The sequence below is a fragment of the Lycium ferocissimum genome, chromosome 5, assembly GCF_029784015.1.
Source record: "Lycium ferocissimum isolate CSIRO_LF1 chromosome 5, AGI_CSIRO_Lferr_CH_V1, whole genome shotgun sequence".
In the NCBI taxonomy this organism is placed as follows: Eukaryota; Viridiplantae; Streptophyta; class Magnoliopsida; order Solanales; family Solanaceae; genus Lycium; species Lycium ferocissimum.
In genome coordinates this window covers 2,272,921-2,345,009 of record NC_081346.1, presented here as the reverse complement: position 1 = coordinate 2,345,009, position 72,089 = coordinate 2,272,921, and the positions used below count along the sequence as shown (strand labels likewise).

Here is a 72,089-nt window from a genome sequence, read left to right as displayed (position 1 = left end):
GATTTTTTTCTTTTACGGATAAATTTAGCTGGCTAGATTAATTAGGGATCGAATTTAAATAGTGGCTCAAAAAAGGCCATTTGTTCATATATCCCCGTTGTAACAATTCAAGATTAATATATGTGTGACTGAGTTAGCTCTAAATCATGTTCTTCCAATTGGCAAATAAACTAAATAAGTTCTACTCTAGAGACAGTCAAATAATACAAAAAATCATCTGTACTCAATGTTTATACCAAGTTAATATTTGCATTCATACATGTATTACCGAATCATGTGTATTTTTCGCTCTAAATTTAACTATTCAAGTTAACTTATTTCAGTTGGTATCAATATCTATTAGATGCGTGTAAGATTTTACCTTTAAATAACTTAGCTCGTGGTAAGCCTACTCGATAAATCATGAGTTCTGAGGTACATCGAGTAAGGGAGCAGCCACTATTAATCATTTGGAAAGTGAGTGGGCAATTAAAAATGAAAAATAAAAACAGAAATCAGATTCTGTCTCGTTTGGAGACTATTGATAATGTTAATAAATAATAATATGAGATACTCCAAGCTGTAAAAGATCTTTGATTATCAGTTTTAATTATCCCTTCAGTTCCCGTCTTCATTTTGAGCTGGCCAGAAGGGAACCGGTCCCTTTCGTTGTTATATCCTCGCGATTACTAATTACATTTTATTAAAATATGATAACCATAATTCATAATGTTTTGGCTCTCTTATCATCAAATTAATAAATTACTTATTCCGTTTCATTTTATATGGTATTTTTTAACTTAAAATGAAATCTACGAAAGAATCTAATTTCGACTTATACCTATTTTACCCTTAGAACTTATGATCTTAGAGATGACATAATATTTTCATGACTATAGATACATATCATTTTGAATGAAATGAAAAGTTTAAGTAAATCAATTTTCAAATATCCTTAGACTTTATGCTTTTGATCGGAGGTTCCTTACATGTCCTATTATGAAGTCCGATGCCGAGTGAATTTGCTACTCCTATTTATCTTACAAATTTAGGATACCTGATTTTTGTTTTAACAATTAATACCACATCTTGGAAACTGAAAGTAGTAAAAAGGATTTAATTTGACCTTATCAGTAGATAGTAGGAAAACATAAGCAACAGATGCGAAACGTGAACTAATCATCAATTGACATTAACATCATGGCGTTCTGAAACGTTTCAAAAAGTCTTGTTTCGTAATTAATTTCAGCACCTAAAAGTAGTACATGGGATTTGGCATTTTGAAAGTACGCATCAAAAAGTCTATAATAATATCATCCCACCCTCCTAAGTTGCCAACAAGTCTGTATCCAGCTTTCACCAATTCAGCCCTCTTTTGAGTTTTCCAGTTACCTGAATGTTCTGAATATACTGAACTATCATTTTTCCCCCTGTGTACAACCACAAGATTAATTAATTAATATTCATATAGTACCTAAAATCAAGATATGTCTGCAACATTTAATCTTACTTGGTGATGAATTTGAACCATGAATAGTAGCCAGCTTTCTTTAGGTTGGTCATTCTCACTTTTCTGAGTTCTTCTTTTGTGTCTGTGATAAATATCGGTTTAATACCTAAATCCAACAACGTTTTATACAGAACGAGTGCGCTCGGAATTGCTGGTGATTTTCCTTCTTTAACCCACGATTCAAACTTCAGCATGTTGGATTTTGTTGTCCTGACCAAAATTATATATATGTATGTACACTTTATTAGTCAAGCACTTGAGTTTCATATGTATAAAGTTAGTGGCAGAGCAGAGATTCTAATTAAAGTACAAAAAATGCCACCTTTGGAATTTGTGTGACGTAAAATAATTTTGGTTCCACTTTTGTCACTATACTAGTTAGAGAGCGGTTTAAAATTTTCAACTAGGCGGATTCAATTGAACTACATAAGAAGTTGTACTCGAAAAGCTTACCCAAATCCAACCTCAGGACGAGCATAATAAGGAACGTTAGAGAGGGTGGTTTCATCAATATTAAAGACCCAAAGGTCCTTGCCTTCTTTGGAAACGTTAAGAGTCTTGGCATACTCAATAGCAGTGCTGACCACGGCGTTGCAGTCGTCGCGATATTGTTGACCCGTCATGTACTCACTCACGTAGCTTTTGCATTGAGCGGGCACTGTCCAATCACGTATGTTGTTGGTCTCAACTGCCAGACGCCAGCTCTGGCAGTTGATTTGAGGAGTGGCTGCGGCTGCAGCCGCTGTTGCTCCTACGACTATAAGGAGGAGGAAGAGAATGGCCTTCATGTTGTTGATATGTTGTTATTCTACTTAGCAATGTATAACATTTGATGGATACGTATTTTGGTACTTTATAGGAGTATAAAGTTTGAACTGAACCCTTGTCATCTCATGATAGGTCAGTGAATTACTAACACGTTTATTCCATGCCTCTATATTTTTTATTCTACTTGTACTATTAGTAAATGATTGATGGATTCTCATGACGGTCTTTCTTCCTTAAAATTACTTACATTTATCATGGTAGTTACGAGAAATGAATTATTGGTGGTTGCTACAAAAGCTACTACCCAAAGACAAAAATTACACTATCTTAAAACTTTTGTTTGGTACCGTTCTTTCTATTTTTAATGACATTTTTCATAGTCAGAAATTCATATTTTTACTTCTACGCTGATTAGATATCGTTTTGGAAGTTTAAATGATTTGTGTGGAACTCGTTAAATAGTTTTGATATCATAAGCATACTAAAGCGTAAATATTGTGTGCGGTCATACATCACTGACTTTCTTTTAATGAGACGACAAAACTTGGACCAACACATATATGATTCACGTTTTTTATTTTACTGACTGATAGGGACAGCCAGGCCCCTCGATAACGCCCTATTTTGGCTTGGACTCCTGTGTATGTGGTACCTACTCCTTGTGTGGGAACGTGGACCAAACATGGACCAACCAACACAACATCTATATAATTCATGGACCAACACCTTGAGGGCAATTCGCAGAATTGCCCTTCTTTTAGGGCAAGTCTTTAAATTTCGCCCTTCATATTTGAAATCTTTAAATTTTGCGCCTTTCGCATAAACCCTGGGTTGCGTTCGAACCCCCACACAGTCAAAATTTTAAAAAAAATTCGCAAGGCGAGTTTAAATTTCGCTATGCCCCCATCGAGCATACACTTATGAAGGAATTACCAAAGTTATGCACGACGCGCATACTTATGCCTCGTGCGGACTTGGCATAAGTATCCGGTTCAGCATAACTTTGGTAATTCCTTCACAAATTTATCGGTCCCAAGCATACAAGTTTGCCCATTAAAAGTATGCCCCCCGCATAAATTTGTTAACGAATTATCAAACTTATGCGATGGCATCACTTATGCGCAGACTTTGCCTTGAAGCATATATATGTATTTGTCATTCCAAACTAATTATGGGTTGCGTTGTATAGCAGTATGTTAATTGTTAAACACACGTAGGCACGAACCCATTGTCATTAACGTGAGATACTAACTACTATTCCCTTAATTCGAACAATTTATTGTTAGGTTTTGAAGTATATATACGAGGATCCACACGAATCGCAGAATATTGATTTGTTAATTTCTTTGGATATAACTTAATTACCACAAACTCCCGTCATGGACGCAAAGTTTTATGGTTACTTTAAATTTAATAGCTCGGATTCGAAAAAATCTAAGTACTTATATTCCGTTAAGTTGGACATATCGCTTGGGTTGCTTGTCTCAAGTTGAATTCATACTTATGTTAATTGTTGTTAATTTGTAAACTGAGATTAAGCATGTGAGTTGGAACAATATCTGCATAAGAAGATTAAAATGCAAGCTCGATCTGAGGCATACTTTCTTAGAAATGCAAGTGAATATCTTTGGAGAGACGAGACTTTTAGTTATGTTTAGTTATGCGGATCCGGCGGACTTTTAGTTGTGTTTAACTAAAAGTCTGCCGGAGGGCGACTTTTAGTTATGTTTAGTTATGCTCGATCCGCATAACTTTAACTTTTCCTTAAAGATTGTATCTTGGATTCGGCATACACTCCCCACTGCATCTGCGAAATTATTTTTTTATTTTATGCTGAATGGGATTCGAACCCGAACTTCATATATTCTTCCACCTTTTCCAAGCAAAATGGCGCAAAACTTAAAGAATACAAATATGAAGAAAATTTAAAGACTACAAATTTGAGCGCAAAATTTAAAAGACCACCCCAAACGAAGGGCAATCCGCGCAAAAAAATGACACCTTGAGCCCACTCTTTGAGTTTTTTAAATTTTGTTCTGATTAGTTCATTGGCCCAAACTTCAATTTTAAAACTACTAGTTGAATGAATTTTTACATACAAATTACTACCAATTAGCCTACCAGACTAACGCGAGAAACAGTTTAAATAATGCCTCAAGAAAGGCAATTTGTGCAAATGCTCACATTGTAACCATTGAAGAAAAAATGTGTGATTGAAGAAACTGTAAATCATGTTCTTCCAATTTGGCGTATAAACTAAAGATATTTTCCTCTCAAAACAGTCGCCTAGGGAAAAGAAATTATCCCCACCCAATATTTACACTAAGAGCCCGGTTGGATTGGCTTATAAGTTAACTTATGTTTGTTTTAAGTTTTTTTTTGAGTGTTTGGTAGCGAACTTTAAAGTCATTTTGTCTTAAAATAAGCCCAAAGAATTAATTAGGGCCGTTTGGCTAAATTTATCTAAAAAGTAGCTTATAAGCCAAAAAAAATAAGTTGGACTACCCCAACTTTTTTTTTTTTTAGCTTATAAGCTGTTTTTTTTAAGCCCATCCAAATAGGCTCTAAGTCATGTATGCAAGACATGTTATCTTTCATTCGAACGTTATCGTTGAAAAATATGTATTCATAACTTTTAACTCGCTAAAATTAAATTGTCTGATTTGATATATATTAGGGATCCCTAAATACTAAGTGCAGGTATTTTTTTTACCGTCGGGTACCTTTGCTCATGGTAAACCTAGTATTATCATGACCTTTAGTCCCTGCATAATGAGCCATCCACTTGGACTCACTCACGTACCTACTCCCTTTTTTTCATTGTTTTTATCCTCACGACTAATGCATTTTATTAAAATATACAACAATAACATACCTAGTGAAATCTCATAAAGTGGGGTCCGAAGAGGGTAAGTGTACGCAGATCTTACCCCTACCTTGGGAGGTAGAGAGGCTGTTTGTTTTGCTTTAGATATTTGTTATTTGAAACTCACTTATATAATTAACCCAGATTCACGTCAATAAGTAAACTAAAAAAGTTAAAATATTTCCTACTCAAATATTCTCTACTTCTGAGGCTCGGTAGAATCGGAAACCTTTGATTAAGATCTGAAAATTTTACATTGTGTAGAGAACATATAAGAGATATTTATATTTAGCAACTACACTTTATTTTAATTACATCTAGTAGCTAAATGCTGTATTTGAATTACCTATCATATCTACATTATATTTTTAAAGCAAAAGAATCTATTTTTATTATTTTTATTCTTGACTGAGTGTCTTTGGGCTAGCTTTGAGATGCTTCTTCTCCCTTGCCACCATGAAAATCTGCACCGGAGCTCTACCGAAACCCACTGCTCTCAGATCTGGTGCCATTGACATCGCCGCCAGAGCTCCGGCAAAACCTACATCGCTGACTACTACTGCAGAACCGCCATTACCATCCACCTTAACCACCTATATCACCAACATTAACCACCGACCTTCACCGTCAACTAATACTACATAACCACACATCTACCATCAGATACCTCTCTAATCATCTCCATGACTCCATTATCAGTGATCAATACCAATACCTGCCACCTCAATCCATCACTAGTCAACTCCACCAATTACCTCAACAACCTCCAGGCTCCAGCACTAACAACCACCTCCACCTGTTAGCCATCACCTTAGGCCACCATCGCAAAATTACTACTCCTCACAAACCACCACGGTTATCTTCTCCAGCGTCTTCGATCGACGGCGCCGTTGCCGGATCTGAGTGTATTTGCTCAGATCTGAATGTATTTCTCAAATTTGAGTATTTATCATTGTTGTTGCTTCAGATGTATTTGTTTTTGTGTTGAATACATAGAAATAAATGATTTCTGGTTAGATACTTACCGGATGGCGCTGTTACCTGCGATGGAAAAATTCATGGCGGTGTATTTTATTTCTTGTATCTTAAATCTGAGTGTATTTTTTTTTCTTGTATCTCAAAGCTGAGTGTATTTTTTTTCTTGTAGCTCAGATCTGAGTGTATTTTTTTTTTTTTTAGTATAACATAGTGTTTCTTTATGTATTTTTCGCTTGTATTTCGAAGGAGATTTTTTTTTTTTTTGTATACAAATGAATATAGTGAATTTTGAATACAGCTGAATATCCCTGTACTTTTTTTTTTTTTTTTGCATTTATGTTGTTTGAATACAACCGGATGTAAATACATAAGTTGAATATAGTGTAAAAGTTGTTACGAATGATTACAAGCAAATTGAATACATTCGAATTGAATACAGCGAAATACAGTCGAATTGGAATACAACCGAATTAGAATACACGTTACTGTAGCTACGAAATTTAATTAGCAAAAGTGTAGTTATGCCTTAAAAAAACCCCAAAGTGTAGCCATTTGTGTAAGTTGCCCTTAATGTTTAAGTGAGGATGGATCCCAATCATTTCGCCATATATATGGATCCCTTTGTGTTTTCCAATTTCCATTTTATCATCAAATAAATCACAACAAAGTAAAATTGTAATGCACGTCGCATGTCTCTCTGCTTTTGAGTTATACAAGAGTAGAATTTTGTATCCTTCAGATGTGACTCATAAGATTTATTGAACTCACAGCCCTATGCTATCCCTTCGGCTTTGTGCTTTTGATCAGTTCGAGTTCCCTTACATGCATGCCCTATTATGAAGTCCATGTTGTAGATGTGGATAACGAAATTGTATTGAATTTGAATTTAAGAGAAATTTGGATTATATTAAATTCAAGATTTATCAATCCAAATAAATATTATGAATTGATATAATTGGGTCAATCTTTAAGCCCAAGATGTCATCTTCCTAGAGGCCCAAATTGGTGACATGTGCCAAATGACATGGCACGCCAATTCAAATGAAGGAGCCAATAGGATCATGCCACATGTCAAAATGATGTAGCATGCCTGGTGTACAAGTAACATGTTCCGGCTAATCAAATGTGGACATGTCACTTATTCTGATTGTTCAGAAAGGGTTTGTCCTTATCACAACTCTTCCATCCTACAACTATAAATAGGAGTCTCATAATTTAGAGGGGGGAGGAGAAATTCTAACAAGAAGCTAGAGAGAGCTCGTGGATCAAACGCTGCAGATTTCTCTACAAACTAAAAGCATTCAAGACTCAAGTATTTACGTAGGTTCTAGAGATCAAGACGAATATTCAAGATCAAGCTTCAAGCCCCTGAATCCAAGCATAAGTTCAAAATCAAGACCACCGTATTCAAGATCGAGCTCAAAATCCCTCAATTCAAGTACAAGTTCAGATCAAATCCATCAAGTTCAAGATCAAGCTCAAAAGCCCTTGAATTTATTATTGAAAAGGCGAATCAGAGGATTCATAGAGATTGTAACACTTATATTCTGAAATCAAATACAACAATTGTAGCGATATTTTCCGATCTTGATTATTATTTTCTCAACGCGAATTATATTATCTACAGTAGAATAATCAAAATAGATACAATGGAGTAACTTTGTGTAAAACAAATTTAATAAACAAATTAATTGAAGAGAGAACTCATGAAAGAGAATTAAACGGAAAACACATAACGAATAGACAATGCGCTTCCAGGAAACTATCTTTAGGATAGTAATTTCCCCCACACCGTGCAATTAGTTAACGGGATACAATGACTACTATAGAAATCAAAGTGTTTAAATATTGGAAGAAGCTAGAGAGCATTTTTTTCGTTATGCTCGTTGGCTTCTGCCAAACTACCTCTTATAAGCAAAATTAAATTTCCCCAATTAGGTGCTTTATTCCCAGTTTAAAAATAGTAAGGAACTGTTGGATTATGAATCAGGAACCAACACAACAGTTAGTACTAACAGAGGGAACGGTACACACAAATTCAAACTAGTATTCAATCTCTTTTTATTTATTTATTTATTTATTTATATATTATTATTAAATAATACTTATATATTATTATATATATAACAGTCCCATACCGAGAGAATTTGCTATTCATCTTACAATCCTAGGTTAACCTGATATTTTCTTCTATTAATGCCAAATCTTGGAAACTAAAAATAGAAAAGAGGAGTTAATTTGACCTCACCGGTAGCTACTATGAAGCATAAGCATCAAATCCGAAACATGATTTTTTTTCCTCATAAATAATTATATTAAAAGCTTAATATGCATCATTACACGATAAGAGGATTGACAAAGCCGCTGGCAATAATATCATGACATTTTGAAACATTTCACAGAGCCTTATTTCGAAGTAGCCGACTATTTAGTTTCAGCACTTAAAAGTAGTACATGGGATTCGGCATATTGTAAGTGCTCAACAAAAAGTCTCCAATAATATCATCCCACCCTCCTAAGTTGCCAACAAGTTTGTATCCGTCTTTCACCAACTCAGCCCTTTTATGAGTTTTCCAGTTAAGTGCATTTTTTGAATATACCCCTGAATATCCTGTATCATTTTTCCCCTCCATGCACATGCAACATCAATTAATTAACTAATGTTCATATCATATCATGATACGGCCATTTGCATAACAAAAATTAATGAAATCTTACTTGCAGATGAATTTGAACCATGAATTGTAGCCAGCTCTCTTTAGGTTCGTCATTCTCACTTGTCTAAATCCTTCATTTGAACCATGAATTGTAGCCAGCTTTCTTTAGGTTCGTCATTCTCACTTGTCTAAATCCTTCTTTAGTGTCGGTGATAAAAATTGGTTTAATACCCAAATCCGATAAAGTTTTGTACGTATTGAGAACGTCTGGCATTGCTAGTGATTTTCCTTCTCTAATCCACGACTCATACTTCTTACCAACATTGGATTTTGTTACCCTGGCCACAATTTTTTATATACGTCCACTCTAATATTAGTCAAACATTGGGTCTTATATGTATATACGTAATGTAGTTATTAGCGGTTAGAGAACAAATTCTAATAAATAAAAATACACAATATCACTTTTGAAATTTAAACTTGTGACGTAAAAAGAAAGTTGTGCCACTTTGCCACTATAATAGAAGTCAGAGGACAATATAACTTTTTTAACTTAGCGGATTCAATTGAAATACAAAATAAATTGCATGTACTCGAAAAGCTTCATACCCAAAGCCGACTGTAGGATGAGAATAATAAGGAACATTAGAGAGAGTGACTTCGTCAACAATATTAAAGACCCACAGATCCTTGTCTTTTTTGGAAACGTTAAAGGGCTTTGCATACTCGATAGCGGCACATTGACCACAACATTACAGTCGTCGCGTTATTGTTGACCTATCATGTACCCCCTGACGTAGCTTTTGCATTGAGGGGGTACAATTTCCAAAAAAACTCAAACCGAAATTCCACAAAAAAAAAAAAAAAAACAAAAACAAAGACATACCCTAGCGGTCTCAAAACAAGCGAGTGCATCAGCCGGCGTACGTGCGAAGCAGTTGGCATGGATATCTCGATAAGGACGTTGTTGACAGCTTGAATCTCGATTTCACTGTGAGAAAAAGAAACACAATTTAAAACCCTAGGTCATAAAAAAAAAAAGCTCAAAAATCTCTTAATACCGTTAATATGCTGCCTATACACAAAAATACATACAGAAACCCTAAAAAGAAAGGATGATTATTTACATTGTGTTGATCTTGGCAATAGTTCCTCTGATATTATTCGTCAACCAATAGCTAGACTCCTCAATAAGGCACAGGATGAGTTAAGGTCTTCTCGGAGCTTCAGGAGTAACTTCATTATTCAGAAGAAGAGTACGATATTGGTTGCGGCCTATGTGATTCTGTAGAGCATTGTACTCATTTTGGGGCATGTCCCTGAAGGGACAAGGGTTCTTGCTAGGGGTAGGCATGGTACGGTATATACAGATTACCATACCGAAATCGAAATTGTTGATACTGCGGCTTCAGTATTATGGTATTTGGTACAGTATTTGGTATACATTTTTAAAAAGTTTGGTATTTGGTACGGTGTTCGGTATCTATAAAAAATATACCGAAATACCCAATACCATACCGAAGTATTCCATATAGTTACAGATAAAATTTATATATATTATTATAATTTTAAGGCAGGACACCGACCTCAAGCTAATGTATAACAACCAAGGGCGTCTCAATAAAATTAATGGCCTAAAGCTAAATTTTAATTCGAGACCTTAAATATATACACATACATAAAAAAAAATCTAGTCTTGCCTTTTTTTTTTTTTTTTAATAATTGTTGCATTTACTTCACATAGTAACATTATTATTAATATTTATAATAGTGAGGATTAATTAAAGTTAATAAGATGTTAGTCATGTGTTTTAAATACATTATCTTAGATGTTGTTGTAAAAACTTTATTTAATAATATGAAGATTTTGAGTAATTTAGTTCAAAGTTCTAAAATATTTCTCTTAAAAAGTAGATAGTTTCTTCCCTTCTTTTATTATATAAATTTCGTACTTCTTTTTTACAATGTACTTCTTTTTACAATCTTCAATATTGTCTATGAAAAAATAAAATCATAAGATTCATCCGTAAAAAATCTGGGGCCTCAAAGTTTGGGGGGTTAAAGCAAAGGTTTTACTAGCTTCACCCTTGAGCTATCCCTGATAACAACCATCAAACTAACGAACAAGTATCAGTATTTAATATATTTTGAAAATCTGATTTTGGGTTTGGCTCTGTGAAAGAAAACAATGAAAAAGAATGGTAACGGCCAGGTATCGGGAGAATTCTGTTTCTTTTTGCTTATTGATTTGTCAATTTTATATTTTGTTTTTAAAATGTAAAGTGTTAAAAGAAATTCTGTATAATATTATATGTGATAGCAAAAAGGGAAAAAGTTACCCCCAAAGAAAAAGAACTGCACAAGTTCAATTTATACGTTCTTCTAATTTTAAAAAGTGTATTAAAAGAGAATCTTGCTTATTCTAACATACGCTCTTCTAATTTTAAAAAGTGTATTAAAGGAGAATCTTGCTTATTCTAACAAAAAAACGAGAAAACATAGGCATTGGTGGAGTTTCAAACCCACATCTCTGGAAAGAGAGAGCTTCTCTAGCCTCTGTATTACCACTGAACCGTCCACTTATTTGTGTATGTGGGTTCGCAAGTAATAATATCTACCTTTACTGTTTTTCTATAGTAAAAATACGGTCTACATAAAAGCTGCGGGTTCGCAGAACCCCTTAACACTGTAGCTCCACCCCTGTGTGTAAGGTGTTAGTATGATATAATTGATTGAAATGCCCTTTTTGTGTACAGAAGTATATATATCTTGATTGAAATGCCCTTTTTGTGTAATTAATTAATGAAGGGCATTGCTTGTACTTTCTTTTGAATATTTTTACATGTGTAAGGTGGTAGTATGATATAATTGAGACGTTTCTTGAATAGCTGAAATCATAATTCTCTATTATATGTATGTATATATATATATATATATATAAGTTGGAGTCGAACAAACTATGGTTACCCGAATTAAATCTTGTAAAATACCGAAACCGAACTTAAAAATACCGAACCATACCGAAATAATTTGGTATGGTAATGGTATAGTATTTTCAAATACAGAAAACCAAAATTACCGAACCGAAGTTTCAAATACCGTACCATGCCCACCCCTAGTTCCTGCACTTGAGGTTGCTACTTGCTACCGGAGGAACAATTTCGGCATTTATTTGGGTTTAGCATGGTGGTTTCAAAGGGAGAATGACAAGTAAATATTGGTGTTCCCGAGGCTTTCTCTCTATGCCGACAATTGTATTAGTAAGATGAAAGCCCCTGTGGGTGGGTGGGTGTCTTTGGTCCTTCAAATCAGGGTGCGGGGTGGTGTAAGCGCGTTTTCAAGGAGCAACGAATTTAACACTCGTCTAGGTTCGCTTTTTGCCGCGTCGCCATTGCTTCTCTCTCTTTCCCCCCTTCCACCCTCGATTTTTCCATATTTGCTTTTTGATAGGCTAGGCTAGGCCTGATTGCAATGTTATGGGCTTCAATTTGATCCAGTTTTTTGTTCAAGTTGCAAGAGTTAGGTTTAGGTATTTCTTTTACTTTAATGTTTTCTTTTTATTTTGTTTCTGGGGCGTTTCAAAATTGTTGCATTTTTAATTGTTATTGACTAAAATTATAAGTGTAAAATGTAAAAATTAAACTGAAGACAAGAGGAAACTTTACATTATAAGTAGTCAAAACCAAACAAATATAAAAATTAAACTGAAGACAAGAGGAAAATTTGCATTATAAGTAGTCAAAACCAGATAAATATTTTGAAATGGAGGGAGTGTTAATTTTATCGTAAAGATTTCATTTCAATTTGAATTTGGTTCTTCCCTATATACGATATGTTTGAATTTCATATTTTCCGATACGTAAAAAGAAGTACAAAGGTTTTCATCTACCAAACGATTAGCTAATAAGTGATGCATCTTTAAAATGGCAACCAACGACTTAGACAAAAAAAGTGATGCATCACACAAGTTTATTCACCTCAGCACTTTTGTTCTATTCAGTGAATAAGAGAAAAAAAGATTTATAACCAACAACTTAGACAAAAAAATTTACTAGTAGTGATTTGTTTTTTTGATTTTGCATCCGATGATGTCCGATACTCGTATAAGATACTCGTATAAGGCCCGACTAAATTCGAATTCAAGTCGGGAAGTTCTACATTGAGGTAAGTGCTCCCTAACAAATGTGACTCCAAACCTAAGATTCAAACCTGAACTCTCTAATTAAAGATAAAAAAATACTTATTATTTCACTACAACCAAATTTATTACTAGTAGTAATTTGTACCACTATACAAGAACTATATTCACTTCAACTGAGTAGTACCTAGTGAATCTAATAGCTCGTGCTATCCAATTGCTGAACTAAATTTATGAACATCAATTAACCGACAAGGTAAGCCATGTGGGGTCCCCTAATACATGTTGACACTATACATACATAGTATGACGATTTATGAATTAGGTGCACTAATTTAATTGAAGTTGATTTATTTGGCGTTGCATGGCCATTCGGCCAAATAAATGGGCATCATTTAGCCCAATTTCTCTTATTGACACTCGCTAGCCTGATTTGGCAATTTAAGTGAGGAAAAAAATGGTTATTGATGCACTTCGCCCATGAAAAAAATGGTTAATGATGCAGAGTTAACGATTTCATTCATAGTTGATATTAAACAGCAAAGGCATCTGCATTGTGTCCCCCACTAAAATACATAGTCATACCAAGTCCTCTCCCATTATCACAAAAGAAATACTAATGAACGTAATTGTACCGCCAAGGTGCAGCGGATGTTGCTGCTCCTCGAGGTCTCGGGTTCGAGCCCTGGATATCGAAAAATTCTTGGCAAGGAGCGCTTCCTCCGAACGGACTTTATCTTGAGGATAGTTATACTATTGATGCAGAAGAATTTTCCTAGCACCCACAATATGATAAATCCATCAACAACATCGGAGACAGGAGATAAATAGATAATTTCCAGAAACTGTCTTAGTTGCTAGAAATAAATAGCTTCCCACCTGCCCAACTTCTTCCCGTCTTCTGTTCACTTTTCTCCCCAACTGTGTCATGACAGGTGATCAGTTCAGTTAAATATTTGATTTCCAGAAACAATCCCAGTTCTAGAAATAAGCATTTTCCCACTTGGCCCAACCTCTGTCTTCTACTCACTTTCCCCCTCAACTCTGTCAAGATGGGTGATTAGTGCCAGTTTGATGATTCCAGACTCCAGTCTTTTTTTCTTTTTTCTTGATAAGGTAAAGGTTTCCAGACTCCAATCTCTAAAAGCCTTCATCTGGAGCGGTTACAATGGCCAGAGGACTTTGAACATTAAAAAAACTCTAGAAGTAGACCATTTAACCAAAGTTGCATTTTGTAAATAAGCACCAATATACAGTTGCCTCTCTGACAAAGATCAGATCTTGTAACTACTTTCACATTAGAAATAAGTCAAGTCTTCTACAGCAGGTCAGTCTTCGAGGCAGCTTAATTCCTTATCATCGGAGTTCTCAACATAAATTCAATGTCATGTTGCTTAGCACCATCCTGTCCCCAGCGAAAGCACAGCTGAATGGTAAAATCGTTTAAATGCGCAATTTTTTTCCTGTCACCTTAATGGGCTAACCACCCAACCGGTGATTGGATTTTGTCTGCGAACTCTAGATGTTCTATGAGAACCACTCTGTAAACGTTCAAGGATGGTATATGTGATTGAATCAGCTGTCAAACCTTGTTCCTTCAATTTCACGTATAAACTAACAGCTTCTGATGTTCTCCCACTTCTCTCGAGACAGTCAAGTAGGATATTGTATGTCACTATGTTAGGATAACAACCATCTGCAAGCATTTCATCAAACAGCCAACGTGCCATCTCAACTTTTTCAGTCTTCCCAAAGCACTCAATGAGAGTGCTGTATGTTACAACATCAGGATTAAAGCCCTTTTCCTGCATCTCGATGAATTTCATGTGTGCTTCATCAATGCCACCATTCTTCCCCAAACAATTTATTAAGGAGTTGTAGGAGACAATATCAGGTGTACAATTGCTATTCTCAAGTTCTTCAAAAATCTTGAGAGCTTCCGCGACCTCCCCTGCTCTACCAAAGCTAGAGATCAAAATGTTATAAGTAAATATGTCCGGTGAGGGGCCATCCTGTTTCATCTTCTCATAGAGATCATGAAGATGAGAAATCTGCTTCAATTTCCCAAGGGCAGAGAAGACAGTATTATACATGAAGGTATCTGCTTTTACTCCCTTTTCATTCATCTTATTCAGCAAGTCAATAGCCTCAGTTACTTTCTTAGCGCTGCATAAGCTCTCTAACATGGATAAGTAAGCATCGCGATCTCCTCTATCATGGAAGCTCCACATATTGCAAAACAGCCTGTGAGCTTCGCTTGCATGGCCTAGTTTACTCAACGTTCTAACCAGGTATGCGTATATTGATTTATTCATGTATCTCTTAGATATTTCCACAACTTCATCAAGTCTTCCAAGTTGCCCTTCTGCGGCCAATACATTTAAAATAATACTGTAAGTAAATTCATTTGGCCGGCAACTATTCTCAACCATCTTAGAGAAGACAAAGATACTCTTATCAACCATGCGGCCTTTGGCAAGAGCTTCGATCATAGTATTATAAGCCATTAAATTTGGTGAAATACCCTTCGACAGCATTTCCTGAAAGAAAGACAATGATTCACTGGGCATCCCTAATTTCCCAGTCATTCTGATCAGAATGGTATATGTGTATTCATCAGGTTCGCAGTGCCACTTCTTCATGTCCTCGAAAACCTTGTGGGCCTGATCAACCTGGCAAAGCGCTGCACATTAGAATCATTAGCCAAGCAGAAGCATATTCATCATATATTTCAAGACTCACTCATGAAGTGGAGTTAAAACACCTCTATAGTATTTCCAACTGCATGTATACTGTTTATTAAGTATTTTATCTCGGAGACAATAATTACATCTGTCAGATAGCAAACTCAATAACAAGAGAACTGACCATCCTTGTATTGTTCCAATACCAAGAAATAATAATGGCACCTGTGACTAGATACCGATTAGTTTGAAGATAGATGAATCAAAAGGTTTCTCGCGACTCTTTCCAATAGAAATCAGGAGTTTGCCGACCCTCCTATTTCTCAAAGAAGGGCATGTTAAACCACCCGCCCATTCCTTGGTGAAAGAAAATCCTACTCTGCAATAAAAAAGAAAGCTTGTGCCTCGCCAAAAAAATTGGTTCGCAAAGTAGAGCCTTTCCCCAAGATGTTGGCCTTAAGATGCTTTTTTTTTTTTTGGCACTAATGACTAATAAAATATCTTTAAAGCATTTTAAAAAAACATTTCCAGCTTTTGCAAAAAGCATATCATTGTCCATGGTTAAGTGAAAAATCCTCCTCATAGTTGCACTACATACACTAGAAGTCTTCCTATCCACCTTAACAATTATCTTAATTAAATCAGTGCACCTTGCAAAACCCAAAAGTAGAAATAAGGGTAAAACACTTCTTTTATTTTTCAGAGCCAACATGTGTGTACTGTACATGAAGGTTTAGTAGACTACCAAGAATTCGGCATTCGTCGGAGTATGAACTATCATACCCGAAATTGTGACTCCAATTTTTCGACTGCTAAACCACCCCTTTGGAGGTAAACATAACTATTCCGTCCTGACATATATAACTAAGACAGCTTGTTTCCACTGAATTGGTATACATAGTGCCACAAAATCAGTAAGGACTCACATTTCAAATGAAGAAACTTGAGATGAATCATGTGTTCCAAACTTAGCGTTTTTGCTAATTCATTAATTTCAATATCAGATTTTAAAGATGACATCTTTTACATTTTCTTCCCAAAAAGAATAGTATATAAGAATGGAATATTATATTCATTATTGAAATTAATACAATACGATGGAGAAAACTGAATAATGTGAGAATTCAATCACAAGGAATCCAAAGATCAAACCTTTTGGTCTCTAGCAAGAGCATCAAGAAGCATATTATACGCAAATATATCCAATCTATACCCACGCCTCCTCATTTCTCCATAAACTTGCAACGCCTTACTGGAATCACTCAATCTAATATAAGCTTGTAAAAGACACTTATAACTATAACAATTCAACCTCAAATCCCATTTTTTAACCAACTCCAAACACCTCCTTAGCTCAAAACCACATATTCCAATAAGAAGATTAACCGTAGATATATTTCCCTTAATACCAAACCTTTCCATTTCATCAACAATCTCATTAACACAATCGAGTTTAGTCGGAATATTCGATTTAGAGAGTATAAGAAAGATACGATTATAAGTAAAACAGTCATGTTTGAATTTAGGTATTTCAGAGGGGCAAAATCGGAAAAAGCGCAGAGCTAGGGTGGGTGATTTTAGGGATTTGAGTATTTCGGATACTTCGGATGGGGTTAGGGTGAGGGTTAGGGTTTCGAGGTAGTCTGTTAGGTCAAGGAAAGGGTCTGACGACGTGGAGGGTGGTGATTTGAAGATTTGGGAGATTTTACATATTAGGTCACGGCGAGGTAGAGCGTAGCCACGTGTGTCGGTTTGGAGAGTAGGGGTGTCAACTTCGACGGCGAATGAACGGCCGTTTTGGGTTTCGACGACGACTCTGCCGCTGTATTTGGTGGCGAAGTAACGGAATTGTTGACGGAAAATTGGACGGACATGGTAGAGTTTCATGGAGTTAGGTATGTTCAGTTGGGGCACAGAGGAGGAAGAGTAGAAGAAGACGCTACCAGTATTGGGCTTATTGAAACAATGTCCTACTTAACGGCCCACTAACCATTTGCCCCAGGCCTTTCAATTGGTGGGTGATATATTCTGTAGCAATTCGCACAAATGTCCTTCTTTTGGGGTGGTCTTTAATTTTTGTCCCTCAAATTTGAAATCTTTAACTTTTGCCCTTCGCCTAACACTCTGAGATTCTAGATTTGAATTCTGACTCAGTCAAAAAAAAAAAAAAATTCGCAAGGCAGAAGTTGGATTTCGCAAAATAGAACTTTCGCCAAAATTCTGCCTTCAACTTAGGCCTCTTAAGACATACATAATTTTTTTGGTCTTGAGACAAACCTCTGCCTTAAGGCATGAGTTGGGGTCTCCAACTTATGCGTTAAGGCCCAAAAAAATAATTAATTATGTGTTAAGGGGCCTAAGTTGGAGGCGGAATTTTGCATGCCCAACTTAGGCCTTAAAGGCAGAATTTTGCCGTCCAACTTAGGCCTTAAGGCGGGACTTTGCCTAAAACCCTGCCTTGTGAAATTCAAACTCTACCTTACGAAATTCTTTTTAATTTTTGACTGAGCAGGGATTCGAACCCGAAACTAAGAGGTTCTAAATGAAGGGCAAACATTAAAGACCACCAATTTGAGGGACAAAAATTAAAGACCACCCCAAAAAAAGCGGACAATCCGCGCAAAAAAATCATTGTATAACAGGCCTTTCTCTAGACTATAGTTCCAATTTCCAAGCATCGTGTGTCATTTAGGAGCTCAATATAGTAAGAGCGCCCTCTCCCTCTCTTCAGAAATCGAGTTAGCTAGGTTGGTTTTTGTCCCAATATGTAATGAAAAGATTGATTGATTTACCACATTCATTCATGAAACCTCTTTTTTTTTGTGCTATGAATAAATGGGCTCTCCATTTATTTTCAAACTGGCCTATCCCTCTCCCTCGTGAAAAGGTTCTTCGGCGATCACTCTCAATAAAACATGCGTATGTTAAAAGCTTATTGCATCAATAAATAATTTAATCTTAATAGTTAAAATTTAAAGGAAGAATAGATATTATTCAATCATGATTAAGAGATAAATATGCATACAAAAGATACAAGTTTGGTGTAAACGCCGTTTGCAAATAAAAGCTTTCCGTCTACATTGTTTACATACATATTGACAATCAAGATTGTGAATGAGCTAAACCTCTAATCCAAGGTGTGCTTAGATGCAAGGAATTGGAAGGCACGGCCTTGGCGCCAATCAACGAATCTAATACGAGGCTCGGAAAGCAAGTATAATTATGGCTTGTGTAGCTTTCTTTTATGAATCTAATAAGAAATATTTTCCTATGCATTTGGTTCAAGTTTCCGTACGTGCTAGAATTCCGTAATAGATTGGTTCCACATATTCTACAAAAGACAAGATAGGCGAGAAATCAAAAGGCCAGCGCCAATTTATAGATGCCATCAAAATTAGGTGATATACTCTAGACAAATTGTCTTTGTTAAAACACTCTGCAAAGTAACAATAGTGATTTGTCAAATTTCGGTCGACGCTTACTCTACATCGTTATGTAATGTCAATTTATAAATGCCACCAAAATTAGGTAATATACTTTAGACAAATTATCTATATTAAAACTCTAGTGATCACATGCCGCCCCCCTGTCACTCTTGCGTCACCTGTCCCTCTTGCACCACTTGCCTTGCTCCACTTGCTACAGGAAGAAATTAGGATTTGTTAATCATAAACAAACCAGAGTTTAAAAGCTTGTCAAAATTCGAACACAACAAAATATAGTAGCAAGGATCACATGTTTGCCTAAAAAGTATGAATTAAGGTCCACCAAATGATCAACTTTTATTGTGTTCATCATTAATAAGAGTGTTTTGTACAATACACTACTATGTTTATATGTGTAGTAGCATATTTACCCATAATTGATATTTGTCCCGAAGCAACCCATACACCCCTACGCTCTGTGCCGGAAGCTCAGCTTCAACAACAGCATCAAGGGCCTGTCATTAAAGCAAATCAATCAAACAAATAATGTCAACGAGTTCAACATTCATCACTTTGATGGGACTTCATTTGACTTACCTCACGGGCAGTAGTAATGGCATGGTCCAACTGCAATGACGTGTGGTAGTGTGAAGATAAGGCAAGTGCGAGCCCCAATCGAGCTTGATGACCTGGAGCAAGCACAGCAGCATGATCCTGGAAAAGCCAGATAAAATGATTGGATTTGTTGGTGTATTTATCTATTTTAAAGTGAAGCAAAATTTACCTTCAGCAAAAGGAATGTTTTAGTTCAGGCGCTTACTCTTTTCTTAGTCTCGACATAATTTTCTTTTGACAATCGAAATAATGTGCACTGTAGCTTCAGAAGAAGGAAAAAACAGATGGCGGATAAGATGTGTTTTGTCTTCTATTTATCCTAAAAACTCTACTACTCTGTGGAGCACCTTTTCATAATTCCAATGTTTAACTGACTACTCCGCTAATTTCTTCAGTTAACGTAAAAATTAGCATGTATCATCGAACGTCATTGTGTATACTACTGATTAGCTCAGGTTCAGGCAAACATGTCCAGATTCAAGACTTATTCCTGGTGTAACCTACAGTTGTGAGAACTGCATTGTATCTCTCTCAACAGTTCTCACAGTCCTTCGTACAAATCATTTAGGTCGTTTTAATACTTGATATGGATGTATTTCTTCTCAATTACCCCGTGAACTCTTCTCTTAGCATTCTATCATATACCTTTTCAAATTCCGTGAATATCACATATAGATCCTTCTTCCTTTCCATAGTGATTTCCGTCAACCTACTTTGCAAAAATATAACATCTTTAATTAATCTACCAGGCAATCCAAGCTGGTTCTCTACCCTTATAACGCCGCTAAGTCAATGTTGTATCACTCTTCTAAAAATCTTTGTTGTATGCCATGTAGGTTTTTTTTTTTAATACATGTGTGGCCGATTTTTCCATTCAAACACTTGAACTAAACGTTCCTATTGAACACCTAAAGTGAAAGTAAAGTACATCAATTAGACACACATTGCTTACATGTCATAGTATGTGTAGTAGACTCATTTTAAGCGCGTGAAATAGTGAAAAGATTTTCAAAAAAATATTTTTTCTCACTTCTTCACTTCTCTCCCACCACCATTCCTGTCAACACCGCCAAAACCATCCGGCCGGTCGCATTGTCATCACAAACTATTGAACAAGAGTCAAATTAGAAGAAACATAAACTCAAGATCTCCGTACTATACAAATTACTGAAAAGACTCAAATTAGAGCAAATTTGAGTTACGAGAAGTCGGTGTATTTTATCAAAACAAAGTTAAATACAAGTGGGTGTTGGCGGCTATTTAATTATTGATGTTATGCAGAGAAGAGGGCCGAAAATGGCAGTCGTTTGGATAGTGGGTTCGTGATCGGCGAGGACTATGGTTAACGAGAGTACGGTGATGGCATAATTTTCGGTGACCATGAAATGGAGAAGATTGTGAATTAACAGTGAAAGGTGTGCTATGTGGGTGGCTTTTGCTGTGAAAGGAGCAGTGGTGTAGTAGAGAGGCTATGGTGAATTCATGGTAAATATGAATAATATCTTAGAGAATGAAATGGAAGCTTGAGTGATTGTTTTTTTTTTTTTTTTTCGGGAGAGAGAGGGGGGAGGGGGGTTGAGGTGCTCGTAAAGGTGGCTTAATGAGGGAAATTTGTTGGCCAGCATGGCAATGATAAAAACTGTGTTGAAGAAGAACACCAGGGGAGAAATTACAGTGGCCGCGACACAGGTGGGGTCTGAAAGAGTTTGTAAAAGAGAGTTTTTTTAAAAAAGAAAAATTCCACTTGTCGTGTTGTGAAGTTCTTTGCCACATAAGAAGCGTTTGATATCACACACTTACGTCCTTCCACTAACTGTGAAATTTGTGCCTAATAGTCTCACTTGGGATTGAGTTTTAGGTGTTAAATAGGACCAAAACATAGTTTAAGTGTCCAAATGAAAAAATCCCTTAAGGTTAAGGGGCTGCATATGCCATGTAAGTTCAATTACAACAATTTTAAATACCTCCTTTGTTTTATGTATCGGCCTATCGGAATCAACTCTTTCTCGACTTATTTAGCATCTTTGCACAGCATAATATAACATTCAATAACCTGGTCAGTCATACTATTCCAATCTTTCCAAGGAACTTCCGAGCCTCACTATAGATTCCATCTCAATGACATGGCTTTATACGTCTCATATTTTTCATGGCATCATCTAATTCACTCGATCTAATTCTACGATTTCAATTAAGGTTTCTATTTGTACTGGATGTACGAATATTTGTAAAGTTATTCTCATAACTTGTATTGATCCATTGCTTGAAATCGCATTTTAACCTTTCTTTGATCTTATTTTCTCCGGTCAAAACTTGTTGAAATCATCTTAAATATACTTAACTTGGTTCAAGTCTTTACTCCTTTTCTCCGTCAATCATGTTAGCTTATACATTCCTTTCTCGCCTTCCTACATCTCTTACTGTTGGTATAAGTCATCTAAGGCGTTATCCAGCTATGCTAATCGCCTCCTAGCTTCTTTCTTTTTTCTCTTACACCCTTCCAAGCTTTTCCATTTTTTTGCTTTTGGTAACTTTTATAACCACTCTTTTTTTAGTAGCTCTTCCTACCTCCTCACTCTACCACATATTCTTGCGGTCAATGCCCTAACCCATAAACACAACCAGAACTTACTTGTTACCTTTTTAGTACAACTTACCGTTTCTTCACTCATGACATTTGTAGCAGCTATATCTTTTCCTTAAGTACTTTCAATTTCCCCTAGAAGAATCTAAACCTAGGTCCCACTAACCACTAATGAAGATTCAAGATAGAATTCTTCAGATTGGCTCGAGAATAAAAGGACTAAAATTCTCAGCTAAAACAGCGCAAATGAAAAAATCTATATATTATTAAAAAGAGGATAGTTTGCTCTACGATTTTGACAAGTGTTAGCGTAGGATAATGACATGTGGTAGTTTTAGGACAATAAATAGTTAGTTAGTTAATAATTAGTTATTAGTTATTATTTTTGAATTTAAAAATAATTAAGACAATGTTAAAAAGAATTTTAAAAGAAGGTGGTTTACAGATGAAATAAGAAAGAAAGGGGGAAGCAAGAAAGACGGAACCAAAAGTTAGCATATGTGTAAGCACCACTTTTTTTAAAAATAATTAAATATTTATATTTTAAACCTATTCTATTTTAACTTTTTATCATTATCCACATCATAAATATTTGAAGGTTTGTATTTGAAATAAAATATTTTAAATAGACGTGGAATGTGGTGAATATTTTTTATCATTAACTTTATTTTTATATTTAAGAAAAAAAAAAAAAAAACAAGAAAATATAAAGTAGAGAAAATAATCAAAAAACTGAACTGCCACGTACCAAACCCCACAATCCCTAATATGCACATTGACTACCCCTATTTTCCTGCACACACTAACACACAAAAGTGCTTAACTTCTTCCTAATTAATGGCTTATGTTTATTTAAATATCTTTTAAGAAACACAAGCACACATTAATGCCATGGCAACAAAAGTTGCCAATGAAAAAAATGAAATTCTCGTGACAATAGCAGATAACATTCAGTGTCCACGTCCAAAACGCAATGAAAGCATCATTATCAAGTGCAATTGTAGTAATCATAAAAGTCAAAAGAAACGCATGCATCACAGGCTTTGTATAATAGGTTTAAGTCGTATAGGATATCTGGTGATTACAATCTGTGTGCGTTCATGGTACACTGTGTTCATGGTGCACTCATAAGGAAAGAATATTTTGTATAATAATTTTAAGTCGTATACTTTTATATATCTATTTATATATTCTTGATTCATAGATCTTGATCATTTTAAGTTTCAAAAAAGACACATTTTTTTTCCCTAGAAAATAGCACTGTTGATATTTTATTTTTGGTGAATAAATATGTTGCTACAAGGGTATCATTTATCTTGAGCAGAAGTTCAAGCTTTAATTGATTAAAAATTTAAAGGTAACAGTCCAAGTACAGTACTAAAAGTTATTTAATATTTCATTATTTTTTAAAATCAGTCAATGAAATATGATTAACATATGATAAAAGTATATTATTCTTTTCATAGCAAAAAATCTAAAATAATTGCAAAAGTTATAATATATTAAGTATTAATTGTAATTTCACTTCTAAAACTTTCTTTATTAAAAAATATTTTTAATATTTCATAATCAATTTAAGATATGTTAATGTGACAAAATAAAAAATGATCAATTTTATTATTTAAAATGAATAAGTTAACATTTTTTTATGATGAATTTTCTTTAAACTAACCTAGCATCGTAGGGTCTCCGTACTAGAAATAGAAATTTAAAAAAATTAAATTTCTGGAGAAAAACTTATTTATGTTATACTAAAAGGAGAATAGTCATCAAGAATATCAAACCCAGTGACAAACAAATAAACTAGCAATATAATAATACTAAATTGTGAAGAATTCAATAGTAAAAAAATAAGGAACATAAAAGGTAATAGATGAATATATGGTCCATTTTAATTTCATGGGATTTTATTATCATACATTAAGAAACGGGATGGTTTATGATCTCATATGACCAAATGAGAAATATCACTATTTCAAATAATTAATATTTTTTATACTCCCAACATCTTTTGCTGCAGACGTTTTGTGAATAAAATTACCTTGCACAAATTTTCATGTCTCTGATATGTGAACTTCTGACTTTAAGTTTCTTTAACATTGAAATGATATGATTCGGTAGCGGTTTGCACAAATGCCATAAAAAGATCTTAGAAATTACTTCAAGAAGTTGGATCACAAATTTATATGATTCGATAGTACAACATTGACGGTTGTAAGTGCATGATGCTCGTGTCTTTTTGCACTACCATTATTCAAATGATTTATGATCACTTTGACATCAAATTTTGATTCTAAAACGTTATTCATTCATGCTATTACTGTTATGCTTTAAAATAAAGTTCTTTGGTCACGCTTATGTTATAATTAATTATGTTGTACCTAAATATATATCGTTTAAGAAGAGTACACTTATATCCTGTTAGCACTATTCAAGATGATTCAAACTTAAAGATAAGATTGTTACAATTATCTCTCTCCACTCTTTTCTCTTTTATACAATCCGCGCGATGCGCGGGTACGTATACTAGTTAAAGATAATAACAATAATTTAGGAGATGTGCTCTGATCAATGAAAGTTCAATCTGGATAAATCCATTCACCCACAGCCCATTATTCAGATTAGCAAAAACTCAAACCAAAATTCCCATTAAAAAAAAAAAAAGACATACCCCAGCGGCCTCAAAACAAGCAATTGCATCAGCCGGCGTCTGTGCAGCAGTGGCTGCGGATATCTGGATAAGGACATTGTTGACAGCTTGCATCTCGGTTTCCCTGTGAGAAAAAGAAACACAATTTAAAACCCTAAGTCATAAAATAAAAAAATAAAAAAGCTCAAAAATCTCTTAATATCGTTAATATACTGTTTATACACAAAAATACATACAGAAACCCTAATTTACATTGTGTTGATCTTGCCAATAGTTCCTCTGATATTATCCGTCACCCAATAGCTAGACTCCTCAATAAGGCACCGGATGAGTTCAGGTCTTCTCGGAGCTTCAAGAGTAACTTCATTATTCAGAAGAAGAGTACGATATCGGTTGCGCCTATGTGATTCCGTAGAGCATTGTACTCATTTTGGGGTATGTCCCCGGGGACGGTTCCTCGCACTCGGGTTCCCAACGAGGAACAATTTCGGCATTTATTTGGGTTTAACATGGTGGTTTCTAAAGGAGAATGACAAGTAAATATTGGTGTTCCCGAGGCTTTCTCTCTATGCCGATAATTGTATTAGTAAGATGAAAGGCTTTCTAAGGGAGAATGAACGACCGTTTTAGGTTTCGACGACTACTCTGCCGCTGTATTTGGCGGCGAAGTAATGGAATTGTCGACGGAAGGGATGCCGGAGTTTCATGGATGTTGTTGTGTGAAATTGGATACCAGTGTATGGTCTATTCAATAATGTCGAAGGTATGGCGGCAATCGCACTGTTCTTTTGGGGTGGTCTTTAAATTTTGCCCCTCATATTTAAAATATTTAAATTTTACCCTTCGGCTAAAATCCATAGGTTCCAGGTTCGAACCCCCACATACCAAAATTTTAAAAATTCGAAGGCAGTAGTTTAAATTTCGCTTATACCCCCAAGCCACTTATGAAGGAATTACCAAAGCTTAATCGACTGCATACTTATGCCTTATGCGCAGATTGTGATAAGTATTTAATTTTTAATTTTCACAAGTTTACGCTTTTGATTAAAAGTATGCCCCCCACGCATAAATCTTGTTAAGGAATTCGTTATTTTACTCGCATACTTATGCCAAGTCGCCCATAATAAGGTACATGCCGGTCCGCATAAATTTGGTAATTCCTTAACAAGTTGCGGGTCCGCATACACGTGACCCAAACCTCGCCTTGCAATTTTTTTAAATTTATGTTGAGGGGGTTCAACTCGAACCTATGATTTCGCATGAACGCTCGTAGTTGCATTTAAAGACGCAAAAATTAAAGACCAAAGAATATGAAAAGCATAATTTAAAGACCACAAATATGAGAGGCAAAATTTAAAGACCACCCCAAAAGAAGGGCAATCCGCGCAAAAAAATGAAAGGGCGCTCCTACATAATGGCCCATTGCCTATTGGGCCAAGGCCCTTCAATTGGAGTGGTTTACAAGAATGGTCTCAGAGATAAATTTGGGATCATTTGCACTTTTGTTCCTATTCTAATATTTACCTCAATGCAAATATTTTTTCGCTGACCATAAATTTATATTTTTGCATTATAATATCCTGCTAGGCATAAGTTCGATTTTGAAGGAAAAAAATTAAAGACCAGTCCATTTGAAGGGAAAACTGTGCAATTTCTTCATATTAAATGGTCTTGAACTTTTGACCCTATTTGCTTACGAGCAAATTTCAAATTTAACAAGTTTTACCTTGTGATCTTGGAGGAGTGGCCATTGAACAAACACCATCAAACGAGGTCAAAAACTCAAGACCATTCATTTTCAAGATCTACTGGTGTAATTTCTTGGAATCAATTGTAACGTATTCCGTAGATTGTATAACAAGCCTTTCTCTAGACTATGGTTCCAATTTCCAAGCATTGTGTGTCATTCTGCATATGTTAAATGCTTACCCGTAGCCTATATTTACATCATTAAGTAAATTAATCTTCATATTTAAAAGGAGATGACATATCAATCAATCATGGTTAAGAGATAAATATGCATACACAAGATACACATTCATTAGTTTGGTGTGAAGTATTAAACACCGAGATATCAACCGCCTTCACCAATTTATAGATGTCACCAAAATTAGGTAATAAACTTTAGACAATTTGTCTATGTCAATATACAGTACTAAGCGCAACTTAGATCATATAAAGTACTGCCATCTGTGTAGATTCCATCACCATTTACACCAAAAAATTACAACAACCCATCTCAGCGTTTTCTGAACACAATGTTTATCATCTCTTTCAAATTCCTGCAGGCCACTATCTCAGTATCTCCGAGATCTAATGCTGACAATGATGTTTCAGCTGATTTGGGAATTATACATTTCTTGTATCCCAGCTTCACCACTGTATTTATCCTTTTGTCCATTCTAGGTACCTAGAAATATTGTAAGGGGAACAAACAGAAGTCACTTTTTTTTTTGAGATGGAGAACAAACAAAAGTCAATTAGAACGGTAGGAAAAGGAAAAGAGCATGTCTTGTGCATGGTGGGTGAGTATGGTTAAGTATACGATCTCCAGCTAGAAACCATAATGTGTTTCTTATAAAACCAAATGACCTACTGTTGGATGCAGGCAACATGATGAATGACTAATTCCTAGCAACTGCGGCTTTTGCCAGCCCCAGCATTAAATTAATAGGATGCATGAATTATGGTATTTATGTTTTATAACCAAGGAAATGGAAGACCATAAAAGTAGAGACTCATGAAAACGGAAAAATCATGTAACATGAGAGGGCCTGAAATTTATGAGTTTGAGCCGAAACCAACGTGTATAGTTTGAATTATATTTCTGCCTTTTTTAAAAATAAAATATTGATATCAACTGGCTTGTTCAAATTTGAGGATGCTATTTGATCTCAATGCATTGTAAGAGGTCCACATAGCATCCTCTAATTTGAAAAAACCGTGTTATCAGGGTGCAAAATCCAAAAATTTCACAAGAAACCACTTTGAGAGGTGTACAGAAAGTTAGAAAAGGGGGTCGGGTAAGCATACATACCGTACGAATTTCACCGCCAAGGCCAATTTCCCCAATGAATGCTATGCCCACAGGAAGAGGGAATTCCAGAAAACTGAAAAGGACACAACGAACATGCTTAAAACATCTATACACTTGACAAGAATATCAAAGTAATTACAAGAAGTAAAACAAATGCAGAAATCCACTCTCAAGATTGATATCACCCTTGTGGCGTAAAAAGAAGGTTCCGGATTACTGAAAACCAGCATTATTAGCAACTTCAGCAAAGCCACACACAAATCCATTCACTTTACTTTAATAGGGGTATTATGTGTTTCACACTGTCTTGCTAAGAGCTAAGCAAATGTATCTTCCAAGTCGAGAGAAGCAATTTCATTTCATTAAGAAAAACAGCTTTTCTTTTTCTTTTGTCTTTTCCTTTCTTCTGTTCATTCACTTCCTCCTTTATCTTTTCCATAGTTTGATACTAATGTTCAGAAAACATCCACTATTATCAGGTATTCATTCCATCGCAATTAATGTGACACCATTTAGCTCAATACGGAGTTTAAGCTGTCTATTTGACTTCTGCATTATCCAAGAAGTAAAACAAATTAATACTTTGACAGTAAGTTACAGGAAAAACACATCAAGTTTTATGTTTGATTAATTAAACCAACTTGAATTTTTAAAACATGTGAAAGTAGTGCCATTTCAAAAAAATATATGTGAGTTGTGTAAAATAATAATACGAATTGAGACAGAAAACTACGATGGTGCTCGACCAGCGCAGACAGATGACTAATATATTTGAAAATAATACCTGCTGCAAATTGCTGCGGCTACTGCAAGATCACCAGCAGTCTCTGACAGGCTAATGCCACTGACAACATTGAGAAAAACACCCTATAATCAAATTGAACAGGAACTACATCAAAGATCTAAAGAATATAATGCAATAGAAAACAGAAAGTATACACTGAGAAACCAAACATATATAAAGGAGGACCAGATAAAAATGAATACATTACATTAAAAGTTGCCAAATGTTTTAGTATATTTTAATGGTGCTCAATTGCTCATAATAGCCTCGTCTTTTCAAAGTTGGTAAGGTTCTTACATTAATAAAAAGCCTTCTCAAATCCAACTACCAAAGGGATCACAACGAAGGTAAAGCAAGAACAAACCAAGATTTAGAGTGCTCAAGTCATTTACCATAAAAGACTTTATGGGGTTACTATAATCCACAGAATATACAAGGCATATGAAGCACATACAGAAGGAGCCATAAAAGGAAGAAAGTATGGGGGAATGTTCATTGGAATCATTACATTCTCTTGTAGCTTGAGACCAGCTTGCTTTATAAGAACCTGTATACAGTAGTAAAGAAACCAGTTAATTTGCAAACTTCAGTATATCTGATCTAAAACTGGTAGCCCATGGCATCTAATTATTCAGTTTCAGGAAATGAAAAGGACATATCAACAATTTTCAAGAATGTTAACTGGTTTCTATACATTAGTAATGAACCAGTTAATTTGCAATCTTCAGCGTAGCTGATCCCAAAAAAGTAGCCCGTGGCTTCTGAATCATTCAGTTTCAGGAAAAGAAAAAAGAAAATATCAGCGATTTTCAAGAATTGGCATGTGATCCACAAGTTTCAGCGCATGTAATTTCTCTACCATATTTCTTTATGAGTTCATGTAAACTTTGAAGGAATAATCACTCACTGAAATTATCATCTCAGCTCTGCCAGCTTGAACACCATTTACTTGTCTTGAGACCGATGAACCAGCGACACACAGTGCCTACATGGATAAAGAAATTTATTCAAATGATAAAAGAATGTGTGAGAAAATGTTACACTAGAAAAGTAGATTCATGCGGATGTAACAAGGGAGATACTTAGGATGCTATCAATAAATCTGCTTAAATCACAAGCTCTTGCTTCCCTCATTGGTGTACCTGTGCAGTTGTCATAGCTTTTGGAGAAAAATGTAGAGAAGATGCTGCACAAGGAACTATCACTACACCATTTTTGTTTCCAGGACCTGATTCTAGCTCCATCGTTCACTCGACTCTGATGTTTGTTCTCCCCCATATATTTGCTATACCCCTCCAGTTCCCCCCATATCTTCGTTATACCCCTCTATAGGCCTACCCCATAAGGCACGGTAATTTGACCAGTCCTTCACTAACCTTCTTGGGCCCCATATTTGTCTATGCTGAACCTTCTTCACAACCCTTGGTTCCACTTGAGCATAAACTAATAGAGACTTGAGAATTGAGAAGAGACCAAGTCACATGTGAATTGCTAGACTAGGTTGGCACTCAGCAGACATACAAAAAAGATATTTACAAGAACAGTAACTGGTAATAGTGATTATCAGGACTCTGGTGTAATCTGCAGGATGTATATTGGAAAAATAGCATGACAGACTGTATCAGCTCATTACTGGAATAAACTCCAACAGGGGAGACCCCTCCTTTTTGTTTTTGCAAAAGAAGACATTCCATTCTATACTGACCAGCACTAGCTTAGTGCTTGACAGCTTACATCAAGAGATGCCTAAAAACAAAGTACTGCATAAGGACGTACCTGAATTTCAATAAGAAAGGCTCGAGATCCATCCATAATTACAGTAACAGCTAATCCAGCCAGAAACTCAGAATCAGACTGCTGCTCACTTAGGAACATTTCACTTGGGTTTGAAACAGCCTGCAAGCCTGATTGCGACATTTCAAACACTCCAAGCTGCAAGCAAAATACACTAGAGATTATTGATTGTACCAATTAGCAACACTGACAAACATCTCAGGTAACACAAAGGTAAGAAAATACATAAAAAAGAAAAAACGATGTAGGAAATCATCTATTTCAGTATGATGTTCCACAGACAATCATTAACTAGTCCTGAGATGAGATTCCTACAAAGAAAGTAGCATTCCAGACTAAAAGGGTTTGAGAAATTCTTTGATGATTTTACCCTATATTAAATCACGTCTCATTTTTTCCCTTCATATTAACTACTGGAAAATCTTTAACCAACATCAGAAAGCGATAATCTTTCTCAATCAGAATATACTGACTAGAAAAGAGGGATAACCCTCTTGTTCACCAGTAGCCCAACATCATGAAATGAAATCGAAAAATTAGACTGCAGAACATACCTCTCACAGCTATTCGCCTACATCACTAAACATGAATCACATTATGAGTTCTAGCAATGAAAATAAGCTGGGCACATTTAAACCCGAGGAGAAAAAACTAACGAGCTGCATGCAAGATGCAGTTTTAGTGAAGTAGGATAACTTAAGCAAACAAAGTCTACTTGTTTTTCAAAGTCCTCCATATTACCTCTAGGAAGAATATAACAGATTGATTTTTTTGTTTTGTTTATATACATTATTGGGAAATACCAGAGGGCCACTAGTGCACGGTTTGAGACTCGGTGGATGCCCACCCCTCTACCCTTCTCCATTTAAATACCAAGAGTTTGTCTGCGAACAGTTTGGACCATGATGTGCATCTTATCTACACTCATGTGTTACACTTTTACTACTAGACCAAAGTCCTGGGGCAATAATAGTTGGTTAGTTCATATCTCAAAAAAATAGTTGATTGGTTCAAAAACCAGACAGCCTGATTTTTTTTATTTTTTTTTTGAGAATTTGGAAAAATAAATATTCACTCAATAGTTATAGAACTCTTCCTTGCTTTAAGTTGCCCCTTATTTCCTCTTCAAATAATGAAAGAGAAGCTCTGTCCAAAGTCCCACCACATTTAAAATCATATAGAGGATTTCAACAAAAAAGAAAGAAAAAGAAAAAGGAGCAGAGGCAGAGGAAAAGAAAGAGAAAAAGCATCTGGATACCTCATCTGTGGATCCAAATCTATTCTTCACCGAACGAAGTAAACGATGAGATGAACACTTCTCTCCCTGCAATTTTTAATGTGTGACCGAGCATTGATGAGAAATAGAATGGCATAATCAAAACCAAGAATAAGAACCTCCTAAAGGAAAGAAAAATGCATAGAGAAAATTGTTCTAAGGAGGATTGTGTAGTGCTCGGTCTTGCAAGAACGGACTCCAGAGACATTAGATTCTAAATGCAACCAAAGTAAAATATGCAGAAACATAATAAATTATTAGCTCTAATAAGTAAGAAAGGGCACGCAGACAAGCCAAAGAAGCCATAAAAATTAAAGGATATGCCCAAGTGTTCACGGGCTCTGAATAAATTAACCAAGCATAGACAAAAAGCATTCTACACTTGATCACTAAAAAGAAACATGCACTTTACCATACAGCATCTCTAGCATGAGCACAATGGTTTCACCTTCAGTGTCAAAAGTCATATCAAAACCCTCTTTTTTCTTTTTTTAAAGATACACACAAGCTATATAAAAACATATGTGCATACTGCAAATAACATCAAAGTAGGAGAAGGTACCAACTTCCATATAAAGAACAACATCAACTATGTGTTCCAAGACGCGAGGCCCCGCTATTTCTCCAGATTTAGTCACATGTCCAATCTGAAAATTTTCCAAGTTTAGTATCAGATCAACAGATAAGTAACTAGCAAAGAGAAGGGAAGAAAATTTCGTTAAAACCAGAAAGAATTCTGGCTCCTGACAGCATATCATCAAGTCAGAAAATGAATTCTAGTTGAGCATAGGTTCATAACAGAAGACGAAAATTTATCCATCAAAGAAAAAGCAATATATCCTCTGATAAGGTAATCGAGATGACCTCTAAAATAAAAGTGAAACTCCTCTTATTATTTTTACCTATGTCATAAAAAATACCATACGAAAAAACTATCGACAAAATTTAAGTGTAATTAAAGAGTGCCACCTAAAGTGACAAAAAAGACAAACAACCTCAAATTAAGTTACAACAACAAATATCATCAACCAGATGTCTTTAGGTTAAAGCACAATGTTCAATAGTCCACCCTCACCAGAAACACAGGGATACTGGTCTTCTTGGCAAACCGCAGCAATGCTTCTGTGCATTCTTTTACCTGTCATGAATGAATCAGTATTAAGTAAGATGACTCAACACCACAGTGAGAAGCAACTACAATGGTTGTCTATCTCATCATTAAAAAGGAAGGTAAACAGAGCTCTATCAAGACATCCTTAAGAGACAGATTCTTTTCTGAAAACTCTGGTAGCACAGCTGCCTTGAGACAAAAGATTTATTTATTAGGAAACTCCCTCACATGATAGCATTTAATAACAGATAAGTCTAGAGTAACCCTTTCCAGTCAAATGGATAAAAAGCTTGGATGAACTCTCAGCAAAACCCTTATTATAACAAAAGATAGCACAAAACAGTAAACCTGCGAGATTACAAAAGATAAGACAAAACAGTGAACCTGCGATAGACCTCCTGCGCTTCCAGTTACTCCTCTCAGATAAACAGTCTGGATGGAATCAATTACCAAAGCTCGCAGTGAGAGTGTTTGGGCCTTTTCCAGAATATCCTGAAGAAAGACAGCATCATGGAATAAAACATAAGCACATCAGATTTATTCACTCTAAGCATCTGTTAAACATGATCTCATTCTGCAACCTTCAAGTAATCCAGGTTAATTTTGAACAAATATGCAAAGGACCTAGCCTTTACAAGAGAAATAAAGCACACGAACTAATAGAAAGCTATCTTTTATCATTAACATAGTTAAACGGCCTATATTTCATTTTTTTGACAAGGTAAATAATTTTATTAACAATTGGCGGAAAAAGAACCCGTATACAAGCCGTTTACTAAAAAGAGAGAACCTACAGCACAACATGATTCTCAAAACAGGAGACCCAATCTTCTATACAAACCGGGTCCCGTGGGAACACCAAAAGCAAACTAGAAACAACAAACTATTTTGCAACTTTACAATATCCAGTTCAACCCCTTCAAACGCTCTCCTATTTCTCTCTCTCCAAATAACCCACAACAGTGCTAGCAGGGCAACCTTCCAAGCCCTAGGGCTCTTCTTTCCCCTCCTGTAACCCCAGCAATGCAATGCCTCCTTCACTGTTCTTGGCATCACCCAACGCACCCCAAACCAATTAAGAACCACTCTCATAGTCGGTTAGCCACTTGACAATGCAACAGGGGATGATCCACATCTTCACCTGAACTCTTGCACATGAAACACCAACTAACATAGTTAATTGGACTAAACAAAGACCGCAAAAACATGACTTTGGACATTTTACAACCAGTTAATTTATGTGATGAAGTACTGAGCATGACTTCCTAAGTTCAAGCTTTTTAATTACTACAAGCCTATAAGGCGAAGTGCTTGCATGGTATAACAAAGAGATATGTGGAAAATCGCAAGCATAGAGAACATAATTTGTGTTCTCATAAAGGTGTGCAGTTCTTATTCAAAGCCTCTGCAACGATAAAAGGGTAACTGTATAAATGGGTCAGCAATGCACATTAATCACGCTGCAATTGTTAGAACCACTACTCGGTTCCCATTTAAAGGTTCAACTTTGAATGCTCTTAATTCACACGTTATAATGTCTAACCTTGCATTGTTTGTGCTAACTAACCTAGCAGCCAAGTTTGTATCGCTGAGGTCAAGCTAGTTATCTTAGGCTCAACTTCCTACACTTCCAAAGGGAAAAAGGGCAGGAAGGGCCTCATGTTGTCATACCTCATGTTATAAACCAGCCATGAGAGCATAAACCAATAGGAAAGACTTATGCAACATCTTAAAGCAGAACCTAATTTTAAGAAACACTGGTTTTTCAACTTGCAAGACCTCATGTTTTTCCATCTTTAGAGCAAAACCTATTTTTCAACTTGTTATGCCTCCACAGGGACAAACAATGGGCGAGAAGGGCCTCATACGGTCATACCTCATGCTATAACCAGTCATGAGAACATAAGTAAAGAGGAAAGATAATGCGACATTTTAGAGCAAACCTATTTTATGAGACAGTGTTTTCCCAAATCAGCTCTATTCATATTCACTGGATTAATAATCTTCCATAAATTTTTAAAGATAGAGTCCTTCTGTTGGAAACCGTAACCAGTTTTGCAGACTAACTCTAGTCATAGTTGTCCCACCAAAAGCCAATTTAAGATTATTAGTCAACAATCAATATGAACAGCGAATTAAAAAGGTTAAATCATACCAAAAAGATTGACACTCATAATTATTGAATGATATCAAAGGGTTAACCTCAATATCTGTACTTGCATACAGAAATATTTCATCTGTCCCGATTCTCATTCGATCAGCTCTGTTTCCAATTTGCTCAACACTCTGCCATGAAGCCAACTCAAGATGGTAAGATACCAACATTTTTCATGACCATAAAATTGCATGCAAGTTAAAGACATATTTAAACAAGAAAGCTAGGATATAAATTTGGAAAATTTACAAGTCATCAACATTTCCCCCAATTTCAATTCCGTGCATTACAATGCCAAAACACAAGTATCAGCACTTAAAAAGAGTGTTCCTTCATATTTTCTAAAATTGAAACCATCTAATTCTTTATAAAATTGCCATGCCAATTCCCTTTTCCAGATAAACCAATCACTTTTCCTTCGTAGATGTGTTTTCTCAGTCAAGTCAAGTAACCATAGGCTAACCTGCATTAGTGAATCAGCTACCCTTATAGAAAAGGTGAACAGGGAATAGGTAAAGAAGTGATTTATGTATCTATGGAAGATATTAGTAAATCAAAGCTAAACTGACAATTGTAACTACTATGGCAGTTACAGATAGCACCCAAGACTTTATATGCTAGCATGTTTATCTATACACATACTATTAATATGTGTCAGTTATAAAAAAGAGAATCTGTAATGATACAGTTATCTTTTACATTGCTTTATGTTTTGCCAACATCAGTAATAGTAAAAGGTTCTATGTTGGAATACTTCTGAATGCCCTTGGTAGAATTACAGTTTAGCAGATGCAACATATCAAAAGCTTGAAGAAGAATGATGGCACTGCCCAATTAGGAATGATAAACACCCACCTCTTCACCCGACACATAGAGAACTGGTGCTGGTCCCCCCATATCACACCCCTCTGCAACTATGGCTGCAATCTTGCAATAGAGAGTAAGATAGTCAAAGTGATTGGAGATAATAGATAACTCAAAATAATATGACCAAAAAAAAAAACTCATGACTGCATACAGCATAATACCTGTAACAATAGCGTGCTCTTGCCAACACCCGGATCACCGCCAACTAAAACTAAGCAACCTGCAACATAGAAAAAGAAAAGAAAAAAAAAAATCAGTCCATGTTGAGAAGGTTGAGACCAAATGCCTCAGTAAGTCAAAATACTCCACGAAAGCAATGGGAATATCTAAACAGTGAGAAGCGGAGACCAAAGGCAACCTCGAGAGTGATGTACATTTAGCAGCAATTATTTATCTGCAGGCACAGATTTAACTTTGGTTGATGCTCCTAATCCATCCGCGGCACAGTTCAAGGCGTAGCCTTTTACAGTGCTCACCAGAAAAAGTACAGTAAAATAAAATTACAGAATGCAACTTTTGGGAGGTTATTTTTATCTGCAGGTGGATATCTAAGTCTTTTATATAGAAGATACTCGGGCTTCTAGCAAAATTGCAAGGTTAAAGTAAACCGGGTCTGAACATGGCAGTACCTGGCACAAGACCACCACCGAGTACTCTTCCCACTTCAGCTCCAAAAAGGCCAGATCTATAACAAGAACAATAGTTCAGAGTGTTCATGGACATTTACCAAGTATCTCCATATATATCAAAGTTAAAATGCCAAAAAACTCATGCAAGGATATGAACTTGAGAAAGATGCAGTAGCACTCATTTTTCAGATTATTAGATTCAATAAACAACAACAACATACCCAGTAATCCCACAAGTGGGGTCTGGGGAGGGTAGGATGTACGCAGACCTTACCTCTACCTTTGTGGGGCAGAGAGGCTGTTTCCGACACCCTCGGCTCAAAAGAAACGTGGTCGATGCAGGATTTAAAATAAGACAGCAAAAATATCAAGATATAAAACAAATAAAGCAACATATAGTAGTACACACAGAAGAGTATGGATCTACGTGATACCTAGATAATAGTACTAAGAAAAGGAGAAGAGGAGATGAAGAGGCTAGCCCCCTACCTCTCACACAACGAGAAGAGGAGATGAAGAGGCTAGCCCCCTACCTCTCACACAACAGTGCTGCGAAACTCAACTACCTACTAACCGTCTACCCGATTATCGACCTCCAAATCTTCCTATCTGAGATGGTTCGGACATGTGAAGAGGAGGTGTGAGGATGCGCCAGTTAGGGGGTGTAAGAGACTGGCGCCAGTTAGATTCAATGTTCCACTTAAATCAAATTGATTTACGATTGTCCACCTGGTCCTAGACTCTGTCAAAATTTCACCCAATCTAATCACCAGTCATTCGAGAAACTAGAAAACTATCAATTAACTAGAAAGCCAAAATCTTTGCATTATATGCATACCTAGAAAAGTTCAAATTCAAGTGTGTACAAACTGTCACTTCACTTACGGAGGGATTCGCCAATTCAATTGATTGATTCCCTTGCTCACATCCGTCGATTTCGTAGGCACAGCTTTAACAGACTGATGAGGCAGCCACGACCTCATCACCTTCTCCGAAACCTCAAACCCATTCGTAAGACGACGCTCTACCTCTTCCGAAAACCGCTTCATAGTATTAACCCCATTACACTGCTTACAAATCCCCCACCGTTGCCGGTCATCATACCCACAATCAGAACATACCCACACTGTTTTACTCTTCCCTGGCCCCTTCTTCGTAGTCCCATTCCCTATAACCTCATAAACCCTAACCTTTGAACCCAAAATGCTGGACTAATTTGTACTCGATTTAGGGTCCCTATGTGGGACGTTTTTGCTTATTATTTAATAATCATCTTTTACTCCTTACCCTACCTTTTTTTTTTTAATAATCATTCTACCTCGTACGATACTTCTCTTTGTAATATTGTAAGTTTATTCTTCAAATTGCTGATATGTGGCATTATGGAACGTCGGGAAATGATACAATCTATCCCAACGTTGTATTCATCAAAACAATACAGTACAATACAATACAATACAATACAATACAATACAATACAATACAATACAATATGAAACGATATGTAATGATCATCCAAACTAGGTGCAACCACCCTGTTTGGATGGTTGTTTCCCCCGGTTAATTATTGTATTGTTTTCTATGAAACCATGTTTGTTTGCATTGTTCTTAAAATTGTGTTATATGTTATTGTAAACCCGTTGTAATTTCATGGTTAAATAACCATGAAAAAGCTCAATTTTTGTAACCACTGATTTGGTGGTTTGTGCGTGGTTACGTAATTCATTTCTCCATTTTACCCCCTCCATCACACCCAAACCCACCCACCTCCACCTCACCAACCCCCACCCTCTACCACCAACCCCCAGCCTCTACCACCCACCCCACCCTGCCACCCACTACCCCTCACCACCATCCCAACCCCCACAACCACCCACCCCACACCACCCACCCTTCCACCACCCCCACCACCCATCCAATGATCACCCCATCCACCACCTACTTATTTTTAAAGTTCCTAATTCCTATTTTATCCTTTATCTTAGTGGGCGTTTGGCCATAAAAATTATTCACTTTTTTCGAAATTTTTTTCACTTTTTTTACTTTTAGCGTTTGGCCATAAAAATTATTCACTTTTTTCCGGAGTTGTATTCCGGAATACTGAAAACAAGAAAAACTTGTTTTTCAAAAAATTTCAACTTTTTTCACTTTTTTACACTACATTTCACCAAAAACTACAATTTCAAAAACTATGGCCAAACACAACTCCAACTTCAAAAATTCCAAAAAAAGTGAAAAAGTTTTTGGTATTTATGGCCAAACGGGCCCTTAGTCTTATTAATATATATATTAAAACTAGATTGCAATTACGAGTTAAGGGTATTTTAGTAAACTTACATGTTATTATACAGTACCATGCAGGCAAACCAAATGATAAAAATGTTATTAAACCACAACAAACGATACAGTCTATCCAAACATTATATTCATTAATACAGTACAGTACAATACAATATAATACAATACTATACAATACGATAATGTACATTATGAAACCATGGGTAACGGCCATCCAAACAGGGTGTTAACTGTCGCTTTACTTACAGAGGGATTCGCCAGTTCAATTGATTGATTCCCTTATTCACATCCGTCAATTTCGTTGGCATATCTTTAGAAGACTGATTTGGCAGCCACGACCTCGTCACTTTCTCCGAAACCTCAAACCCATTCGTAGGACGACGCTCTACCTCTTCGGAAAACCGCTTCATAGTATTAACCCCATTACACTGCTTGCAAATCCCCCACCATTGCCCATCATCATACCCACAATCAGAACACACCCACACTGTTTTACTCTTCCCTTTCCCCTTCTTCTTATTCCCATTCCCTGTAATAACCTCATAAACCCTACTACCCTTAGATTCCTCCCTTTGTGGAATGTTTTCATTACTAGGGTTTTGTTGAGCTGTTGGAGGGGTATTTTTGGAATTGGAAACTGGAGGAACATTCCATCCCTGTACAGCAGTGGATTCTTTAGGAAAGTGTTGTTGGGGAGTGGAGTGGAAATGGTGAGAATGTTTGCATATTATAGTGAAATGGAGAGATGATTTAAAGGGGTTTGTTCGGGGCAGATTGAGTAAGTGTTTATGGAAGTGGAGGGCTCTTATTGCTTGCATGTTTGGTAGTACTTGTACTTGCATTAGGGAGAAAAATGGAGGGCTCTGGGGTTTCTTAATAGACGCAAAGTTTGAACTGAGCGCTCTCACTCACTGATAAACGGCGGGAAGAGAAACTCGGCCCTGTATTAAGGAAATTAGAATATTTCCATCTGTGATATTATTGTTCATTCAATTTTTGGCGTGTTTAGTATGACGAAAATGTTTTCCGGAATGAAAAACATTTTCCTCAAAATATGAGAAAATTTCATAAAAATTTGAGAGAAAATATTTTTCGGATTGTTAAAAACACATCAACGTATTCTCCAACCCACCCCGTAGCCTACCGCACCTCCCAACTAGTACTCCTCACCACCAAAAGTTGCACTTAGAATTCAACAACTTCATATTGATTTTGTTTTGAATATATACAAATGCTCACATTTTTCAACTTGCGTGACAAAATACAAAAAAGTGAGTAGAAAAATAACTTATTTTCCGATAAAATACTTTCTTGAAAAACATTGTCCAACGTACCAAACACACCCTTTAACTTTTAGATTTTTCTACTTGGGGACCAAGTCATTCATTACTTGGAGAGTAGTCATTCTTGTATAAATACTTTGTATTGTTTCAATTTCATTAATAGATAAAACATTAATATTCCAGTTTACCTCCTTATATCCTCTTCAGCTTTTTGATGAGGGAACTTAGGGTGTGTTCGGTACGAAGGAAAACATTCAATTTTTTCATTTTTGTTTGGGTGGAAATAAGAAAAATAAGTTAAGCAAAATGAGAAAAATTATTTTCCTAATCAAAGTACCGAAAATAAATTCACAATTGACCAACCATAAACAACTCCTACAACCCCATGCACCTCTCCCACTCCACCCCCACCCCCAACCTTAAAAAAAAATGATTTTCTACACCACCCATCCCCCGGAAGACCCCCCACCTCCCTCCAAAAGAATTAATTTTTTTAAAAGAAATTTTTTCGAAATGTTTTTATTTTTTAATTTGGTTTTCTACGACCCCACCCCCGCCACACCAACCCCTCCAAAAAAACTTTTTTTTTAAAAAAAAAAAAAAACTTTTTTATTTTCTTCACCCACCCCCTCCCCAAATTTTCTACTTCATATTTAATTTTACCTTCATATAAAAATTTATAAAAATGGAAAGTTTGCATGGTTAAATTTGGTGTGGGGTGGGCGGTGGTGGGGTGGATAAGAAAATATTTCCCATTTTTTTATAAAAGGAAAATAAAATATATGAAATAGAAAATTTGGGAAGGGGTGGCCGGGCTCTGAAAGATGAAGTGGGGTGGGGTTGCAAAGATGGTGGTTGCGGTGGTGGTTGTGTAGGTTGGGTTTGGTGGGGCATTAATGGTATTTTTCGAAAATATTTTCTACCAACCAATCGAACATGAGAAAATAAGTAAGAAATTCACTGATTTTCCACTACCCAACCGAACATGAGAAAATAAGTAGAAATTTACTTATTTTCCAATAATACATTTTCCAAAAAAACATTTTCCTTCATACCAAACACACCCTTAATTTGGAAACTCGCCTTCTGCATTTTGATTTATTTTTTTGCTTATTTATATACGTTAGTTATGTATTTGACACACACAAACAGTTGTACTATTTTTGGTTATAACTAGCCAAAAAATACATAAGTAAGAACTCATAACTTATTAGTTTATATCGTATAAGCACTTTTAGTTTGATACTCGTACTTGATTATCTTCTATTATTTCCTCAAAATTGTATTAGATACAAATTCAGTTTAAGGTGCGACAACTTAATTTCATGACATAATGTACTGTAGTTTAATATACTACAAATCAATTTCAGGATATTATGCCCACGTTCAAGGTTATACAAATCGATTTTATGATATTAAGACTTGAAATTTCAAATATAGTGTAATTAAAAACTCAAAGTGGAGGACACTTGATCCTCAAGATCAAAGATAACACAACTAAAAACTTTGGCGCTATCTATGTTGCTCAAACTCTTTAAAAATATGAACGGGTGTGTGTCGGATACTCCGACAATAGTGCATTTTTGGAGAATCCGACACAGGTGCGGTAACTAAAGTGAAGGTTCGTACAACGTAGGGCGCAATACAATAACACACCCAATTTAATTTCGCAAGTGGAGTATAGGAAGGTACAGTATACGCTAACCTTACCCTGCCTTGTGTGAACTTAAAAGCCCAATACCAATTAAAACAAAATAATATTAAATCTAAACCATATTTATGAATGAATTATGAATACTTCATTTTCCCCCACAAAACGACACACGCACCTTGAGCATAAATTACATTAAAAGAAAAATCAAAATATAAAATTGTATCTTTTTGTTACGAAAGGAGGCTTTTCCATAAAATAACCACTCAATTAACAATAGTTTATCAGGTGTAGATCGGAGAACACAATTTATAATTGAAAAAGGCGTTCGTGTTTGAAAACAAGAACCATGAAGCTCAATGGCAAAATAATTTTAAATTTTTTCATTTAACTTACTATAATTAAAATGGTGAATAAAGCTTTTATATAATTAATCTAAATAGCTATAAACCCAATTGCTTAAACTAAAAATAGTCCGTGAACATATAATATAAGTATAATCTATATTTATTTGATAGGAAAAGCAAAAAAGTTAATCGTCCCGCTATTTGTGTAAAGATTCAACTTTAATACTGGGCCCAAAACTGGCTAGGCCATGAAATCTCTTCCCCAATATATAAAAACCCTTGACCCGCTCCATATCAGGTTAGGGTTTTGAGAATAGGAACACAATCATAAAATTGCACTACACCTTCCTAACTGAAACTCCTGTCCAGTTTCAGATTTTGAGACCCAAAAAATGGGGAAAGCAAAAAAAGCTCCCAAATTTGCAGTAATGAAGAAAATGGTCACTCACAAAGCAATTAAACAGTGAGTTATTATTGTGTTGATTCCTACATTCTTTTTATTTTTTATATTTGAATTTTAATGGAGTTTTTTTGTTTCAGGCATAAAGAGGAAGTTTTGAACCCTAATAAGAAAGATTTGACTAAAGAAAAGCTTCCAAGAAACGTGTAAGTTTGTATTTTGGCTTCAATTTGTAATTTAAGGAAAGGGCTTTGTTGATTTTGTAATTGTTGAATATTGAGTTGTTGGGTTTTGGGTTTCAGGCCTTATGTTTCGTCTGCACTTTTCTTCAAGTACAACACAGCTTTGGGGCCGCCTTATCTTGTTTTAGTTGATACTAACTTTATCAATTTCTCCATTCAGAATAAAGTGAGTCACTTCTTTTTGATTTTGTAAATTAAATAAATTTATTAATGTTGTGTAGGCTTGGTGTTTTCTTTGCTAACTATATTATTCAATCTAGCATTAAGCCTTCAAAAATATAACCAATAGTATCTAGAAGTCCATTCGTGTTAGGAAAAAGAAGAGGATTCTTGAAAAATTGAGTTGTTGAGAAATTTTGTGGATAAAGGGTGCGTCGTGCGTGGCATCCATTATGCTTCTAAAGTGTTTCGCACACTACTGTTTAAGCCCATTTTATTTTTCCTTATTCATCAGCTTATGCTTGGCAGCCAGCAATTAACTGAGTACCATAAAACTTTAGATAGTTAATCTTTTTTTGATCAAGTATGTGTGTTTTCATTCATGAACATGGCCAAAATGGCCGTATACAAGGGGTATACCAAAAGGGTAAAGGATATACAAAAAGACATGATTCTCTACAAATTCCACCCAATCATCTATAACAACATCTATACAAAAAGGTATACTAATCATCTACACAAAAAAGTAAAGGATCTACTTAATAGAAGTTATTGCTTATCTTTATACAGTGTTAAGAAGAATGATATTCCAACTGCCTCTAGGATGATTGAGAACAGTAAACTTTTTCTTCTCCCTCCTTTTTTATTGCGCTTTCCTTCCTTTATTCTCCAATTAGAAGATAGTGGTTGTCTCTATAAAAAAAATAGAAGATAGTGATTGCTAGTGAACAATGTGTATTTTACTTAGTTTTTGTTCACTTTTTGTCTAATGATTTTGTTTACCTTGGTATATCAGTATATGTTGTTTCTGATTTCAATGACTTAGCTGAGCAAGCTTAACTCTTTTCTGTTTTAGTTGGATCTGGAGAAAGCTATGATGGATTGCTTGTATGCCAAATGTACGTTCCCTCTATCCCTAGATGGTTTCTCACTTTCCCCTCCCCTGCTTCTTTATCAGAATCTTCCCTTGGTGGAATATTTATGCTTAAAGTAAAGAGGTAAATATATGCACTTGCTTTCAGATATAAGGATAAATATAATCTAGTTTCTAGACAAATTTGAAATATCCAATAGCAATAGTATGATTAATAATTGCATGCCAAAGTTCTTTTTTTTTTCTGTTTTTCATGCAGTATTAGTTTGTTGTTTGTTTTAATTTAAATAATTCTTGGAGGCACTGGTTGCTACTGTGACCTATCTGAAATCATCAGTGAAAAACCCAAAAATGTACTGGCTTTGTATTTACAGAGAAGTTATATTTTCTGCTGAATATATTCTCCTTCAACAGGTACTCCTTGCATTACAGACTGTGTCATGGCTGAGCTTGAGAAGCTGGGTCAGAAATACCGTGTTGCTCTTAGGTACATTCTTGTCTCGAATTATCTTCTTTTTATTCTATGTCACTAGATTAAACTGAATGCTGTTTTGTTTAGTCCATATTTTCCCCCAGACCCCACCTGTGGGAACACACCGAGTATGTTGTTGGAAAGGGTGGACAATTAGCTAGAGCAGTGGTTACTGTAGTGAAACTTCCCTTGTATATATATAGTGATTCAAGGGGTTTTTTGTTAGTTTTTATAGTTAGAATTTTGTTTAATTTAATGTCAATAATCAATATAAACAAAAGAACTCTATTGTGTACATTGGTGGTTTAATCCTTCCTTGAATGCGAAGAGATAACCTTGTTGGCGATGACCTGTTTAAGCTGTAAACTTATAATATCTTGCTGAACTGGACAAGACTGTTCTGTCTCTATGCATGTCTTTTTTTTTTTTTTTTTTTTTTAAAAAAAAAAAAAAACTCTTCTGCAATTCTCCAGGCTTGCTAGCCAGGTCACGAGTGCAAAGAATACTGCCTCCCGGAGTCTTTTTTTAGAGCAATAGCAGGGTAGCTGGTAGCGTTGTCTTAAATTGTGATTAGATTGAGCGAAATATATGTTATTAGGCATGCAGATGGTTTTTTCAGCTTCTAGTGACGACCCCAGCATGGACAACTTTGTATTAGTGCTAATGGATTTAAGTTACTATAATCTTTTGGGAGTTCTCTGCAAAGAATAAATCTGTTTCTTCATCTTCATTTCATTTAGATTATTATGGAAAATCCGCCCTTTCAAAAACAGTGAAATTAGTGCCTCTTTTTTTTTTTTTTGGTAAATAGAATTGCGAAAGATCCCCGATTTGAAAGGCTTCCCTGTACTCACAAAGGGACATATGCTGATGATTGCATTGTTGAGAGAGTTACACAGGTATGATCTTAATCCATTGCGTATAATGTTCTCTGAATGCGTTAGTCGTATTGCTCTCGTGTTGATGCTAATTTGTTCTCTACTGCATGTTTGGATGATTTTATTTCTCTACAGCACAAGTGCTATATTGTCGCAACATGTGATAGAGATTTGAAGCGTAGAATTCGCAAGGTATGACTATTTAGCTTGTATCCCTTTTTCTTGTACCTTTTTCCTCTCTTCTGCTGCTAACTGTTGATGTCTGCTTTATTAACTATTTGACGTCTGCCTTTCCTCCAAACAAAAGAAAGAAAGAAAGAAGGGCAATTAACTAACCATTGACTTCTACTGTTAACCATTGAATGATCAGGTCCCTGGTGTACCAATCATGTACATCACTAATCACAAGTACTCAATTGAGAGGTTGCCTGAAGCAACAATGGGTGGAGGTAAAGCCTACTCTGCCTATGTTCTCTTTCTTATAACTGCAAAAATCTTCTAAATTTTTTCCAAAAATCTAATATCCCAAACACTTATTGGGGTTGAGGGCTAGCTCACTTGGTAAGCTCTCTCCCTTCCACGTTTGAGGAGGGATCAAACCCCATCAATAGCGTTGCATCCCTCCCCTTTTTCCTTTCCCTCTCCCCTGACGTAATAAAAAAAGAAACACTCATCCTTTTCCAACTCAATTGATTCATGGTTTCTCATCTAATTTCTTGTTCGATGTATTTCTGCAGCTCCAAGATTTTGAGGACGTGTTTGAAGCAGCTAACTACGAATTCCTAAGCCCTGGATGGTGTTTCCAATTGCCAACGTTCTGTCACCACAGCAAGACTTCCGTATCTCCCTGGAGTGTTGAATGATAATTGCTGAAATATCAGTAACAATTTTGTACCTTAGGAATTTCTGTATCCCAATAATATGAATCTTGTTCATTTTGCTAGTTTCTTATAGAAAAAAAGTCCGCCTTTGAGATTTATGTGCGTCTGTGTATAGTGCCGTTCTGAAGCGCATACCTTGGTAGAACTATCATCTATGCTTGTTTTTTCCGAAAGAGAAGCTATGTACCTTTTTCTTTTTAGCCATAAATCCTCAGTCGACGTCTCACAGCAAATGAAAACAACAAAGTTTTGAGTATTTATTTCCTTAAAGTGTTCAAATGTAGAATGTGATGATGTGGTTAAAATTTGCGGTGTTATGAAACTTCAGAGTATTTGAGAAGAGGACTTTTGAGGAGTGAAGGTGTCAGTTTCTCTGTTTCGGGAATTAATACATGATTCACATTGAAGCTGTTAGGTAAGTCCCTTAGCGTTGAGCAGCAGGCGTGCATACGTGTGCGGTGTGCCTTGTGCATGAGAAAGTTGTTGAGAGTTTCATAGTGATTGTAGCTCATTATCTACTAGACCTAAATGATAAACATGAAGCCTATAATAACGCCATTAACGCAATGCTAGTTTTGATTTGTCTCCTTTTTTTGCGCGTGCATGTAAATAATTAGATGGGGGACCAAGCATCTTTCAGTGAAGCTTATAGCACAAAGATTTGAAATATCAACAACAAAAAATAGTAGTGCATGTATAGGTCATTCTCTCAAAATACACTAGTGTTATTTAAACAATTAATAATATACTACTAATAAACTTTCATTTTAGGATAATTAACCAACATATAAATCGTAATAGATAATATAATCCACATCATTATTACGTTTTCTAACTTTATTCTCCTGGTGAAGTGTTTCCCCTTGTTTCAATCAGAGAAATAATCTCCTTTTCATCATAATTTTTTTATCTTTTCTCTTGGTGGTGTTTTGGGGTTATTCAGATGACGAGGAGGAGGGAAACTCAAAACCATGATGATTTTTCTCAGAGAAATTAATAATGGTGAGAGATAATAGGAACATAATAAGGCCTGATGTCCTGAAAATTGGGGTTGTTTTGGCTATATCTGTTGGTGGAATTATCTATACCATTTTCAGAACCAAAAGAATCAAGCCCTCCAAATCCAATACATCTCCCCCTCCATACACAACAGGTTAATTTTTTGTATTTTAATCTCATGGGGTTTATTAATTAGGTGTTACTTTGGTTTTTGGAGTAATTTCTTCCTAATATTTTGTTTGTTCTTGATTTTGTGAATGGAGTTACAGGTGGTGAAAATGGTGAGCTCACAAATGATGATCAGGCCTCCCATGCAACTCATTCACCTTCCTCCCGAAAATCAGTTTCTACCACCTCAGAGAAACACGTAAGATTATTGGATTATGCATTGTTCTTTCATTGTTCAAGCATCATATTTATCGACAAATTGCTTTGGGTAATAGTTAGATTAGTGGCAAGTCGCACAAGGAGAAGCACCCCATAAACCCCTGAAATCACCCTGGCCGGTCAATTTCATGTCATCGCTATCTCGCGAGCAAAGGGTTGCTCATGCTTCCCAAACGGCTCGCATTTTCAGGTCATTAGTCAATAGCTCCCTGGACAATGAAATAGGAGTGAGTGACTTCACATTGTTTCCTGACACGCCTATCTTTGTTTTTAGGGAAATCCTCTCCCCCTTCAGGCAGCATTAAACAATTTATGTTAATAGTTTAGCTTCACGCGAGTTATTTGATTGTTTTTCACCTTTAAGGAGAAAAGGAGGGTGTTCTTTTTCATGTCTTCTTTTCTTTTTTATTTTGGAACACAAGTTCTCTTGTTGACAGTAATTCATCTCATTTGAAAGCCTGGAAATCAAATCTGGGCTTTTCATAAAAGCTTAAACATAGTATTAGACTACTGTGTGTGTATCTCTTAGCATTTTGAATTACTTGATCAAAATAATCTCCTTTGATTTTCAAGAATTTCCTCTCTGACTCTGCTTTTTTGATGGCTTAATGCACTTCACTTTATTGATTATCCAAAAACATGAATTTACAAACTTGTTAGTAGTTGTTAATCAGCTAAAACAAAACAAGTTGTGATGAGCTGAATTATAGCAAATCTTCAATTTGTTCCTATAACATATATTGGTTGTTACAAGATAATCTTTTTTCGTTCCTCTTGCAGGAGGACCTCCACATCTCTAAACACATTATTGAGCATTCTACAGGTGTTCCATCTAGCAGTGGTGTATTCGACACAGAGAGAGATGGATTTTACCTGCCAGAATTTAATGAACTTGTAAAGGAACTTAATTTATCTACCTCAAAGAGAGACATCGAAACAGTGACACAGCATGAAGATTCACCAAGAGAATATAGAATTGTTGAAATGGTTAACCATGATCAACAAGAGATTAAGAGCCTGAAAAACATTGTTAAAACTCTCGAAGAGAGGGAGAGGACTCTAGAAATCCAATTGCTCGAGTATTATGGTCTTAAGGAGCAAGAAACTGCTATCATGGAGCTTCAAAATCAACTAAACATAAACAATGTGGAGGCCAAGCTTTTCGGTCTCAAGATTGAGTCATTAACGGCAGATAAGATGAGGTTAGAGGCTAAAGTGGCCGATTATGCAAAAGTTCTTTCTGAGCTCGAAGCTGCAAAAGTGAAGATAAAGCAACTCAAAAAAAAGATAAGATCAGAAGGTGATCACAATAAAGAACATATTTTAGTCCTTCAAGAAAAAGTTATGAAGTTGCATGACCAGGAAAAGAAGACCGTTGAAGCTGAGTTGGATTTTCAGTCAAAGCTCTGGAAACTCAAGGATTTGGAGAATCAGGCTGATGAGTTGAAGAAATCTAACCAAAGTTTAAGAAAAGAAAATTCAGATCTGGCTCATAGACTGGAATCTGTTCAGATCATTGCTGCTTCCGTCTTGGAGAATGAAGAAGTAATTCTTTTGTTCATGTTACGTTCATTTTCGCTCTGTCTACTTAACGTGTTCTTAGGCGTGCCAAATGGGTCGGGTTGGGCTGGATTTGGGCGAGTGAAAATGGGCTAAGTTAATAAATGACCTGCCAAAAGTCACTTGGGCTGAAATGGGTTGGGCTAAAAAGCGGGTCATAACCCAACCTGCTCAATTCTTACTAAGTTTTAACTTCTTTATTTGTTTTCTTATATTATTTAAGCATCTAATAAAACTATTTTTTTTCTTTATTATGCCTATATATAACATACCAGACAGAGAAAAAGTTCTTTTTGAAAATATTTTGACAAGGTTTCTATGGATCAATTTGGGCTAAGTATACACATCAACCCAATTTTTAGATGGACTGAAATGGATTGGGCTAATAAATAGGCAGGTCAACTTTAGAGGATTTGACGGGTCATATTTTCATGGGCTAATTTTGCCACTCCTACGTGTACTTATAAAATGCTTCTGTCTTCTGTCGCAGACAGAAGCACTGAAGGAGGAAACTCTACAGTTGAGGAAGCAAAATGAAGATTTAGCAAAGGAAGTTGAGCGGCTTAAAGCAGATCGCTGCAATGATGCTGAGGAACTAGTCTATCTCCGATGGATAAATGCTTGCTTGCGATATGAGATGAGGAACTATCAGCCAGTCACAGGCAAGACAATTGCAAGAGACCTCAGCAAAACATTGAGCCCCAAGTCAGAGGAGAAAGCCAAGCAACTAATTCTTGAATATGCAAACAAAGAAGAAAGTCCGGGGGAAAGGGAGATCAATGTTAGTGATCTTGATTCCGAATGGTCCTCCTCCCGAACATCCTTTCTTACAGACTCCGTTGAATTTGATGACACTTCTACTGATAACTCATCACCCCGTAAGACTCAGAGTTCGAGCAAAAAGAAGGTGTTTAGTAAGCTTATGAGACTAGTACGTGGAAAGGGCCGCCATCTTAGTCGGAGTTCTTCTATGGATATGGTGAACACTTTAGAAGATAATGTAGCAAGACATTCTAGCTATTCTCCAGGCTACAGTTCTGGTTTAGATGGGCTCAACAGCAGGTCAAGAGCATCCTCACAGGGTTCATCCAAACAATTTCTGGACTTACATTCTGTGTCTCAAGATTCAAGGAGAGGCAAATTAGGAGAAAACAACTCTCTGATGAATAGTAGGCAAAATAGTGATGGGGGTTCGTCGTCAGGTTCAGGAAAATTGGATTATATATCAAGTCGTCTAACCGATTCACCTCAAGAACACAAAACTAAAGATGATCCAGAGAAAACCGAGTTGGTGAAATATGCAGAAGTGTTAAAAGGGTCCCGTTCTAAAACCGGATTTTGCAGGAGATCAGCATCTGTTAGTTCCTTCTAACATTTGTGTAAATAATGTTATGCTCAAACAGTCACTTTTTGCCTTCTGTGTTTCTCCAACGTTATTAACCCTCTGTATGATCTGAGGTAAGCTAATGTCTACAAGTTGCACGTATGATTTAATTTATGATCAGAGTTACACAGTTCATCAAGCAATAGCCGCAAAAAATATCTTTATAAAATCTATGTTCAATCATTTTTTCAAATAGCTACTTCAGGAATATTAATAGATCCGGCAAACAACGAATTAACTTATGCACATAGTTTAGAATGAAGAACTATTACAGACGAAAGATAATCATAGCTAATACTAATACGCAGGCAAAATACAGACGATATAAGCAATTTCTGCATCACAACTGCAAGCATGACAATGAAAATCGCCACGTTCATCTTCATCGTCACTATCCCAGCCATTCCTGGGAATGTGTTGATGTTGAATAGTGCAACAAGTGGGTCTTTGTCCCAAAATTAAAGGATTTTTCACCCAAATAATTTTCAAGATCTCGACTAATTTCTTTCGACACTCTCTTGTTATTTTTCTCAGTGGCTCCGCTTCTTTCATGCTACCAATCAACTGTACCCCTTTCACTTGGAGTCACCACCCATAAAGACTGTAATTATGCCAATCACATATAATGCTCCAATGTGGCCTCCTTTTGCCGCTTGCTTTAGAAATTCCAGGGCAAGTTCTGGCCTGTCGTAAAAAAGTCCATGTGAGAATAGAAATACATTAGTATCAATTAATTACACCTTAATTCTAACATTATCATGAAATACAAATAGATTATACGTAAATAGACATTTGTGCATGACTTCCCAAATTGAGTGTATCTGGTGTATGTGATGATCAGTGTACCTGAGCGGGGTTCTTTTTTAAATAGATTAAAAGAGAAAGTAAGACAAACAAATTAAAATGGAGACGTATCTTAATAGGGGTAGGGAAAGGGAAATAGGGGAGGAATTACAACGTGGGATTTGAACCCTCAACCAACTAAGCTACTAGATCCCTACCAAAATATTTTCCTATATATTATTTTGAGATTGAGCAATTTGCAGTTGAGGTATTTTTAGTTTGAAGTTTTAAGTTTGAGCTCTAGATATTAAAATTGTATTTGGTAGAGAGCAAGGCAGATTTAAATTTTCTAAAACATAGGTGCACCACCAAAAAAGGGAGAAAAAAATCAAGTGGAAATTGATATCTATTCCTTTGGTTAAATAACTCAGCATTCAACCAAAGGGCATAGGTATAAGCCCGACTATGGGTGCGGCCGAACCTAATAGCCTTTGCTCAATTAGTGTATTTGTGTTGAAAATTTCATTAAACATGTACACATATTAATTTTAAAACACAATTATTAGCACTTGAAGTCGTCACTTTTAAAAGTCAGAACCCATAAACTTTGGTTCACACCAGCATTTATATTAATAATTTATATAATCAATGATCTGTTATAGACTCGGCTAAATTCAGTAACTTTGGTTCACGTCAATATCTATATTAACTAGGGGCGAACGGCTCGTGGATTTGTGTACATAGGCTAGTGTACACATATTTCATAATTTGTATATAAAACAAAAAATATCCCAAATCAAAATTTCGGAAATCGCTCGAGAACCTTAAAAAAAATCTAAATTGCTCAAAACCTTGAAAACCCCTAGAATATGTATGTCAAAAATACATTATCAACAATATGGATATGATATAGCGAAAAATCTGAGACATATTGTGATGGATTTATGATTTTGATTGACAAATTTAAGGAGACGCAAGGAAAGAGAATGAAAAAATGAAGAGAGATGGGACAATGTGAAGCTACAAATCCCGGCAAGCTTAGAAAAATCAACACAAATGCCCATTGAAGAGAAACAATTTACCCGCCCATACCCCTCCTAGATAATAAATAACATAAGCTACTCCTACAACTATAACTAAATAGCCGTGTACCCCTTTACATTGTGCATAGACGGACGGAAGCACTGCACGTGCTTACATCACTCTTGCTCACATCACTTCACTGCACATGTACCCATTCTTCTATTTCTTTGGTCTTTTTCATGTATTTTGTTTTTTCCCTTTCTTTCTTTTGTTTAATATGAAAATAAATACTATAATAACTAACTATTTTTAGCTTATAAAAATAATAATTAGGCTACAATAAAAAATAATGTGAGAAAATTACCAAAAGTCACTTATGTTTTCTATTAAAATTTAAATTACTAGAAAATATATTTTCATATTTCTTTTCTCTTTTGCAAATGAAACAAAGGTTATATCTAAAATATGACTATTTTTTTGTAATTTTTTTTACTAATTTTTAACTTGCTAAAATGATATAGAAATTAATATATCAAAATTAAGCTTAAACTCTATTTGTTGTATTTTTTTTCTTTTGAAGGAATGAACTTGTCCTCTATGATTCCTTATCGGTATATGATATATATCATGTGGGTATCATAAAGGACCGATGAGTTTTCTTTGAAGTAAAGAATAGGTCTTTTATGATATTCTATCAATATATGATATATATCACGTGGGTATCATAGGGGATTCAACAGTATTTTTTTTAATTTTTAAAAAATGAACTAGTCTCTATGATAATGTCAGTGTATGATATATACCATTTGGTATCATTGATGATTGAGCTCTTATTTGAAGGAATAAATCAGTCATTTATGATATCTTGTAAGTATATGATATATCATGTGGGTCAGGCATCCGCTGTACCTTATCAATATATGATTATACTATGTATGTATCATAGAGGATTGAGTTGTGTTTTTCTTGAAAGAATAACCCATTCCTCTATGATACTCTGTCAGTATATACTATATGATATATACCATTTGGGAATCATAGAGGACCGATGAGTGTTTTTTCTTGAAGAAATGAACCGATCCTCTATGATACCTTGTTGGTATATGATATATACCATATGGGCATCATAGAGGAATGGATAGTGTTGGAATAAATCTACTATTTATGATGCCCTGTTAGTCTATGATATATACCAGGTTTGTATTATAGAGGACTGAGTGTTTTTCTTGAAGGAATGAACTACCATTCCTCTATGATACCATGTTAGTATATGATATACCATGTGGGTATCACAGAGTACTGAGTGTTTTTCTTGAAAGAATGAATTGCTAGTCCTCTTTGATAACCTATCAGTACATGATATACCTTGTGAGTATCATAGAGGACTTAGGAGTGTTTTTTCTTGAAGAAATGAACCAACCCTCTATAATACCCTGTCATTATATGATACATACCATGTGGATATCATATAGGATTGAGTTGTGTTTTTCTTGAAGGAATGAATCAGTCCTCTATGATACCTATAGGATTGAGTTCTGCATTACTGTTTTTTCTATTTGTGTATGTGGATTCGCAAGTAATAATATCTACCTTTACTGTTTTTTCTATAGTAAAAATATAGGGTCTACGCAAAAGCTACTAGGTTCGCCCGAATCCCCGTTTAACACTGTAGCTCCACCCCTGAGGACGAGGACGAGGAATTTGCACCTAAGCTGAAGCTACCCCATCCTCGTAGGCTACGTAGGTCAAGCCGGCTAAAGAAAAATGCCCTCTGATTGGTAACTAATTTCTTTCCGTTCCGGCATTTATTTTATTTTTAGTCCTGCTATAGTTCTCCATTCAGATTCTCTCCATTCCACTTTGACTGTTCGGATAATACTGGTACATAATCGAAGTAATGATTAAAGTAATTTGTGTTAGTTAAAAATCCTTGGTGCCTTCAATCTGTTTTGAAATTGTTGCTTTGGTCAGTCTGAAAAACAATATAGGATAAACAAAGAAGGAGTTTGCTATAAAAAAAGAAACGAAGAAGGAGCTTAATTTCTCCCTGAGCCTTAATAGGTGGAAATTAGAGGAGAAGTGGCTTAATTTCAAAGATATTGAAAGAACACGAGGAATGATGCGAAAGAACTCAAGGTACGATGCATTGCAGATAGGTAGTATCGTATATTTTCAGCTTATTTTGTGAAAGAACATTCAGTTTTACAGAAACATGTGTTAAAAACTGAAAAATAAATTTATATGTACCAGTTTCAAAAAAAAAAAAAAAAAAAATTGAAAATTGAATATAGTTGATAAATTTCATGTTTATAGCTATGTCGCACCAGCATCGAAGTACGATAGCTCTCTTTCTAAAACTGTATGTAATAAGGAGTACCACTTCCTGGCGAGGCCTGCCTTAAGGTAGGAGGTGATTGAAAAGGGAGAAGCCGGTTCCCTTACATAGCCATAATAGTAAGTTTTTCCGAGTATGTGGATGCAGTTAATTGTCCTGATAAAGCCATCTGATATATTCTAATTCTTCTCCCTTTTTTATGTGGAAGTCATGATTTTCAACTTCCCTGCAATTTATGAATACTTTAAATTTGTTTCTGATATTAATTAGAGAAGTTCTACATGTGGATTTCCTTGCTCTCTTCAGCTTTCTCCTTTTCAACATCTTTCTCCGGTATTTCATGTTTGAAGATCCTTTCATTAGGACTTACTATAAAATTTTGTTGGTGAAATTTTCTTTGTCTAGTGCACCATATATTATTATTTGTGATTTTCTTTTCTTTATTCAAGCTTATGATAGCTCTCTACATGTCCATGTTTTTTAAGAGAGTCTGGTGTTGTCTTCATCTTTTGGGTTAGCTTTGGCAGTTTAGTTATGGTGAGATCCATTTTGTTAACATGGTATTAGAACCATACCAACACATCCATGTTTTGTGATTCTCAATGTTTGGCTTCCTGTTATGTTGGTGTGTTAGGATGTCTCCATAGGCTGTCAGAGTGACATGTGGTATCCGAATGTTGGATAACAATATGTTGCAGTAAAAATGTTAAAGTTGCATATTAATTTCAATAAGTGACTTCTCATTTTCAAAAATAAAATAAAAAATTAGTAAGTTTCCTCCTTCAAGTAGCTTCTGGTCTTATATAGTTAGCTTTCATGAAATTTGATGCAAGTGTAAATTGCATAAGTGAATATTGCTTTATGTCTTTACCTGCTTGGCCCATTCACTAGTTGGAGTAGCACTCTTCTGATTTTTTACTTTACTGAGTTCATATAGAGCGGTAGAATACAATGGGTGGTTGTAATCAAGGGGGATGATGATGATGTACTAAAACAAAAGAAAAAGAAGAAAAGGGCAACCTTGAAGAACAAATGCAGTGTTCCTGCTTTTAGAAAATTGTAACTTGACAAGCTATGAATCTCAAAATCTGTTAATCCATGAAAGGCATCTCAAAATCACAAAGGAACACATATGAATATTCAGCACAGCCACATCTACTAAATATATAGACAATTTATAAAAGTAAATGCATAAAATCATCAATAAAGCAAGCAAGTGGGGAGTGATATTGTGGACAATCCTGAAGAGTAACAGAATGGTTGATCTCCTGTGCTTAGAGTAAGTTTCATATTAAGGTTGTGTTATTTATGTGTGATCGGTATGAGGCTGAAGAAGACATTAATCGCCTTACTTAAGTACCGTACCATCTTGGTATGTTATTTAGTTACTTACTATCAATAAAACATTTAGCATTGCAAAAAAAATTTATTCTAATATTGAGAAATTTGTTGATGATAGGATTGTTTCGGAAGCAGCTTTGGGGCGGCAGCTTTGGAGAAGTGTGCAAAAGGTATGTCTGTGTCTCTTACTGCTTGAGGCTATTGATTTCCCTGAGAAATGACTCCATCCTGAAAGCTCGAATCCGTGATAGTACTTATCATCTTATCAAAGCTTGAATCTGAGATAGTACTTGCCATCTTACCAAAGCTCGAATCGGAGATAGTACTTACCATCTTTCCAAAGCTCGAATCCGAGATACTTACCATCTTACCATAACTTTTGGCGGTACCTGAGGACTCTACTAATTATTGAAATCTTTCATGTTGTCTCCAAAAGATAACATTTGTTTGAAAATCAATTGTCCCTTGGGGCTGCGGCAACATCCGATAAAAATCTTGCAATTGTTTCCACTAAGAGAAAAGTATCTGTCTTTGATGCTAATGTTTTAAATGAACCTGTTAAGAGGGCGAAAACAAAATGGGTGAGGGGAAAATCAGATGGAAGAAGAGATGGAATATATTTTATTGCAAAAGGAAACGTTTGTATTTATAGCAGTTAAACCAAACCTTGTCCTAGTTCTGTGGTTCTATTACCCTCAAAACTTATCCTCTTTTGTAAAGATATCTTGGATGCAATTAAATTCCATGTATAAGTCTTTCGGCAAAATTATAGGTTGGAAGTGAGGATTTTTGATATCAAACCTTTTTCGGAAAATGGCCAAATATACCCCGTACTATCAAAAAAAGGCCAAATATATCTCTCGTTATACTTTGGATCTAAATATACCCCTGCCGTTATATTTTGGGCACAAATATACCCTTCCCCGTTAAACTTGACTGACGTGTAACCCAATCCCACGTGACATTAATATTTTAATGTGGCATGCCACCTCACTAACCAAACCCAATTTTAAACACCCCCCCCCCCCCCCCCCCGCTGAAACCCCACGCATTCCCCTCCTTCCGTATCAATTTCAAGGTGCAACTGTACATAGTATGCCAAGATCAAGAGCTGATAACTATATATGCCTTGAACAAATTCGTGCAAAATATTGGGGCTCAAACTGTAGAACCCTTTTTTCCTAAAAATGGGTTTGGATAATTATGCGAAAGAGTCGAGATATCCACAACAACGCCTTCTAGCAAGCTTCAATAGGTTCGATCCCAGATTCCAATGTAAATAGACTCATCGTCATGCCTTGTTCATCTGATGCTAGCTCCAGAATTAATAATTGGAGGGAGGGGTTCAGGTACCCCTCTATTAAAATAGAAGAAAGCAATCCAATTACAGTTTTCTTTTAGGACAAATATTGATCCATACATTAGGGGTTTGAAAGACTTCTGTAATGGTGAAATTGATATGGAACGAGGGGAGAGGGTGGGGGTATAAAATTGGGTTTAATTAATGAGGTGGCATGCCACATGGTATTTACTTCTTTAAAAATATTAATGCCATGTGGCATTGGATTACACCTTAGTCAACTTTAATGGTGGAGGGGTTTATTTGTGCCCAAAGTATAACAATAGCGGTATATTTAGACCCAAAATATAACGAGGCATAAACTTAGCCCTTTTCGGATAGTACAGGGGTATATTTGGCCCTTTTCCGAACCTTTTTTTACTTCCTAGCTTATCTTTTACCAGATGTTTCTCATATGAAATATCTTCATCAATATACTACAAGACTTATATTAAGATTAAGATAACTACTACCTAAAGAAGTCGTAGATATAATAATTAGAAGGATATTTAGGAATATGATAGAAGATATAAGAGATTGGGCTCAAGAAAGATTGAAAATCAGAGCATAATCCAGGGAAGAAAAATTATGAACTAAATTGCAGCATATGTACCATTATTAATGACATCACCTGTTTATGGATAGTTACTGAACTTTGAATTGTTTCCTTCTATCCTCTTACTGTCTGTAACAGACCGAGAAACGAAACTTGACCGCTTAGGAGAACTTATTTTGAAAATATGATTTTCCTTGTTGGACAACATCTACGATTCTTGCTTAAATTTCTATTTTTCTAATGGTTGTAGACATATCAAGAATACTTGTAGTACATAGAAATTTAAGATATTTGTTGGTTTACTGCATACATAGGCCTATCTTTCCTTATATTTTTTCTCTGCTTAAGTTACGGTTTTTTGTAGTTTAACACCACTATTTACAAACTTTGCACTTATTTTCTTTTATTGTTGAAATTTTCTGAAACAGGGAAGTCGTGCAAATGAAGCCTACTGCAGAATTCAATTTTTTTGTTGACAGAACATTAGTTGGACGGTTGTAAAAAGTTCACAAAGAGCAATAGTGTAATGAGAACTGACAAAATTTATCACTTACTACTAAGTTTACGTCTCTTATGACTTGGGAAGACCTTACCACTTACTACTAAGTTTACGTTTTGGATGTAATAATACTATAGTGACTGTATTTTGGGCTCTTATGATTTTCTTGTTTGCTTCCTGATGGTTAATACTACATTGACAATGAATTTTGAGCTCTTTATGTTTTTCTTTTGAACTTTAATGTTTCCAATTTCTGTAGAATGAATGGGTATAACATTGTTACCCAACATCAAACAAGTTGTCTATTATCAAAGTACTATATATGTCTGCCTTACTTGCCATTTTTGTATTATGGTCTGCTAATACTGAAACATTAATCACCATAAAATGGGGTTGTCATATTTTATAATGAATAGATGTTACTATATGTCCTTTATAGATTATTCACCATCTTTATTTTGAGCCATTGACCCAATATACTCCGAAGTGGAAGTAGTCCTAATATAAACATGTGTTTACGATGAATCGTTTAGATTTATGAAGTGTTTGACATTGTTTGACATATTTGGAAGGGTAGAAATATGCTATGTTTTAGTGTAGATATGTGTGAATCTGATTAGATAAAATAGAGCTAATTTGACTACATGAACATGAAGATGTTATAAGATGGTATTGTTATGTGTTCCCAGATACAGGTTATGCAAATAGAAACTAGGAAGGCAAGCATTGGTGTGGTAGCCATGGCCAGTTGAAAGGGCAAAAGTGTCACCTTTTGATGACTACAAGGGCAAAAAAAAGGCCAACTATTAACGGAGGGCAAATGTGCTCCTTGGCGGAGTACAGGGACCATTGTGGCCCTTTTCTGTAATTTAAATTACAAGCAACAAAGTCAAAAGATACAATTCCAGCCCTTAACAATCAAGCTAGTGGTTAAAATGTAAGAGCCTTTTGCCAATATGGGAAGAGTAAAATATACCATTTGGTGTTTATTTATAAGAATAGATTCAAATGTAAAATACTTATCTGCATTTTCAGAAGCAATAGAGTAAGTTTTCCAAGAAAAACGAGTCGGTTAAATTGTCAGAACATTTTGCTCTTCTTCTAAAAAAGTGGTATTAATAGTTTTTTCAAGAAAAGGAGTTTGAAAAATGGGTGAAGCAACATTTTTGGAGAGTCCAAGCACCATAGCAAACACATACTCAAAGGAAACTTCATAAAGCTACAACTTTTATAAATATCCGATAAGAGAGAGTGTACAATACAAAAGCATACCAACTTCTGGGCCAATATACAACAACAACAACAACATACCCAGTGTAATCGCACAAAGACTCAACAAAGGACAGCAGGCAGATTCAAACCCTCAACCTCAAGAGTTAGGACACATGCTTAAACCAGTGCACCACTCAAAATTCTTTTCTGGGCCAATATGTAAAACACATATACCAAACAGAAGAGTACTTGCGTATAGTCCCTAAGTTCTATAAGTTGCCTTTTCCATGTTTTGTTGTCAAAGACCTGTATATTTACAAAGGCAAATCGGGCAACGTTGAGAGATACTTACAAGTCAAAATATTTACCCACAATGCCAAAAGCATTTTCACCATTATCAAAAAAGTTGACGACTCCTAGAGGCCAACATTATCACCTGTAAAATTGTCTGAAATCAGTTCTTCTTCCCTTCAACAAAATCATTACACCATCGCTTTTTCAGTTTAAGCACATCGGTATCTTGCTTCTCCCCTGGGTGTTTAAAGGTCGACGCCATTTTTTTGTCTTCAGGTGCCACAAGCTTGGGAGCCATCTGATTTTCGCGGTTCCCGGATTCTTTGATACTGCACTTGGATACGTCAGGTAAACTCGAGCTTATGAACGACTTTATGTCTTTCTTTCCCTCAACTTCAACCCATTTGTCATCTATCCAATCTTTTGAAATCCTCAAGTTTTTCTTGTAAATCTCCGATAATCTGTTCTCACCAATTTATTGAAGAAAAAGAAACACCTTGGAGCATTCAAAATTCCAGACAACAAATTAGCCAGAAGCTAGGCCTACTGTTTAAAACTTTTTCCACTGCTAAGTTAGAAAGTCAATTTATGACAATGCTGAGTTTGGACATATGATTTCAAGTAAGAATCGGAAATAACTAGAGACTCCAATTTTACATCCATTGGCTGTTCATTTATCCTTATGAGAAGTAGCTCTACATCAACCAATAAGCAAGAATTCTCCTTTTATTCCTTGTTTTCTATTTCTATTTTAACCTTATAGTTTTTTGGGTGCTCTTCTTTTATTTCTTATTTAGTAAGGGAGGGAGGGGGGCAGAGGTAGAGCCAGAATTTCAATTTATAGAGTGACGACTTCAAGTGACAATAACTAGGGTTCTAAATCTACTATTTGAACATATTTAATGATTTTGTTAACAAAAGACATTGTTTGAGCAAAAGCTATTGGGTTCAGCGAACCCATATCTAGGCTTCTAGCTCGGGAGGAAGGGGTCATGTTTTGACAGCATGAATCTTACCAGGGAAGTAAACCTGAAGATGACCGCGACGGACATGGAAACCAGCAACAACACCTTCATACCACCCGTCAGACCACCAAGCATTAACTGCAGCTCCTACTTCAAAAGAATGGTCAGAAGAATCCTCTGGAGGCTGGCGCCGAACTGTGAGGCGACCTGTGTATCTCATGCGCAATTTATCAGAGTCTGCAACTTTGGAGGAAGGAACCTATTCCTATAATCAAGCAAGGCGGACAAGTCAATATATGTAAGTAGATCATAAAATAGATTCGAATTTCTACTATTCGTATATGTTCTCCAAGGTCCAGTTAAAAATATTACTGCATATAAACTTAAGGTACCTCAAGCTTGTCAGGACCATCACAGTCCAGGATGTCATCGTATTGAACTTTCAGACATTTTTGTGATACCTGTAAGACCTTACACCTGAACCAGCAGCCTCTCATGCCACTATCCTGGCTAAAAACCTCTAAGTTGTCACCAACTTCAAAAGACGGCTTACATTGAGTGCTTAACAAGCCGAATTCCAACTGGTCCACTGCTTGGCAATTTTATTTTTAACTTCGGGCAAGTTTGTCCGGGATTTGCTATCTGACTCTCCAGTTTCGCCTGGCTTGAAGGATCTTCACGGGTTATATCTTTTACTTCATGCAACTTATGACACTTTTGACTTTTGTGGACTGCGTAACATGGTAAATATCGTTTGATTATAGTATCCATCCAGTTTACTCAGAGAGAATGGCATGACCTTGTTGTTTCTGAATTCCCTAAAGCACATATAAACACCAGAGGACAAACATGGTCGTTTGAATTTTATTTTTTAACCCAAAATTTTCAAATCATCCCATCAAATGCAGTTAAATCTCAGACTTTGAGATTGGGTGCTCAACCAATAATTTTTGTATGTTAGTAATAATTTCCAATAAAAGGTAGTGTTTGATAAACCACAATGGGTGCTCAAGACCAAGCACATATAGCCACCAGATTTCAGGGACAAGAGATATATATTCCTCATAATCTCTAGGAGTCAAAACTGTAGCAGGACCATCGGTACACTTGGCATGGATCACCTGAACATGAGACTTTATAAATACTTCTCTAGGATGTCCCTCGAGCTGAGGAATTACACACTGGACTTCCTGAAAATGGTGAAGCCACTGCATAACTTTTTTCTGCCCCTTCTTGTTCTCATAGAAATCTTCCAAGTAACCTAGGTAGTGACTTTCTTCTTTGGCCATGACTATAGCAAAGGAATTAACCTGCAGAAAACTAAGAGATTACAGGTAGAAGGAAAAGAAATATGAGGTCAAGTAATTGATTTAATGCTATAAAGTGCTTACAGTTATTGTAGTTCCATTTCGGCAAAAGGAAGGGTAATGCTTAAGTTTGTTGGAGCAGGTCCAAGCAGTACCTGACCACGAAGTATTTGATTTTTTTTGTTTTCAATTTGCTAGGAAGCTCGCCCTGGAATAGATATTTTCCCCTTCAGTAATTGTAACTAAAAAAGTTCAAACAAATTTCACAAAATAGATCAACATATTTGAACCTCATCTGCTATGTGGATCCCCTTAATTGGTAAACCAGCCATTAAAGCACGGCTCCTTTCACTTGTTGGCGTATCTACATGATAAGGGAAGTCAAATTTACTAAAACGTAAAGTAGATTAAAGTTAAGATAAAAATAATTTATAACTGAAGTAAAGAATTCATAGCTGAAATATGGCAACAATATTATGACAACATTTAACCAAATGTCAAACCAAAGGCGAGTATAAAGGATCCTGAGCAATAATTAGAGGACTTAATTCAACAAAGTTCAGCCGTCTGACTTACATTTCCTTCAAGAAAATCTACTCTAAAATTGACTAGTATTTAATTGGGATCGTGCTTAAAGGTACATAAATATCAAAGCACAACACAGAACATACACACCAATGCCAATTAAAAGCAAAGCATACAGAGGAAGTTGAAAAATTTAAAAAAAATTAATAAGATCACCAAACACGCATGATATTAGGATTACATATGGAAAGAAGATGCAAACTGCAGACAACACATTCAACACAATAGATCTTTGCAACACACAACAACAACAAGAAGAAGATACCCGGAGAAAAAGGTTTACCCCTACGGTTAGGGAGGTACCAAAAGACCCTCAGCTCAAGAGAAAGCATGGATCTTTGCAACACCATACATAAAATAAAATAAAAGAGAAAAGGTTTACTATTCAAGTAATTCTAAAATTGGGTAAAAAACAAAGGGCAGACTCGTACTGATCAACTAGGTCTATTAAAGATTCTACCCTATTTAAAAATGCAACAAGTCACTGCTATCGAGAAAAAGAAAGGAGAATAGCATCATCAATACACATTCTTCATCGATTATCTCACCTATCGATTAGAAAAAGTACACATAAAGAAAAGGCCCAGAACTGTAAACCCCCTTTGCCTTTTCTGTCAAAGAGTTAAAATTGACTGTATCAGAAAAAAAAAATATACATTCTTAGACTTTATCAAGGAAGGAAAAAAAAAATGGCATAGATGTTGAAGGATAACAAAACTTTTACCTCGATCTCTTCTCTGTGGAACACATACTATTAAAATCAACAACAAAGAAAAGATGGACTTGGGTCAGATACACCATTGAGACTACTAAGCAATGGTTGTATTTATATTGTGTCTACCACAAGTGCAATCAAACACGTGGAAGTGAGCATTTTGGTTTTACACAGTCACACCCTTTCTTGTACTCAATTCTTTTTACCAGGTAAAGATTCGGGTAATCTAATACTTCACATCTATTCATTTGGCAAATGAATGCTTACTTACGTAGAAACAGTAGCCAGAAGATAGATATTCATCCAAAAAGTAAAAAGGCAATGTTGTCCCTTAAACTAATTAAGAGGTAACAATTCCCCCTTTAGCTATTCTTTCAAACATTGTCCCGCCCAACAACAAAAACAACATACCCAATGTAATCCCACAAGTGGGTCTGGGAGGGTAGTGTGTACCCAGACCTTACCCGTACCTTAGGAGGTAGAGATGTTGTTTCCGAAAGACCCTCCGCTCAAGAAAAAGCATATCAAAGCAGTAGAAAAAGAAATAACGGAGGTGAAGAAGCCACGGCAAAATACTAAAGATAGCATGCCAAAGCATTCAAAAAAACGAAACAGTAACTACAACAAAATAATACTATAATTGAAACCTAATCTATAAATCTTCCTAAGACGTGGTTTTCTCTACTGTGTCTCATCTATCAAAAAGTTTTAACATATCCAGCCACAAAAAGTTGAAGATAGCCCATTTCACTGCTCAAAAGATAAACTAATAAGAATATATAAAACTAATAAGATCTGAGCGATTTTATCGACAAATAACTTTCTATTTGATCAGTAAGTGCTATTTAAGTCTAAGAATACATTGTTATTATTTCTTCAAGTTGTTCTGAGTCAATATGTTTACATTGGTATTAAACTAAACCACGTAATCTGCACATGGAAAGCAATTATCAATGAAACTCCAATTGACGCAACAAACATCTAGCATAAGCAAAAAGCATAAACAAAGATACTACATTATAGTCCATTCACGTTTTGTAGTCCCCAATAAATAGATATTTAAGGATGAATTACTTAAGCATATCAACATCCAACTTTCCGACTACGATAAACACCGGAAAGCTGGCAGCTCAAGCAGCTTGATTTTCTCAAGAACACATTGAATAGGAGAGAAGGGAATGGGAATTGCCACTATGCATCCACCAAGAATATTATGACTCCATCTCCGCCAAAGTATATAAATCCCTTGTGCTTCTTGGAAGCAAATATACCCAGTAGCTAAGTGCATCTAAAAGTCCCATACTTAGAAAAGGCTATTGGACATTACATATATATGATTTAAGCAATTGATGCTTGGTAATGATTTGTTGGCTTTGTGTTTGATCGTTGTCTCGCTGGGACCAATGTGCTCTAAGGTTCCAGGGAATTCCTGTGACTGGACCAGCGAGCACTGTTAGGAAACAAACTTGGATAATTATAAAAGGCTCTAACCTGTTAAATCGGTTTTTTAAACAGCTGAAGATTAAACAGTTCATTAGTTGGTGTAGCAATTACTATGTCCGATTGGACGAGCAATAATAGGTAAAGAGAGGGAGTTTTTGTATCACATCTTTAGCAAAGAATGGCTCCTGTCGCTTCTCATGGAACATAAAATAAGTAAGCTGACAGCTTTGATAAATACATTCTGAACCAAAATCTAGCAGCAATATATAAATTTATCACAATAAATAAGAGGTTAGTCTTCAAGAAATGTAAAAATAAAAAAGTGTCACAATCATACAGAAGCAAATATTAAGTAATTTAGGAGAGATCAAGCTCTCTACATAAGCGATTCCTTGCTTAATGGTAACACATTCTGGCCGTGGTCCTCTAGATGTGCTTAATACAGAACCAATACATCTGTAATTAGAACATTTGCAGCATACTATCACTTCACCATCCGCAAACAAATATTTCGGTCTGCCAGAACTAAAAAGACCAGTTTCTTCTATCGTAAGCAATTGAGTCCAAGTTTCCTTGACACCATAGTTTTTCATTACCCACAACTTAAAAGTGGTTCAATGTCCGGATTACGACAATTATATGTAGAATAAAAACAAAGCATTCCTCTCAATACTGAAACGCCATAGTCGCCGAACGATCTGCTGGGTCTATTGCACATTCGCTCCAGCAACGGTATCTCTCCGTACACCTCATTCGATATACTAAATGAAACCACAAAATAATTATATGAAACATCCGTACCAAGCCAATGAAATTCTCATGTACAAAAGCCAAAGAATCCATACCACAATCAATATGATCCCCTACACGGTCAGTGCCAAAGGATATTTATCATTTATTATCCGGGAACCACTTTTTAGCGCGAGAATTTCAATGTATACTTTGTCACCATCACTCCCGTTCAGGTTAACCTTAAGGATCTTATAGTCATCACTAGTTGCGTCATATCCCATTCCAAATACATATTGGCCCAATGGAGATTCTGGGCGGGGAAGTTCTATTGATTCTCTTGTGGAGGGGTTCCACAGCAAAAAGTGTATATCAAGTCTATCAGTAACTAGAAGAAGAACTAATCCATCACAACCACACAATACTTTGCAACTCAGTGGTTTGCAGGTTGAAGGCCAACCGAGTTTTTGTTCACCCTCAACCGCTTGAACGGGCGATAAAGAAGAACAACAGAAGTTAAATACATGATCATTATCAAAGCCCTTTTGGATAAGAAGTTTTTGGGAATTTTGGTCATTCTTGACATGATTGAGATGCTTCTTCTTAAAGTAAGGGTCGGAGATCAATGTTCGGGTCGGAGATCAATGTTCCCCAAAATTTTGAAACACATTTAAATCGAAGAAGAGACCGCACAGGTAACCTGTTGAGGATGTCCATAAGTATTTCCTCTGGAAGATGAGTTGCCCTTGGCTAGATAGAAAAGAAAACTCAGTCAGACAATATTTTTTTTAAGTATTCAAATATTAAACAAATTCAACCAAGAGCTTAGAAAAGATAAACTTGGAAATGTCATGACTTTTTCAATCTCCACTAGTATTTACTAACAAATGTAATAAAGTAGATTTTTTTTTTTTTTTTGAAAACCGGTAATGCAATAAAGTAAAAAATTTGAAGTGGATGAAAGCAAAATTGCTTGGCAAATGGCAGTGGCACCACGTAAGCAAACAGGTGAGAGAATTACTTACAGAAATTCCAACATGTTTGACGCTTTTGCCAAGTTTAAGTGTCTATCTGGTTACTAGCTAAGTTTGAGTGTCTATCTTACAAAACATGCCAAATTTAAGCGGTTATCTAGGTATTAAGCCTTTAATTTTTTTAGTATGAAACTTAATTCCCTTTTTTCCAATTCAATATTGAAGATACATTTCTTCGGTGGCAAAATGCTTCATGATCTGCCTGACCCGAAAATATTTCTTTCGCTATCACTGCTGCCAATCAAGGTAAAGGAACAGAGCTATTGTACAAGTGTCCCAGTTCTGTTTTTTTTTTTTTTTTTTCCTTCTTCAAAATCTAAACATTGCAGAAGTAGTGATTTGATATAAAATTCTTATTTCCTTCCCTGGTTGGCCTAAATTAATCCAGAAATATAGAGGGTGGGTGGTGGGGGTAAGAAAAGGAAAGAGAAGGCAGAACACTTCGGACAAACTGTCGGTACTTGAAACTTTGCTAGGGTGAGTTGATCAAGAAATGACCTTATTGCTCTGCACATGACCTTAAATTCATATCCAACATCAATGACAAAAAGGCCATGTGTTAATCTAGAACAAGTGCAAGTGGATTAAAGGGAATTAAAGATGGATGATTAGAGAAAATAATAATTAACAAAAGCTCCTCCTTTTCTTTAGTAAGAGAAACCATGATGAAGGAAGCCTTGAATGTTCAACATAAGTTGATCAACCATAAATATAAAATTGTGTTTAGTACAGTGTAATGTCACTACTAAGGTTACAACGATTCACTTCAAGTTAAGATAACTTAGGGAAGGACAAACATACTACACTAATAAGCAAAGAATGATACCATTCTATTGATGGGAATTCAAGTAAAACATAAGGCAAGAATGTTGCAATCCAACCCGATTCTACGTCTATTTGACTAATCTTTCAAATATATCAGCAGATATTATGATTCTTGCATATTATTCATTCTTCTGAGAACACCCTTCGTCATACTACAAAAGCTTCACTTATTAATAGTTTAAAATTATCTATATTTAATTTTAAACTCTTAATAAGTGAAGGTTGAATGGTACGATGAAGGGTACTTTTGGAAATACGGCTATATTTTTTGAGCATTTTGATACTTTAGTTTCAACCTTTTTACTTCTCTTCTTGCAAACACGTGTTCTATTGGTGAGATACAACTGGTTTGGCCATTTAATCTTCTTCATTAGTGTCTATTTTTCTTTTTCATTTTCAGTGTCCTTCCTTCTCTCTTTTACTTATGGCTTCTTTCTTTCTCTATTTTGTTTATTGATCTCTCGGTTTCAGGTTCGCCTTCTTCCGATCATTTACATTTCACTTTTCCCTTTCTCTCACCATCTTTTCCGTGTTTATTAGTTTCATTCTCATGTTCCGATTGAATTCACCTGTTGCAGGTGAGCTTTGGTTAACTATAGAAGGTAAATTTTCAGATGGCTATTATAGAATTACTTGTGCCTTTAGATCTTTTCTTAACTGAATCTGCGTATGCATGTTTTGATTTGACTATTTAGTACCAAATTTCTTGGTTCTATACAGATGACGTTCTTTGAGAGATCATGACATTTTAGAGGTCTGAGCATTCTGCAATGAGGTATTGTTTTAGAAATTTCGCCCTTTCCCTATTTTCTATATGCATCAAAATGTTAAGACCTGATTCTGGTGGAGAATATATGTCTCATGAACTTCTTGCTTGAGAAAGGCATCGTTTCACAACGCTCTTGCCCATATACGCCACAACAAAATGGGGTTGCTGAACGTAAAAATCGTCATCTTTTGGATGTCTCTCGTACTTTATTGATTGAGTCTTCTGCCCCATCTAAATAATGGGTTGAAGCTTTGCCTACTGCTGTCTATTTAATTAATAGGGTGCCATCTAAAATGTTAAATTTTGATTCTCCATATTATCGTCTTTATCACCACAATCCTAGTTATGATAATTTTCATACATTTGGTTGTGTTTGTTTTGTGCATCTTCCTCCATCTCAACGTAATAAACTTTATGTTCAGTCTACTAAATGTGCTTTTATGGGTTACAGTACTTCGCATTGTTAAGGGTTTATATTGCTATGATCAAGTTCTAACAAATTTCGTGTTTAGAAATGTGGTTTTTTTCGAGAATCGGTATTTCTTTCCTACTCGTATTTCGAGTATACAATTTACTTTTTTGGCGACAATATTTTTCTTCTCTATACTTCCTACTTTTGAGGATTTTTCATCTTAATCGGTTCAAACTAATCGGATTTGTGTATGAATGACGTCAACCAACTTTACCCCATCCCGAGACTGATCCGCCACCTGAGACTGCACTACAACCAGAATTTGAGATTCCATCAAGGCTCCTTTACTTCGAGTCTACTCTACTCGATCTACCGCCAGTACGAAATACTCCTAAAATGGTATAATTTTTCTTCTACTTTATCCACCATTTCTATATTCCAACTTGTTACTCACAAGCTTCCAAGCATGCATGTTAGCAGAAAGCAATATAGGAAGAACTTTTGGCTCTTAAAGAAAATAACACATGGGACATTGTTTCATGTCTTTCAAATGTCCGGCCAATTAGATGTAAATGGGTTTATTCAATTAAACTTCACTCTGATGGAACTCTTGATCGGTACAAAGCTCGTTTGGTTGTTCTTGGTAACAAACAGGAGTATGGTGTGGATTATGAGGAGACTTTCGCACCAGTAGCAAAAATGACTACGGTTTGAGCTATTATTTCCATTGCTATACCACAAAACTAGCCTCTTCATCAAATGGATGTTAAAAATGCTTTTCTCCATGGCGATCTGAAAGAAGATATTTAGATGAAACCTCCACAAGGTTTGTTTTCATCACCAACATCAGATGTTTCAAGTTGAAGCGATCTTTGTATGGATTAAAACAAGCTCCCAGAGCTTGGTTTGACAAGTTTCGATCTACTTTGCTTCAATTCTCTTTTAAGCAGAGTAAATATGACTCGTCTTTGTTTCTTCGGAAAACATCTACAGGTTGTGTTCTTCTTTTGGTATATGTAGATGATATTATTATCACAGGAACTGATTCTTCATTAATCACTAGCATCCAATGTACAACTTAAGAGTTCTTTTCATATGAAAGATCTTGGTACTCTTACATATTTTTTGGGATTGGAAGTTCATTATGATTCTTTAGGTGTGTTCTTAAACCAGCACAAATATACTCAGGATTTAATCGCTTTGGCTGGTCTTCAAGAATCTTTCTCTGTAGATACTCCATTGGAATTGAATGTAAAGTATCATCATGAGGAAGGAGATCTTCTACTTGATCCAACTTTGTTTCGACAATTAGTTGGGAACCTAAATTATTTTACTATTACTTGGCCTGATATCTCTTTTGCAGTCCAACAAGTGAGTCAATTTATGAAAGCTCCCTCATCTACATTTAAAATGGTAAATTTCGATTTGTCACATCATTCGGTGTCTTTTGGGAATATCTACTCGTAGATTATTCTTTCCTAGTGGCTCTCTATTATCTTCCCCGTCGGAGGATCCTTTGAATGCTTTCGGTGATTCGATTGTTTGGATGTCCGCACCAAATCCGACAGATTCCATCATCGTTCGCTCACTGGTTGGTGCATGTTTCTTGGAGAGTCCTTGATATCTTGGAAGAGTAAGAAGCAAGACCGTGTGCCAAAATCTTCAACAGAGGCTGAATATCGAGCCATGTCTACTGCTTGCTTCGAGGTTGTTTGGCTTCGTGGATTACTTGCTGAGATTGGATTTCCTCAGTCTAATCCTACTCCTCTCAATGCTAATAATACAAGTGCCATTCAGATTGCAAGCAATCTTGTTTATCATAAGAGGACCAAACACATCGAAGTAGACTGTCATTATATATGAGAAGCTGTAGATAATGGTGTCATTACTCTTCCACACGTGTCTAGTGATCTTCAAATAGCTGATGCATTTACAATAATCCATGGCACGATGACGTTATCAGTTTCTAGTAGGCGAATTGATGCTTCTTGATCCACCAACATCAGTTTGAGGGGGGATGTTAGCATGATATTGTGAGTATTGGAAACATAAATAGAGATACTCTAGATATATGAAAATATACTTAGAGATATTTTATATTTATTATAGAATATTGTGTAGCATTAACTATAGAATATTACGTAGAATATTTGGTAGGATTTACATTAAGTGTAGGATATTTTGCATCCTTTTATTTCTTATTCTTGTTGTGTATAAATACCTATGTAGTCTGATGTATTAGATGAACAAATTGAGATAGTCATTCTTCAGTTTCTCTCTTGTGTTTCTCTGTTCTTGACAATATTTACATTTGTTACCAAAAAAATATTAACAATAAACTAAAAAATCTTTTTTCTCTTCTTTCCTGGCCACTTTTTTCATTGGAAAACATACATCTTTCTTGACTGCACTTGCCAAAGCAGTGTCGTTGCCGGCGATGAGCCTTGGCTTAGAAAGGAAGAAGATAAGAAATAAAGGATTGATGGGATAAATGAGCTAAAAGTTGTCTTTATTTAGGGCCTGAGGGTTATTTCTGGGTAATTTACTTAAAAGTGAGCCTTTTTGGGTCTTTTATGTATGCTAGTGGTCACACCATATTCTTTTCCCTTTTTATTATGACAATCATTTAGGAAATTATTTCAGAGAATGGGCCTCGAGGGATTAAGCCCCGGGCTGATTCTATTTGGGCTTTCAGGGGGAGGTGGTATTTGGGCTTGCAACAAAGCTAGTCCTAGGATTAAGAAAATGATCAACATTTCCTTTATTAAAAACAAAAATATAGAAAATAAGCTAGATAACTCTATGATTACTCTAAGGTAGGATACATTGCATAGTTTATTGGGAAATTGATGTCTTAAGATCATCTACAAATTGATAGAAGCTCTCCCGCAAAAAGTTCTCCACGCTTACTATTAGAAAGGTTGTCTTTTTATATAAAAATCGACCTACAAATCACATTTCTTAAACCTGACTTGCAAATCGCGTTTATCAATCGCAACTCATAACCTCAACTTATAAATCATATTCACCAACTTCGGTTTACAAATCACATTTATCAACAACTTACACTTACAAATCGTATATTTTCATCCCAACTTACAAATCGCAGTTACCAATCACAACCTACAAAAATCGTATTGATCATCCGCGACTTACAAATCACATTTTTAACCGCGATTTACAGTTATTAATTGTGATTTACAACTCATTTATCAGCCGCCACTTAAAATTGCAAGCTAAAAAAATCGTGTTGGCCATCAACTTGACACACAAATAGGTCAAACTAAAAATAAAGATAAATAAAAGGATTAAGTTGTTATAGCTACTTGTGAAAATTCAATTTTTTTGGGGTGGGTTTTTTTGGTGGGGTGCGGGGGTTGGTGTTGAGAATTCAGACACTAAACATACACATACACATCAACACGTACTACAAATTAAAAACGGTGCCCTTGTTGTGTTAGTCTAAACTATTAGATGGAACTTAATTAGGAAAATGATGTACTTATATTGGAGAAAAGTGTGGCATTTTAAACATTATTGCATATATTTAACCAGATTAATTATCAACAAAATCACCTTTACTTTAATAATAGAGAGGATG

The 72,089-nt window shown here is 35.7% G+C and overlaps 5 protein-coding genes across 8 annotated transcripts in view; 2 read left to right on the top strand and 3 right to left on the bottom strand.

Moving 5' to 3' along the window:
- LOC132055388 (acid phosphatase 1-like) overlaps positions 1 to 2,327 on the bottom strand; it is a 40,024-nt gene extending 37,697 nt beyond the window's left edge. For 2 of the 3 annotated variants that reach the window (XM_059447184.1, XM_059447187.1), the window contains exon 1: positions 1,943 to 2,327. In XM_059447184.1, coding sequence (XP_059303167.1) covers positions 1,943 to 2,277 — 335 coding nt within the window. In that variant the 5' untranslated portion in view covers positions 2,278 to 2,327. Of the gene's footprint in view, positions 1 to 1,231; positions 1,410 to 1,489; positions 1,700 to 1,942 lie in introns of all 3 variants that reach the window. The other variant, XM_059447186.1, reaches the window with a different exon arrangement.
- Positions 2,328 to 13,396: 11,069 nt separating this feature from the next.
- Positions 13,397 to 17,495, bottom strand: LOC132055387 (pentatricopeptide repeat-containing protein At1g51965, mitochondrial). The gene is made up of 2 exons (XM_059447183.1): positions 16,733 to 17,495; positions 13,397 to 15,568 (listed from the first exon to the last, which is right to left on the bottom strand). The coding sequence occupies exons 1-2, from the start codon at positions 17,465 to 17,467 to the stop codon at positions 14,363 to 14,365; spliced, it is 1,941 nt and encodes a 646-aa protein (XP_059303166.1). The 5' UTR covers positions 17,468 to 17,495; the 3' UTR covers positions 13,397 to 14,362.
- Positions 17,496 to 26,844: 9,349 nt separating this feature from the next.
- LOC132055386 (uncharacterized) lies at positions 26,845 to 39,765 on the bottom strand. 2 transcript variants are annotated; one of them, XM_059447182.1, is made up of 15 exons: positions 39,052 to 39,764; positions 36,508 to 36,563; positions 36,040 to 36,098; positions 35,867 to 35,938; positions 35,059 to 35,142; positions 33,241 to 33,348; positions 32,821 to 32,883; positions 32,312 to 32,392; positions 31,728 to 31,793; positions 30,452 to 30,607; positions 29,583 to 29,660; positions 29,184 to 29,222; positions 28,676 to 28,758; positions 27,892 to 27,964; positions 26,845 to 27,264 (listed from the first exon to the last, which is right to left on the bottom strand). In XM_059447182.1, the coding sequence occupies exons 1-15, from the start codon at positions 39,645 to 39,647 to the stop codon at positions 27,094 to 27,096; spliced, it is 1,785 nt and encodes a 594-aa protein (XP_059303165.1). In that variant the 5' UTR covers positions 39,648 to 39,764; the 3' UTR covers positions 26,845 to 27,093. The 2 variants fall into 2 exon arrangements, 1 of the variants encoding a protein (XP_059303165.1); XR_009414565.1 differs by having other exon boundaries at positions 27,249 to 27,264; positions 28,676 to 28,735; positions 39,052 to 39,765.
- Positions 39,766 to 42,381: 2,616 nt separating this feature from the next.
- Positions 42,382 to 46,090, top strand: LOC132055385 (uncharacterized). The gene is made up of 9 exons (XM_059447181.1): positions 42,382 to 42,549; positions 42,627 to 42,692; positions 42,789 to 42,894; positions 43,744 to 43,786; positions 44,176 to 44,248; positions 45,045 to 45,132; positions 45,247 to 45,303; positions 45,482 to 45,560; positions 45,849 to 46,090. The coding sequence occupies exons 1-9, from the start codon at positions 42,479 to 42,481 to the stop codon at positions 45,860 to 45,862; spliced, it is 597 nt and encodes a 198-aa protein (XP_059303164.1). The 5' UTR covers positions 42,382 to 42,478; the 3' UTR covers positions 45,863 to 46,090.
- A 142-nt stretch (positions 46,091 to 46,232) lies between these two features.
- LOC132055384 (protein CHUP1, chloroplastic-like) lies at positions 46,233 to 50,455 on the top strand. Its single transcript, XM_059447179.1, has 4 exons — positions 46,233 to 47,145; positions 47,261 to 47,358; positions 48,159 to 48,923; positions 49,429 to 50,455. Exons 1-4 carry the CDS (start codon positions 46,992 to 46,994, stop codon positions 50,308 to 50,310), a joined length of 1,899 nt encoding a protein of 632 aa, XP_059303162.1. The 5' UTR covers positions 46,233 to 46,991; the 3' UTR covers positions 50,311 to 50,455.
- The last annotated feature ends 21,634 nt before the right edge of the window (positions 50,456 to 72,089 follow it).

Coding starts and splice junctions, on each gene's coding strand:
- LOC132055387 (XM_059447183.1), bottom strand. CDS start 17,467: ATGAAACTCTACCATGTCCGTCCAATTTTCCGTCAACAATTCCGTTAC. Junction 15,569..16,732: donor CTCTTGCTAGAGACCAAAAG/GTTTGATCTTTG, acceptor GCGCTTTGCCAG/GTTGATCAGGCCCACAAGGT.
- LOC132055386 (XM_059447182.1), bottom strand. CDS start 39,647: ATGCAAGTACAAGTACTACCAAACATGCAAGCAATAAGAGCCCTCCAC. Junction 36,564..39,051: donor TTGAACTGGCGAATCCCTCT/GTAAGTAAAGCG, acceptor TTCTTGTTATAG/ATCTGGCCTTTTTGGAGCTG. Junction 29,661..30,451: donor CCTTTCTTATTGAAATTCAG/GTACGTCCTTAT, acceptor TTATCCATGTAG/GCACTGTGTGTCGCTGGTTC.
- LOC132055385 (XM_059447181.1), top strand. CDS start 42,479: ATGGGGAAAGCAAAAAAAGCTCCCAAATTTGCAGTAATGAAGAAAATG. Junction 42,550..42,626: donor ACTCACAAAGCAATTAAACA/GTGAGTTATTAT, acceptor TTTTTGTTTCAG/GCATAAAGAGGAAGTTTTGA. Junction 43,787..44,175: donor GGATTGCTTGTATGCCAAAT/GTACGTTCCCTC, acceptor CTCCTTCAACAG/GTACTCCTTGCATTACAGAC.
- LOC132055384 (XM_059447179.1), top strand. CDS start 46,992: ATGGTGAGAGATAATAGGAACATAATAAGGCCTGATGTCCTGAAAATT. Junction 47,359..48,158: donor CTACCACCTCAGAGAAACAC/GTAAGATTATTG, acceptor TTCCTCTTGCAG/GAGGACCTCCACATCTCTAA. Junction 48,924..49,428: donor CCGTCTTGGAGAATGAAGAA/GTAATTCTTTTG, acceptor CTTCTGTCGCAG/ACAGAAGCACTGAAGGAGGA.